This window comes from Suillus plorans (assembly GCF_016647745.1).
Source record: "Suillus plorans strain S12 chromosome Unknown HD556scaffold_47, whole genome shotgun sequence".
Taxonomy (NCBI): Eukaryota; Fungi; Basidiomycota; class Agaricomycetes; order Boletales; family Suillaceae; genus Suillus; species Suillus plorans.
This window is the reverse complement of record NW_024537431.1, coordinates 1-62,185: the sequence shown is the minus strand read 5'-3', so window position 1 is coordinate 62,185 and position 62,185 is coordinate 1. Positions and strand designations below refer to the sequence as shown.

Here is a 62,185-nt window from a genome sequence, read left to right as displayed (position 1 = left end):
TGCTTGCAGGCTAGCGCAAGTGATGAAGGAGGAGATCATGTTGGCGAACTTAGAGGTTATCGCTGTGGAACGGGCAGGAGATGTTGGGGATGCGTGAATCGCACAGATGGTGTTGTTCTGTGCACAAACGGATTACTTAGAGTTAGTTTAGTTAGTAACTAGATTGCTGTCCGCGAGAAGTTACTGCAATGGAGAAACTGGGTGCACAACATGTTCTATATCATTAAACAATTTCGTACAACACGTCAAACTCCTACTCAGCAACCTGAGAACGCTTCTAGGGAAAACTACGTACGTTCAATCACTCTTTTGTTTATTAGCCTTCAGTTAACTCAGACATCTCAGTCAGTGTACAACACATCACGTGAATTGTGGGCAACCGTGAGACAACGAGCTCAACAGCTCGACCACAATGGCAGTGATGGGATCACCTAGCCTTCCAACCTGCAACAGCAATAGCTGCCAGTTTGATGGCAACACTCATATGCCAAGTCTGTTGTTTCTCCACAGGTTAGTTGCTCAGTCTAACTTCATTGCCGATTTGACGAGTCTTTTGCCCTAGGTTCTCAATTCCTGACAGTGCACTCACGAGATACGACTCATATCCTGAATGAATGCTTCTCGATGTGAAACCAGACCACCTCATGGAAAAGATGGTTCGCTTGCACCGTCCGTTGACCACAATTAAACTGATCTTTTTTCTTGCAGAATCACAATCCATCTCTCTTCAAATATCAACCACTGTCGCGCTGCAATGATTCTTCTTTCATGAATGCCAGAGCACTCCTTGCTAATACCCTATCTCCAGGTAGACGGCTGTAGGTCGCTTTTCAGTTATCAACATTTCATTCTATTGATGACGAACCTTCTTGCTCAGTATGAACACTCTGACCTTGTTGACTTCAAGAACTTCATTGGATTGCTCACTGCGCTAACTCATGCATTCATAACTGACTAAATGCCAACACAGCGAGGTTTTTAATGTTCTGGACACCCTCATCGGACCCAGCTTCTCAACCAGCCTGTTGCAGGTACTCACGAGTCACGACAGCGTCGAACATGCAGGAACCGAGCATGCCTATCCGATGTCGACCAACGTCATGCCCTCCGATCTTCACCACAGCTTTACCTCTGATTGTAAGTTTTTGTCTGACTATTGTGACCTCATTTCAAATTTTTGTAGGCAATAAACCCACTTTCGATCCCTTGTTGATCAGCATGAGTCGATCGGCAGAAGATATTTTGGACTCGAGTTACCAGAAATCTACTTTCACATTTCTTACTCGCTGTGTTCAGGATGGATGATGGTTGTACGTTCGTACACAGGTACTTTGATTCAATCTTAAGTTGGGTTAGGGCTAGTGCTACTGGTATGTCTTTTTGTGTAAGTGTTATGCTTACCCGAACATTCTCGGAGTCCGTCAATCAAAATCCTTCATGTAATCTAATTTATTTTTATCTTAATTAAAAATCTGGCTCGAGCTGACTTGAAGACCATTAATATGGTTCCGTTGACTAGACCGAGCCATCAATTACATAAGCTATAACTAGGTACGCGGCTTGGCTAACTATAGCTCCGCTCACGGCTAAAGCTGGGCATGAACCGGAACTGCGGCAACACTACTCCTGACTGCTTTTTCCCTGTCCTTGAGTGATTTGACCTCAGCATATATGGCATGGTGGATTTCTTGAACCATGGGTTTAATGTCATGCCTGAAAAAGAGACAGATAATGGACATCATGAATTTAATAAGCCTACAACTTACTCTCTGCTGAAAACCCCAATGTAGTGTTCACAAGTAACATAGAAGAATAGTGGATGATGTCCAAGCCAGGCACTCTTCACTGACACATTGTACAACATACCATAATGATAGTACAGCATACATTCGTCCACAATTGCATCAGTGACTTTTGCAAATAGTTGTTCATTCTTATAGACCTCGATATATTGTACATCTAGGTCAAATGCAAAAGATAGTGCCAATAATATTAATCCCCTGATGAATGTTGTTGTCGATGTACAGTGTTGCAGAAGACAAACCTGAAACAAGTGATATGACCATTGACAGGTATTCCAATTGCAGAGGTGAGAACATGCACCAACATCAATCTTCTGATGAGTATTGGTGACAATGCATAATGGTACAGATAGCTTAAATATACAGTAAGATGACAGGCACATTATTTGAGAGCACACACCAAGAGCAGGTGGTACAGGTATCAAGAATGATGAAGAGGAAAGTGTTTGATACATAAACAGAGGCACTGGTGGTGATTGCAAAGCCATAGGTAGGGGTGGAGGCATGCATTATGAGTAATTGTTTCTCAGCCTTTAAATGAAGGAGCCCAAGCTGTTTTGAGGCTGGATTTAGAGCATATGCATCAGTAATACATAATGTATATGGCAAGAGACCTAATGCATTTCATGAGTGAAAACTCACATAGATCATGTCTTACATAATATATGGTCCTCATGGCCATGACACAGAAAAACCCACTACTACCATAGGCCACAGGAATTCCTTCAAAGACATCTGACAACTATACCTTTTGCATCAGGCAAGATAGCCATTACAGCTGTGAGGAGTGCTAGGGAAGGGTGTATACAGCTCCAGAGAGTTTAGGAGTTACAAGCCATAGGTATGTTTGCAATTAGATCACCTGCATTCAGACCATTCATGTCTTTTGAATATTTAGTTCACACTATGTAGATCATGTAATACAGTGACAATATTTGTATAGCCACCCATGACCATGTATATCATCATCAAGGTTGCAAGATACTGAAATTTAACTTAGCAATGATGCCATCAAATGAACAACATGAGGCCATCAAAGGACATAAATTGGGTAAGGCCATACTGACAGCATGTTGAAAGCCACACCATGTCACATGAAAGTCGCAAATGAGTTAAGCTTAATATATTCAGACCTCCTAACCCTAGTGCCCCAAGTGTCCATGCATCATACACCTTTGTTTCATGACATCGAGGATTGACCATATAAAGTTCACAAATTCTCAGTTCACAACCCTCATCAGATCTGAGTCAGCAGGTTGATAGCAGAGTGGATGGAGGCCCAACCTTAGATTGTGGCAATTACTCCTTGGAAGTGCAGGAACCTGACATTGAGGTTGAAGCTTCAGAAGTGACTAATAGCGCAATAAACAGAATCATATAGCAGGTGTAAGTATTTCTTAATGTACAATAGGCTATACATCTAAAGTTATTCACCCTTCTAATTAGGATCATCCACTGTTGAAATAGATGGAGGATCAGAACTTTTTTCTGCAGGAGCTGCTATGAAATGAGGGTCATAGAGATCATATAGATGATACTACCTGCAGGAGTTGTTACTCTGACACTCCACAGTTTTGCTACAGGGACTGCTTTGGCGCTGAGTTGTATTTCCATAACTGTGTTCTTGCATCGTACATCAAAAATCCAATATTGATAGTCTATTACGTAACGAGGCACGAGCGGAGAACTAGAGTTAGGTCTTTGCACAAGCGTCGGAAGCAGTACGAACCTTTTGCCTTCGTACTGCGACAACGCTTCTTCTCATATCAGTCGTCCTCAACGACGTTGTCTTCCCTCCTTCTTTTCCTTTCACATCCGTACCAACGATCAGGTATCATTACCCTTTTCCCTTTCTTCAGGAACAAACTCCGAAGAAGAACTGTATACCCAAATTCTTCTGATACATCATGGAACGAATTTCAACTGATCCAGCGTTAGAGGCACAGCCCAACTTTGAATCAGCCGCATACCAAGGTTGGCTAAACGCCCTTGTCGCACAAGGCATAACCAGAGATGATGCCCTTGCCAACATGGCAGAAGGATGGAGATTCAAATGCCAAGAGCGAATCATTCTCTGGCAGGAACAGGCAGTAGAAGATGCTTGCATCCTGCAGGAACACCTAGAGCGTGAGAACACCGAGAAGGAAGCCGAGCAGCAGGAGGAACAACGCGAAGCGGAGAAGAAGAAGCCTAAGATTAACGACTTCGATGCAGGAGCAATTGTGGCAGACGTGATCATTCCTCGACCGTCACAATACGCCATCCAGAAGATAAAAAGCATGGAGTACGTAGAACTTTGGTACTTCAGTCCTGACGGCTGCCGCGAAGCCTCCATCACCTCTAGATCCACGTCAGACTCAGACGACGCTTTTGGCTTTGCAAAAGTTGACGGCATGGTTGCCCTCAAAATGCTAGCATCATTCAAAGCTTCCAGCAAGGCCTTGCAGGACCACGATCTATCGTGGCGACAATTCGATTTGGCGAAGACTAGCTTCCTCGTCCACATAGAAAAAAGTGGATGGCCAGAGAAGCATCAGCAAGCACTCGCTCTGTTCTTCACGCTCATCACCAACCATGAACATCGGATGCGTCCCCGGGGTGAGAAGACCCTGCTGCGTTACGCAGGAACAGTTCATCGTGAATGGCATGACCGGCTCGTTCAGAACCAAGGATTCAATATCGGCATATTCAACAATATGCTATACAATTCCTTATCGGACAACATATGGGAGGCAGAGCACGACGAGAGTCTGAAATTGGTACGCATCATCTCAATCTTTAGCAAAATCGTTCAAACATTAACGCAACCTTTTTTCCTTTCTTTCATTGTTCGCATTGTCTTGTGACACGCATCTCCATTTGCTTCCCTTGAACTTTGCTACCAACACTGCTCGCTACCTGGGCTTAATCCCGCCCTTGCTTCATTTCAACCCTTTTCTTCGCTACTTCACGACACTGCTACCCACACCTCGACGCTAACTTGAATATTATGCTTATGATCACTTGCACATATGCTCACGCATACATGTAATCTTCGCTTCCCTAATAATGCTATCGCCCATCCAATTGGATTGGCTCCTTTGCTCATGCCATACAGCTACAGAACGCACTGCCAGCTACCAACTTCTCATCTCGCCCTCGAGATTGAGAAGTCAGTGTGAACTGGGGGAAGCAAACAGACCCGCTTTCTCCCGCTGACGACAAACACTACCATCCTTACCGCTCAACCAATCAAATCGCTAAAAAGCCTCACAAAGGCCAACAGTCTTTTCAAGGGGGCACAGGCCAATCAGGCTCTTCGGCCTGCGCCCTCTGCCTTGGCCGCTTCCGTCACCCCATTCACAAATGCACCTCCAAATTTCTCTGGGACAAGCAAACCAAAACTCGATGCCGTTGAAACACAGAGGGTCACTTGGTCAATCCCGAGGGCCTCGAACTCTGCTACGACTGGCAAAGACCGAAAGGGTGTTCCAACACAGCCCGATCTCACGTCCACGAATGTTCTGGATGCAGAGCAAAAGATCATGGAGCTCAGGAGTGTCCTCAAGGCGAGAGCATGTAGGGCACTCACTCCATATCAACCTGAAGCATGGTTACATTTTCTTCGCTCTTCGCACCTCATCGACAAATATGCACATATTCCCAATGGTTTATGCATCAGTTTCATGGGAAGCGGTCCCAGAATATCCTGCACATACACACCACCTAATAGTCCTTCGTTATACACACACTTTGACGCTTTCACTACCATACTGGATCGAGAATACGCTACTGGACGCTACATCGGCCCCTTATCCAAATCAAACACAGAAAAACTCATCGGTCCTTTCCAGACAGCCCCGCTTTCCATGGTCCCTAAACCAGGGAAGCCAGGCAAGTTTCGGCTCGTACAAAACCTCTCATTTCCTTTATACTCGTCCGATACCATATCTTCTATTAATTCTTCTATCGATTCTGACCTCTACCCCTGCACCTGGGGAACAGCATCAACCATATGCCTTCTCATCTGGTCCCTTCCCCCAGGATCGCAGGCAGCAGTTCGCGACGTGGCGGAAGCCTATCACACATTCCCCTACATCCATCACAATGGCCAGGCCTGGTCGTCAGAATGGGAGAGGACGAGTTCGCTATTGACTTGAGCTTTTGCTTCGGATTCTCTGCTTCCACAGGGAGTTATGGTGAGATCGCAGATGCGGGCGCCGACATCTTCAGATCACAAGGTATTGGTCCGCTATCCAAATGGGTGGACGACCATTTATTTATTCGCATCCTTCGAGAACATCTTGAAGTTTATAACAACCTTCGTAGAACTCGCTCCGCTATCATTGCTGGAAATGGGGGACTGCTCATTGATGGAGGGCGCAAATGGTATCGAGGTTCAACCATGCCAGACAATGGAGTCGAAGAGTTCGACGAAGATTTATCATTCCCCATCCTTGATCTATCAACAGCATCCGCTCGTTCACCAGAGGACGCACTCTTCACCTATTGCTTCGACGACATCGACCGCCTATCCAAAATTTTGGGAATCCCTTGGGAGCTGGCGAAGGACATCTTCTTTTCATTGTGTGCCCCCTTCATCGGCTTCCTCTGGGACATTGCAACGTGTTCTGTCTCTATTCCAAAGAAGAAGAAGGAAAAATACCTGGCCGCCATTCGAGACTGGGAAGCTCGGTCCCCGCACACCCTTCAAGAAGTACAAGAACTATATGGAAAGCTTTTGCACGCATCCTTGGTTCTACCTGCTGGACGAGCCTATCTCATCTCCCTCGAGTCCATGCTATCCATCTTTCACAATCGTCCGCACATGCCACATTCCCCTCCCAAGCACACAGGAGAAGACCTCCGCTGGTGGAAAGCCAGTCTCCAGCAGCCCATCGTCGCTCGTTCCATTCCAGGGCCCGTCGAAGTCATTGACCCCTCGGCTTACTCAGATGCTAGCTCAGGTACTGGCATCACGATTTGGATCAACAGTCGATGGAGAGCATGGCGGCTCCTCTCAGGATGGAAAGATGAGAATCGAGACATCGGTTGGGCAGAGGCAGTCGGGATGGAGTTCCTCATTATCACACTCCTCGGTCAAAGCCCAGATGGCAGCTGCATTAAAATTTTCAGCGACAACCGGGGAGTCGTCGAAGGCTGGTGGAAAGGCTGGAGTCGAAACAAAGCTACTAACACCGTCTTCGAATGTATCCATGAGCTTGCCGCATCTTCACAGTGCACTTTCCTCACTCACTTTGTACCCAGTGCCCACAATCCAGTGGATGGCCCATCCAGAGGAATATACCCACCCTCGAGCTTACTGCTCCGCCCAATATGCATTCCCAGAGCTCTCCAACCCTTCATCGCGAACTTTGACGATCCCACAATCCCTCCTGTATGCCATACACCCCGCAAGAGCATCAAAACGCAGCCACTCAGCAGTATTCACTCCCGCTCCCAAGCCTCCCGCAATAATCTCAACGACGAGATCCGTCGTCAAGGAGAGAAAATCTTCGAAACGACGCAGGCTTAGTAAGTTGCCGTGCACAACCATACAGCTTTCGCTTCATTAAAATATCACTTAGTAGTGGATTATCCTGACAATCTTACCCCACAAATATCCTCCTTGCACCCTCACTGCGCTGCCAGAGACAGGCTTCGTCTGTGGCTCCCAATAGGAGATAGAACAGCATCAGTCCGTGTGCCTCACGCCGACGCCCAACGTATCCAGGACGTCATGATTCATGCATGGGCCAGCAGCACCAGGGAAGCATACAGTAGCAGTATCCTCGCCTTTCATGTATATATTGCGACTCGAAAGCCGTGGAAGACAACCTGCGCGCTCCAGCATCCTCCGAACTCATTTCAGCCTTCATATCAGACTTGGCCAGTTCATATTCAGGAAAAACGATATCAGGTTACATCCAAGGCATTCGCGCTTGGCACATCTTGCATGGGAAATCATGGTGCTTAATTGACGATCAGATAGACGCCATGTTGAAAGCTGCAAAGAACCTCACCCCATCATCGTCAAAACGGAAGAAACGGCCATTGTACACGGTAGCCTTCATCACCAGTATCTTACAAGAGCTGGACCCCAATATTCCTCTCGACGCTGCAGTAGGGAGTTGCCTCACAACCGCCTTCTATTCCATTGTGCGGGCTGGAGAATTTACAGTTCGAAGCCTTACAGTGTTCGACTCTTCCATTCACGTCAAACGTTCCAACATCCGTAAGGAAACAGATCGCGGTGGCCTCACTACCACAGTATTTTGTGTACCTCGCACGAAAACATCTCAAACCGGGGAAGATGTGTTCTGGGCACGACAGGACGGCCCAACTGATCCAGAAGCAGCTTTAGCCAATCATTTCCGCATTAATGATCCCCCACCTGACAGCGCATTATTCTCATACAAATTCGGCAATACTCACCGCCCCTTAACAAAGTCGAAATTCATCGCTCGACTGGTACTCGCAGCCAAAAGCGCTGGTTTGGACCCCCTGCAGGGTCACACCATAAGAATCGGCGCTACGTTAGAATACCTCCTTCGAAATGTGCCTTTTGACATTGTCAAAACCATGGGACGATGGGCCAGTGATGCCTTCCAAAGTTATCTTAGAGAGCATGCTCAAATTCTGGCACCATACCTGCAAGCAACTCCTGCAATTCAAGACGAATTTTTGTGCTACACAATGCCCTGTGTTCGATAAAGAAACATTCCTAGTGAGTACATGCCCTCCTCCTAGTGCTATAGGTGTTCTCAGTTCGCTCGACGCGTCGTCGGACTCCTACAGCTATGGGAATCGCAGCTCACCTTTTTTCCTGCAGGATACGCAGCTCAGGACCGTGTCTTCTTAGATAGATGATCTATAGATAAACACCTATAAAAACAAATATCTCCATGGTCAGTGATTCAGACAAATACCAATGACTGATAATGTGGTCATTCGTGGGTGGCTAGTTGTATACTACCCAAAGTACGTTCAGCTAAAGGTACTTCTGCAAGATCAGTAAATACGATGGTCAATCCAATCTATGAACTTGACAGAAACAAACAAACAAACAAATAATGGTCAGCCCGACAGTATGGCAGTAACCAAAGAAATAGAAAGTTCTCCCTCAAGCTTCCTTTCAACAACAGGGCCTCTTACCGAACTGTACTCCAAAAAGAATGGTGCGGAATTACAATGATCAACCCCCTCAGCACAAAACAGGTAGAATCAAAGGTCAAGACTAGTCAAATGCTTTATTGTAGAACTCTTAGCTCAATATTGAACCTGCTGTCAAGGAACTCACTTTGAGTATTCAAACAGACTCAGGAACGGACGTCCTTGGATTTACTACCAAGTCCCCTCTTCAACAGCTAAAGCCTAGCAGACACAGCAAACCTTGGCTCAGTATCACTACTCAGATGAGTGAGGTCAAGCTTCACTATCAATCCCTTAAGTCTCCCCACTAAGCTACTCTGAGTCTTAGGTGGACGTAGAGACAACACGAATATTTTGGAATATGCTTTTTGGAAAAAGAACACCAAAGGCTGGTGAAAGTAAAACAGAAGAGAAAAGAAAAGAAAAAGAAAATAGAAATTTGAATAAAACTGTGGCTGTACCTTGCTTGCTGGTTGTTGCACACAGTGAGCTCGCAGCTAGTTGTTTAGTATGATGAGCTTGCAGTATTACTGTCTCTTGAGAATGTTCCTCTCAGTCTTGAACAGTTCTTGACACTGATGCTGACACTTATCACACCTTACTCACAACTTAATGTTAGATGGGCTGAAAACTCCCACTTGGTTTTTTGCTTATTTCAAAACTGGGGTCATTATATACACAATAAATGTGGCTGTGCTACTAGTATATTCAAGAGTCATAAAGAGTCATAATGAGTCATATATTCAGGGTGAGTCATAGTGAGTCAGTTCAAAGTTATTTCTAGTCATAGTGAGTCATTGGGTATTTTGCTAAGCCATCCTGGCTTGTTGCTAGTCATGTGACCTATCCAACTCCTGATGACAAGTCCAGAAAGAGAGTAAGAAATGTCACATGATGTGAATCCTTTGTGTGTCTGTCTTTTCTTTGCTTTGTGTGAAGGGTGAAAATGACGCGAGCCTAGTATTTAGGGTTTTACGAATGTTTTTCCAGGACAACATATGTGGGAAATATTTTTCACAGTCACCTGACATGTGCGGGATTTTGTCTGGGTCATCACCATGGCTGACTAAGCAAAACTCATTGCAGAATTAAATGTACTAAAATATTCAGCCTGCTTGCATGCAAACTTGCAAAAGTGTTAAGACCATGCACAAAGGGTAGGACTGATTCCAAGGGGCTTGGCTTCAGCTCGTGCGCTGCGCCCCTTACCCAAGTATGTGCCCTTAATTTCAGAATGATGTCCGAAGAAAGTCCAAGGACATCCGAAGCGTGGGAAAGTTCGGAAGGACTTTCCGGACGAGTGCGAGTAACTTCCGGACGAGTGCAGGAAAGTTCCGGAGGAACTTCCGGAAATTACGATGAGGTTTCGTCCTGATACGGATATGTGTAATGGCTACTTAGGACAAGTCCTAAGTAGAAGCAAACAGAGGAAAGGCTGCAAGGACAAAGTCCAAAGCAGAATAGGTCCGGAGGACCGTGGGAAAGTTTCGGACGAACGTCCGGAAACTTCGGAGGATCGGATGAGCGGATAAGCAGAGCTCTGGCCTAGGGAATTTCTCCCTAGGCCCAAGATGGATATTGACTAAGTCGATAGACTAGAACTGATGTGAGGACTTAGTGTGAGATCTAGTGCAAGGACTAATATGATATTCAGACTGAGGAACTACAGGACATATACAAGAGTTTATATACTAAGGAAATAACGGAAAGATCAGTAAGCAAGTGTCCGAGGCTATGTATGAAGCATAAGCAAAGTTATCAAGCGCGAGTCAGAAATGAAGCATAGGTTAACGGATCAGTAAGCATACCGGTAGTAAGTATAACCGAGATACCGAGGACAAGGAATACCGAATAGAGGAATAGGCTGTGTCAACGTTATATGCACAGGAAATGAATTAGGAAGCTTATCGTATATCGGATCGGACCGGATGTCCGGACAAGAAGCGTGGATATATGGGATATGATATTAGGGCAATAGGACAAAGGATGAATGATGCAGGCTAGCTGCGGAGGTATGGAGGTGTGATGTACGGAGGTAAAGGGATCTGGACATGGATGTGCGGATGTGGATGTGCAGAGGTGCAGGGATCCGGATGGGTAGAGAACTGGAGACATGGATAGGGCGTCCGAAGGTCCGGATGAGGTGTGGGAATATTGTCGGATGTAGGTCTGGAATACGGGATATGACACAAAAGTGACCAAGAGCGAAAAATATTCCCTTAGCCTTGGTCTGACTTCAGGTCACAGGGAAAATGATTTCATAGGGTATAGGGCTCTTAGGAGAGTATTAGTCATCCATGCACCGAACCAGTTTGGTGCAGGTCACTGGGAGGCGCTGCACGCCTTCGCCCAAACTGCTCAGTACTATATCTGTCTCAGTCGTAGACACAACACTTTCGTAGAACGATAGTGGCGGCAATATCATTTCATGTTTTGTTTTTGAAGTGTCAGACTGCGTCCTAGCGACTCGCAAAGACATCAAATTCAGGTACAAGTTCCTTGCAGCACAATACAACATTTACTTAGGTTAGATACCTTATTATAGGAGTGGATGGGTATTTCATTTGTACCCATCTCGCTGAAGAAACTAGGGTTGCAGATGCAGCTTGTCATCCAGCAGGTGAAGACTGCTTGCTGCCTCAAAAAGTGTTTAACAATGATTTTATCCTTATCAACAACAATGGCATATACAAGATCAGTCTCAACTTCTGTGGCTGTGAGACTGCTGAGAGGCATGTCAAGCAGTTGCTTCGCACAGCTTGGTTTCCACCAACACCCACCAATCTATGCACTGTAGCTACTTTCAGAATCATTGAACAATATCACTTACTATCATTTGAATCCAAAGTTTCAGAATATGAATTTTATCATTCTCTTGCTCATCTGACTGATAATACAGGACTCCGACTTTGAAAGGTGTGTTTAATGTATTAATGTGTAGCATTTATCTTATTCACCTCACTAGGATTGTTACAAGGCATTTATGTGAATTGTCCATAAATGGTGACATCTGAAAATGCTTAAGAGAGCAGGCCGAGGTTATGACCCTGCTGGTGTGGAGAATACTAAATACTGAGAGTGGTGAATGTGCCATACTGTGTCCAGCTTGTCCGCAGCCTGGTAGAAACCTTCCTGACAATTAGAAAGATACACCAAAAGAAACACAGTTTAAACAGCTTCTATCTACACTCATATAGGTAGCTGATGATTATTTAGCTGGTTGTATGGACTTTTTTTAGGCATTGATGCCAATTTTTGACTCAAACGATGCATGGTGTTGAAGGACAGTTCAGACCCCTGGCCTTAGTTATGGATGAGCATATTTTGTGGAGGAGATGACATACAAGGCATATTTACAATCTCATGGTGGTACACTACAACAGGTGAGCTTTGATTATATGAGTCTGTCATAAATCACTCTGATGGGCTTTGATAGAAAAGCACATGTTCATTGCATAATGTGGTAAACATGGCTGACACAAAGGCATTCCAGGGCCTAGCTGCAATGGGAGTTGGAACCATTGATTGCGCACAACACAATATGAAACTCTCAAACAGTGTTGGTGACCTGCAAAAAGGTGAAAGGTACATACAACAGCTTGTAAAAGACAATTGGCACTGACTGGTAGATATAGATACACTAATATGGATTTTCTGTTCTTTTCAACTCTCCATGTGCACAACATCAACACCCTCAATATTTCATACAATATTGCATGCTAGTGGCACAAGAATCTCTGAGAGAGAATGTCAGCCATGCCTTCCAAACTTCATCCTGACCATTCCGCAAAAATATAAGGTTCTTCTTACCAAAATTCCATCTGCCAGCCCACATTTTCAAGTGTCAAACAATGTTTTCTTTCAACTTCTTAAACCATGTTGGACAAATGAATGGTGAAGCTCCTGAACGTGGTTGGTCAAATATAAACCCGGTTGCCTCCAGCACTAAGGAAATGAGCCCTGGATCTTGATGGAATACTTTAGATGATCACTTTGATAATTAGAACTGGAAAAAAATAGCTGGACTTGGTGCATAACAGGTGAATGACTTCATACTTTCATTGCCTCATCTTTCCACAGGTGCAACATTACTCCGAAAGATGGTCAAGGGTCAGGAAGAGGCAGAAGCTCATAGAATTGCTTTTGAGGAACTAGATAGTGCTTTGCCACCTGAGGTGTCAGATCCCTGGAAATTGGCAATTGAGTATTAGGAATGCAACCCCAATGACTCTTTAGTTGCTAACCCATTTGAACCGAAGGTCACTCGTAAGTGCTGGTCTTTCATATTGTTGATTTGATCACTGACATGTAAATCAACAGCTATTACTCAAGCTGCCGTTCGACTGAAGCTTGCAGAAATAGAGGCTTATGATCTACAGCAAGGTATCGACATATCTTTCTACTCTAACATATCACCTAGCATCTTTGTTGCATCTGACATCAATTTTAAAGATGAACAGTATGTAGTTTTTTTATAGGCTGGGTACCTCACTTATTTGTTTGAAGGCATTATTTGAAGGCAGATATTACCAAGCTTGGTATGCATGTTATGGACACACAGAAGGTTACCATATAGCAACAGTGGAACTCTCTGCAGGGGAAAATTGATGCATGGAAGCATGTACAGGTGCTCTACACCTCCGCAGTCTAACTACAATGTCTGGATTCATTCCAACTCTCCCTGGACCCCATCACACTAGAAGACATGAATCTCTATTTGCCATTAGCTATGAGCACCAAATCTATGCATTGTGATACTTGTGTTAAGACCATTGAATTAGAGTTACATTTTGCTCAGGCTGGGGATGCATTAGAGGAGCTACGGCAGAGCCTCCACCTACATGATCTTATGTATACATTTAAGAGAGATTAGATGTGTGGTCAGAGTGTAAACACACAGGCACAAAATGCTCTTACTTAAGTCATTACTAAGGCATCCACTGCAGCCAACAAGTATCATGCTGCTCATGAAGCACTTTCTGCCCTTGCTCCCTCACTTGAAATGACTGGCTGAAATCACAAATATAAGAAACTCAACAAAAAGGATAATGTACTAATGTATGAGGCATATCAGCACCTAAAAAAGGTGAGACCAAATGGAGGAGACAGTTGTCGTGGATCTGGGTAGTGGAAGGAGTCGGAGATGATCAGAATGAGGTGATACAAGATAGTAAGTTTGAATATGAGTCATAAACAAATAAAGGATACTGATGCAGCTTACAGATCTCAGAATTAAATGGTGTAAGGCCTAGGCCCAGTCTATGTGATGGACAGAAGAGGTTGAATTGCTTCACGAAGAGATGTGTAGGGTTCTTCAATTCCTCAGGTGGCATACAGAGTAGTGGTATAAGAAAAGTGGTTGCACACTTAGTGGTACTGCTGAGAATGAGGGTCTGGTTGCCTATGCATGTCAGTAGGCTGAACTTAGGAACAATATTGCTGACCATTTTGAGATGATGTGAATAATACATTTTTTGCCTACAGTCTCTAAATTTCCTCCCCCTTGATTCCTATGCGAGTGGCCTATTGGGATTCACTATAGCATACTCCGCAGTGTGTCTTGTCATTATCACAAAGTGATGCATTGTGTCACTATAGCATATTTAGCAGAATGTCTTGTTATTATCACAAAGTAATGCATTTATGTGATTTGTAGTTACAATGGTTAATGCAATAAATGTGTCTTGTAACTATCATATATAATTGTTAAGACCATGCACAAAGGGTAGGACTGATTCCAAGGGGCTTGGCTTCAGCTCGTGCGCTGCGCCCCTTACCCGAGTATGTGCCCTTAACTTCAGAATGAAGTCCGGAGAAAGTCCAGTGAAGTCCGAAGGACTTCCGGAGAAGCGTGGAAAACTTCGGAAGGACTTTCCGGACGAGTGCGAGAAACTTCCGGATGAGTGCGGAAAAGTTCCGGAGGAACTTCCGGAAATTACGATGGAGTTTCGTCCTGACAGGGATATGTATAATGGCTACTCAGGACGAGTCCTGAGTAGAAGGAAACAGAGGAACGGCTGCAAGGACAAAGTCCGAAGCAGGATAGGTCCGGAGGACCGCGGGAAAGTTCCGGAGGAACTTCCGGAAACTCGGAGGAATGGAGGATCGGATGAGTGGATGAGCGGATGAGCGGAGGATCGGAGAAGCGGAGCTCCGGCCTAGGGAATTTCTCCCTAGGCCTGAGATGGATGATTACTAAGTCGGAGGAATAGAACTGTTACGAGGACTTAGTGTGAAGACTAGTGCAAGGACTAATATGTGTATGATATTCAGACTGAGGAAATACAGGAGTATCTACTGGGGTTTATATACTAGAGGCAAGTCTGTGCAGATCAGTAAGCAGAGGGGTAAGGCTATGTACGAGCATGTGGAAATGTATTAGAAAATAAGACGGATCATAGGAAATGAACTCGGAGATGAAATGAGGTACGGAAAATGAGGAAGTCTAACTCAAGAAGGAACATACAAAGGGATAAGGCACGGAAGATAGACGCGGGTCGGATCCGGATGTCCGGAGATGAATGCGTGATAGGTCTGGGTCCGGAACGCAAGGAAGATAGACGTGGGTCGGGTCCGGATGTTCGGAAGTCCGGAGACAGGTGATTACCATAAGGGGATGGGCGCTGATTTAAGGTTTGGGTTCGGACATGACAGATAGGTCGGATCCGGAGATCCGGAGATGTGGATATCAGATCTGGCGTCCGGATATCAGATGCAGGAGTACAGGGATCCGGACGGATAGAGGATTGGGTCTGGAGACATGGACAGGAGGTCCGGAGGTCCGGATGAGGCGTGGGAACGTCGTCAGATGTTGGTCCGGAATGCGGGATATGACAATAATGCATTATCCCCCCAGGTAATTGTGGATACATGTCATGATGGAGTTTCAAATTGCACACTTTAGAAGTGCTGACTACCAGTGGTGCAGCCATGATGCTGGTCCATTAGCAGTGGTAGACAAGGAAGGCTGTGAGCTTCGTCAGACCCAACATATGAGCTACATATTCTTCAGGGAATTGCAGCTGCAGCAAAGAAATAGAATGTGAGTTGTGTTTTATCACATTACAATGTACATGGTTTCCCTACATATTCATCAGAGAACTCGTGAGTCTCCCCAGGGTGATTTACGTTGATTGTTGATGTTATACATGGCTTTATATGACTTTATATTCTAATATAACGAAAACCTTTTCTATATATGATCATACATCAGCAAACAAGGATAGTCTAGACAGCACTGCACAGCACCTCAGTGCACACAGCAAGGGTTCTGTCAGTAAAGAACTGGGACAGAACTAGGACAGACCTGCACAGCACATAGTGCAAGACTTACAGTAGCAACACAAGCATGGTAAACATGTATCATTCATCATACAGGTTGTGTACCATATGGGATTGTATTTAACTATGCAACATAATGATCAGTAGATGTATGAAATGCAATGGCAATGGCAATGGTGTAATCATGGTACTGGTGTAACAATACAACAATGACTGAGCATAACATGCAGTAAGCACTCAGCCAAATATAATTGTTGTGGTCTAGCACAGCCTAGTCTGCTATACTTGCAAGACAAGTGCAAATATATTCCATGGTATCATTGTTGTCTTCTATTTCATCAGCTTTGCAGAAAAACTTGTACTGATGTAACACTCGGACTGGCATTGGTCGCATACCCTCCCTAAATTGTATGTGTCTCACATTTATATTCCCCGACACTCCTTATACCTTCCGAGAGTTTCCGCGCTCTCATCTGAGTAGTCCAGAGGCCGTCCGTCCCCTTCCGAGGTCTGTATACACATCTGATCCTCTGTACCATGTCCTTTCCGTGTCCATTTGACTTCGCTGGTGTGTTTTTACTTGGTTTATCTGTTATTGATTATGTCTTAGGGGCACATACATTGAAAAGCTTGATTAATATGTATAGCTGCATGCCTCGTGTGCTATTACATGCATATCTCTGTAGCGGCTTGCCTTGAGTCTTATTACATTTCGGATAGCTTATCTTGCTACTGGTTTTGCCTATGCAGATTCTGGACTTTCACGCTGTAGGATATAATCTGACTCGCTAGATACTCGCACTGCACTTCACTTTCCTTGCTACGAGTCATAGTTTGTAGAGTCACTTCGGATAGTCATACTTCGCGCAATCGATCTTTTTGTTCATTTGGAACGATTGTTTGGCCTGACCGCTGCCATTTCACATCTTGATATCTCTCAGTTCTTCCGATAGACTTTGTCTAGTCATACCCCGGTACCTCTGCTAGTCTTATACTTCGACATATTTTGACACACTTCAACACATCTGCTGTATTTCTCTCTCGGAACCTTCGCTGTTCGTCGGACGTCTATCAAACACTTCACACAACCTCAGACCTTTGTTTCTTGACTTTGGACCACCTTCGCTTGCATCGGACAAGTACTTCAGTACTTTGGACGCATCTTTGGAACTCAAGACACACTTTGGGTAACCTTTCCTATTCTCATCTTCGATCTTAACAAGATATCCCTTGCATTTATATCAAGAGATAATTCTATAGGCAGTCTCTTTGGGACGAGCATTACACTCGCACATTGAGTTCTAAGGTAAAACATTTTGTAGCGCCTACAATGAATCTACTCTTTACACTGACTTTGAACAATTGGGCAGGCTGCTTTTGTGAACTTAGAGCACATGTTTCCTAAATCATCCCATAAATGTGATGATATTGAGTCAATGAATCAAATAGAAAAAACAGACAAGGAAATAAAATACTATAATAGCCATATTATGCTTGTAGCTCTCCCAATAGCCTTTCTCCATGCCATGACCTTCTGCAGTGATGTGAATATGAATATGAACGAGAGATATTAAGTGTATTATTTTTCCTTTTTATTACTGGCAATAGGAGATGCAAAGGTGGGCATTATTATTTTCAGTTTATTCTGTTGTGTACACATATTATTCTAAACTCAGATGAGTCCAAAATTCTGCTACTTCGTCAATGCACAGATTATCTCTTCAGTATGTGTGTTGATTGTCAAGTTGTACTCGCTATAATAACACTCCCCCTCAATCAAGAGACATACCTAGACTTTGTGTGAGTCTTTCATGATCTGGTTTTAGTTATCCAGTGTGCTAATCCTGGATTTACAGTGAACAAGCTTAGTCTTTGAATAGCATATGCTATGTCTGGTCTTGTGGCAACTGCCAAATATATTAAAGATCCAATTAAGGATGTGTAACCGTGATTTTGGTTGCCCTCTTGGTCAGTTTCCTCTCTTTCAAGTATTATCTTGGGATCTAATGGCATTCCTACAGTGTTCGACTTTTGGAGACCATATTTTGTAGGATCGACTCAATATATTTGGTCTGTGAGATTTGGACTGATCCTTTTGCTTGGTCTCTCGTTATCTCTATTCCTATGGTTTTTCTTGGTTCTCCTAGGTCAGTAACATCCAGGATACTTTTTAACTGTGCTTTGAGTTGGCTCATCAAGCTTGTATTACTTGCAAATAGGAGTAAATCATCTATCCAAAGGGTAATGATTTCTGTCTTGTTCACTGTATGTCTAATATATATACATAGATCTGATGTTGTACGTTTGAATTCAATATTATTCAGATGTTTATCAAGCTTAATATTTCATTCTCTCCTAGATTGTTTTGGTTCATATAGGGTCTTCTTAAGTCGGCAAACTCGACCAGTGCCATCGTTGTACCCCTCTGGCTGCTCCATGTACACTTCTTCCTTTAGTGTACTATTTAGGTACTCGCCCTTTACATCTATCTGCTGAATTTCCTAATCAAGAATTACAGCTGTCGACATAATGGACTGTATCGTCTCTAAATGAACAACTGGGGAGGGAGAAAGTGTTAGTATAGTCCATGTCAGGTATCTGTGAGTATCCTTTGGCTACTAATCATGTCTTATACTTGATGATTTTGCCCTCTATTATCAATAAGGTTTAGGCAGAAATCTACGAAATCCACAAAGACAAGACTGGGCTTATATAGATTAACTTATGTTATCATTTGCAGAAGCTGAGATGCAATAAAGCCAGTGATATCAAGGTTTGAAAACAAAAATTATGTACTCAATTCATTCAATAATGTTCTTATTGAAGGAATTTAATTTTGAATAGGCAATATATCAAATATATCAAACAGATAAATTTGTATTAAGATCTTGATACAGCCTAGCTGCTATGCTTGTAGAATAAACATATTTGACCCAAGAGGAAGCTAGAGAAGCAAGGATGTAGAAATTAACACAGATGATGTCTTCTATTAGGTAATGCAAAGTGTAGGAAAGCACTTTACATAGACAAGATGGCTGACTTCAGTACATTCAGAAACAATATCTTTGGACCTATGAATGTAGACAGTTTGGTTATAAACAAACATTTTAAGAGTATCTTTGGAATTATCTTCAAATGAGCTATTTTTCTGAAGATGGAGATTATAATAATGAACTTAGATAGCATAATGAACCTCTTGTAGAACATTAGGCTAGCACAAAGTTAATTAGTACACTAAAGTTATTGAGAAAAGTAAGCTGATACACTAGAATGTCCTTCTAGTAAACTTTCAAGCCCTCTTTCTTAGCTTGTTCCATATCAGCTACAGTCCACCTCAACCTAAAGGCGGCATCAGGGCTAGGTACATAGTTGGAAAGATTTCTAGTTAAGAACTTTGGAGGATACTATACAGCTGGGCTTAATACTCTTTTCTCAAAGTAAGCTGTCATTAGTTGACCCTTCTCATCAAATGAATTTTCAAAGCTAGCATCATTGGCCCATAATATTATAGATTCCATTGTCATTATTGCTTCTAGTGCTTATTATTATAATGTTTGCTTCTTATAGGTGATCGAATCAAGTTATTCTTGGTAGGTTTGGAGACATTGAATAGTGAAGAGTTGGTGCTAGAGAGCATAATATCAGTGATAATTATAGGACTCATAATCTATTATAATTAGAGGTGAGATTAGGACTGAGAGAGCTAGTAAAAACAAATACTATAAGTCATTAGCTATTATATTATGTGCAATAGGTATTAAGTACTCATATTTTAGTCTTCAATCAAAACTAAGATATATATTTATAGTACATGAGGTAGAAATAAAAATTTGACTTTAAATTAGCATCTGTAAGCTAATATCCAAGTGTTGCTCACCTATCCCTCTATATTCTGCTTATATTCTATCTTAGACTCTTTGGCCACAAACTTAATAGGTTGTTCAGACTTCAATAGCCATTATAGCTGTTTTAGTAAATAATAGCAGTAACATCATGTTTTTTCATAAATTACATGAATTATAACTTACTATGAATTTGAAGTCATACATATATCCTCAACTTGTACATGCTCAATATATAAACAATTTTTTGATAATCATATTATGTCTATCATATAATAATAATAATTTCTTGCAACATATTTATTGTCATATAACAAACATAACCACAAGCAGCTTTTGGTTAATTAATGACATCACCTGTTTCTTCCCACAGCTTCATGACTCAGCACCATGCCTATTCTGAGAATCTGCAGCAGTTAAGAATATCCTAGAGGCTTAGAGCTCGTTCGGTAAGCCAAAATTTTGAAATACAAAATTTCTGTTGATCCCGGCACAGTTCTGGCTGCAGGCAGAGTCTGAAATTGATACAATCGCCCTTATTGATATACTCTACAGTATTCTGCATTCCTGTCACTACCGTCATCATGAATGATGGGTCTGTGCATATTCAGCCTCGTAATCAGCCATTACTGGGTCTCCTGTTGACTAATCGCTTGATCTCACAACACCTTCTCACTCCCAAACACATTCCAGCCCAGCATGTGGTACAATAAAGAATCCGTGAGTAGATGCTTTACTACCTAGTTCTTCTAATCAGTATACTCATTGCTGCAACTGTGCAGGTAGTGCTACTAGCAGCACAAACTCCCAAAGACCCTGAGCCATACCATACTTCAGCACTTTCTGGACATGAATGGGTTCTGGAGCTTATCATTGGCCATCCCAAGCACATTCACTGCGAGCTTAGGGTGCACATACATGTTTTTGAGATTTTGATAAATGAGCTTTGGGATATTGGTCACACAGACCCGCAATACATCTCACTTGAAGAACAACTTGCCATCTTTCTCTACTCTTGCATGATAGGACTGACCATCTGACATGTCGCTGAACATTTCCAGCATTCAAATGATACTGTTTCTCAGTATGTTTAATTTTAATTGAAACTTATCAGTTCTAACACCCCTGTAGGTACTTTCACGAAATGCTCAATATATTTGCATTGCACCCAGTCTACCAGAAATATACATCTTTTCCTGATGCCGATGATCCCATCCCTGCTAAGATTCGCAACAATCCCAAACATTGGCCTTACTTTGAGGGTGCTATTGGAGCGATTGATGACAGCCATATCCACGCATTCCCTCCTGCAGCCAAACACCACATATATCATAATCACAAAGGCTTTTTTTTATTACAAAACTGCCTTTTTGCATGCAGCTTCAACCTACTTTTCATATACACACTGACTGGCTAGGAAGGATCTGCAACTGATGCGCAGCTCTGGGATCAAGCACTGGAAGGTGGCTTAAAGATACCTGCTGGTAAATATCTATTAGTGGATGCAGGGTTTCCTTGCTGTGATAAACTTCTTGTTCCTTACTATGGTGTCTGATATCACTTGGCTGAATGGGGATGTGCTGGCACCAGATATTTTTCACTTGTTTTTCAGACCGGTCAACAAAGAGGAACTCTTTAACCTTCGATATGCCTCAGCATGAAATGTCATCAAACAAATCTTTGGTGTCTTAAAACAACACTTTTGAATCCTCCTCATATCCCCAAAGTACAAGATGGATGTACAAGCTCACATTCCAGCTGCCCTCTGCATTCTACATAACTTCATCCATATCCATGATCCATCTGAAGACCTGCTCCTACTGACAAGTGTCATAAACAACAACCCGAGCCATCAAGGATACACTGCAGCAGATGAGTGTGGACCATACACTCAATCTGCAAATGCATGTTTTTATCGCATCGCAATGCAGATGTGGGATGACTATCTGGCTTTCATATGCAACAATGAGTTAGAAGATATTCTGCACATTTTAGATGTTGATCTTGATGAGGATCATCTTGATGAAGATGATCTTTATGATGGGTGCGAGTTTGTGGAGACAAATGCAGGATAGATTCAGTTTTTTGTAGCTAGTACTACAATTGAAATGTGCTACTTCTAACAGTGAGAACTACAAATGTAAGGTTGAATGTGAGAGCTACAAAGTGTCCTCTTGTTTGGCATGAATGATTAAAGATTGCAAAAATGCAATGTGCAGGTTGCGATCATCAATGTCGTCAACTGAATCACATGCTACCAGATTGTTCATAAGAACATGTATCAAAATCACCTTCTCATCCTTTGAAAACTCTGGGGCCAACTGAACCCACTTTGATGTGCGTGACCTATGCTCAGCCACACAAGCATCCTCAGTAGTGTGAAAGTTTGTATTTAATGAGTCCGATAAGCGGTTGATGGTGCCCTAAAGGTTCATCAACACAGCAGTGTTGGCAACATCCTTGGTATTCTTCTTGCTCCTGCTTGCACTTGGGCATGTCTTGCCACTGGTGGTTGCAAGCCTGGGCTTCTTATCTGATTCTGGCTTCGTCTGTGAGACCAAAGTCCACACAGTGGATGGAGGAGCTGAGGTAGCAGCTGAGGTACCGTGATTCATTTCCAAATGCAAGTGCTTGCTAGCACTAGAGCCTGAAGATGGGGGAGGAAGCATGCTCATAGGAGGCACAATGGCAGTACTGCTGCCTGCTTCAGGAACAGGAGGGGGAGTGCCCCAGGTAATGTCTGGCTGGGCCATGCGAGTGTCAGCTGAAAGGATGTCTGGAGTATTGATGTGAACCAGATTGCCATCTGACATGTTTACATCAGTGTCACAAGATGCACTACTAGTGCTGGCCATCAGTTGTTCGTTCTCAGGTAGAGATGAAAGAGCAGGATGATAGGCAGCAGTGCCTTGCGCAGAGCTGTGGGAAGGGAGGATTTGTTCCATCTTGGAGTGGTAGGGCCAACCGGTAGTCTTGAACTGTAAATAGATAATAAGGATTGTTTTCAATAAAATTGAGTGATATTATCATGCACCTTCTTGCCAATATGGTCCGCCCAGACAGCTTCAGCAGTAGGGCCATTGATGTTGGCCCCACAATCATTGTCCCAATGACAACCTGATTTATTGCATATGTCTGGATAGTGTTATATGTAAGCTTTAACTACATGAATAGTAGTATACTTATGGTGGTGATCAATGTAAGATAACATACCGACATCCATTTTTTTTGCACTGGGGCCCTGTCTTTAGGGGCCCATGTGTCTGCTTGCTTGTGATCTGTTGTATAGCTTCATTGAAGTTCACATCCTTGAAGGATGTTCCCGCAATTGCTGATTTGACTGATATGAGATATGTGAGGAACACATCGATTTCATTGTGGTTCCACTGGGCCTTTGGTTGAGCATTCTTTTTCATCATCCTGGCAACCTACAACTGAGTACAGAGGATGACAGCAGCGACTGCAAGCACAACGTGCTTGTATTGGAGATCATCTTGGGACTTAGATCTCCTAGCCATAGTTGGAAGGAAAGATATTTGAATCTCAGCTTGTGGCTGGTACATGCCAGGATCAACGGAACTTTTATATTTTGAAAATTTGGCTTATACAAGGGATATCGAACGAGCTCTTAGTAAGTTATGCTCAGATATATAGATAGCAGCTTGTTTAATATTATTGCCAATTTTGCAAAAGGATTCTAAATATGTATGAGCATATGAGGCCTATGCCTATAACAAGCAAGATTAAATACTTGCCTTTTTTGTTACTTCCACCACATATCTCAAAGTACTCAATACTAGGGATAGGTAATCTTACTCCTTCTCTCTACCAAAAGAATAATATATTTTAACCAAATTACTTTATTTGCTTATTGATCATAAATAGACTACAATTCAATCTGAGTCTACTTGCCTACCCAGACTTGATGAGCAAGCCTTATCAGCTAGAATAGCCTAGTGACCCCTAAGATAGACCTTATGCCAAAGCATCAAATGTTTTATAACAAACCATATTTTTTGTAACAAAACACAAATAATAGAATGTTTATTTAATGATGACACATTAAATAGATTTGATAATGCTAACAGATGTATAATTAAATTCTTTCACAAAGCATCATGCAAAATTTTGATTAAAATCATTATGATATTTGGAGCTCATATATAGCTGACTCAGAATTTTGATTATTATAGTACATAATTTTCTTTATTATACCTATGGCTAATGCTACATTTCTACTATATTCTTACTTATACTTAGTTGCATATAATCCAAGTCTTTTGCTATCAAGACCTCTCCCAGAAACTCAATATTGAATTTATGCTCTTACACAAGCCTGGTGTTAAGACTGTGTACAAAGGGTAGGACTGATTCCAAGGGGCTTGGCTTCAGCTCGTGCGCTGTGCCCCTTACCCGAGTATGTGCCCTTAACTTCAGAATGAAGTCCGGAGAAAGTCCAGTGAAGTCCGAAGGACTTCCGGAGGAGCGTGGGAAACTTCGGAAGGACTTTCCGGACGAGTGTGAGAAACTTCCGGATGAGTGCGGGAAAGTTCCGGAGGAACTTCCGGAAATTACGATGGAGTTTCGTCCTGACGGGGATATGTGTAATGGCTACTCAGGACAAGTCCTGAGTAGAAGGAAACAGAGGAAAGGCTGCAAGGACAAAGTCCGAAGAAGAATAGGTCCGGAGGACCACGGGAAAGTTCCGGAGGAACTTCCGGAAACTTGGAGGAATGGTGGATCGGAGGAGCGGAGCTCCGGCCTAGGGAATTCCTCCCTAGGCCTGAGATGGATAATGACTAAGTCGGAGGACTAGAACTGTTACAAGGACTTAGTGTGAAGACTAGTGCGAAGACTAATATGTGTAATATTCAGACTGAGGAAGTATAGAGACTTTACAGTGTTTATATACTACAAAGGACGTAACGGAGAATCAGTCAGCGCAGTCCGAAGCTATGCGAGGCTGTGGACGGAGGGTATAGAAAAGTCAAACACTAGTCTATCGGAAAATAGTAAATGAAGACGGAGATGAAGACATAGTAAAATAAAGCCAGAAATGAAACAAGGTACGGAAAATGAGGAAGTCTAACTCGAGACGGAACATACAAAGGGATAAGGCATGGAAGATAGACGCGGGTCGGATCCAGATGTTCGGAAGTCCGGAGACAGGTGATTACCATAAGGGGATGAGCACTGATTCAAGGTTTGGATTCAGATATGAAGCATAGGTCGGATCCGGAGATCCGGAGATGTGGATATCAGATCTGGTGTCCGGATATCAGATGCAGGAGTACAGGGATCCGGACGGATAGAGGATTGGGTCTGGAGACATGGACAGGAGGTCCAGAGGTCCGGATGAGGCGTGGGAACATCGTCGGATGTTGGTCCAGAATGCGGGATATGACATTAGGGCGATAGGACGAAGGATGAATGATGCAGGCTAGCTGCGGAGGTATGGAGGTCTGATGTACGGAGGTAAAGGGATCTGGATGTGGATGTGCGGATGTGCAGGGATCCGGATGGGTAGAGGACTGGAGACATGGATAGGGCATCCGAAGGTCCGGATGAGGCATGGGAATATTGTCGGATGTAGGTCCAGAATATGGGATATGACACCTGGAGTAGTTAATGACAAAGCAGACTGTCTTTCTTAGAGATTAGACCACAGAGGAAGAGTAGAAAATGATAATTCTGATTGTGTTTTGTTAAAACCAGAGTTTTTTACTGTAAAAGCTACTAAAAGAGGCCAAGTTTTAGTATAAGGAGAGAAAATATTGCTGAGAAAGATAAGACAATGCATAGAATAAGGGCCCAAAGTCACTAAAGTGCTAGAAATACTAAAAGCAGCACTAGTACAACTATACAAAGAGATTGAAGAGTGGAATGTGGAAGATGGAAGATAAATTAGTGTTATTCCAAGGATTAGTTTATATTTCAAATGATAAAAAGATCTGCTGAGAGATATTGAAGTCATTTCATGACTCTTCACAGGCTGGACATCCTGGACAATTGTTAAGACCATGCACAAAGGGTAGGACTGATGAGACATATGATTACCATAAGGGGATGGGCACTGATTTAAGGTTTGAGTTTGGATATGAAACATAGGTCAGATCCAGAGATCTAGAGAAGTGGATATCAGATCAGATGTCTAGATATCAGATCTAGGAATTGGATAGATAGAGGACTGAAAGTCTGGAGACATGGATAGGGGATCCAGAGGTCCAGATGAGGCATGAGAACATTGTCGGATGTAGGTCCAGAATGCAGGATATGACAACAATCCAAGACCTTAGAATTAATTTCTAGAAACTATTGGTAGCCTTTAATGATAAAGTATGTCCATAATTATGTAAATGGCTATGGTAGATGCAAATAAACAAAGATTCACCCAACACAATCACATGGTCCTCTCAAGCCAAATGAAATACCAGAGGGACCTTGGCAAACAGTCACATGTGATCTAATTGTAGACTTGCCTAAAAGCAAAGGGTTTGATAGTATTTTTATTGTTATTAATCAATATACAAAACAATCACATCTTATGCCTACCACCAAAGAAGTTGATGCTAAAGGAATTGCAAAATTATTCCTTAATTATGTATAGAAACACCATGGTACTCTAAACCAAGTGATATCAGACAGAGGAACACAATTCATCTCCAAGTTTATGGGACAAGTGTTAATATTCCTAGGCATCAAATGGTCTATATCAACAGTATATCATTCTCAGACCAACCGATAGATGGAAAGAATAAACCAAGAAGTAGAGCAATATTTAAGGATGTTCACATCTTACTGCTAGAATAATTAGATAGACTGGCTTCCAATCACAGAATTCACTTATGATAGTTTTGTCATTGTGATTAGTTCTAGTCCATTCAAAGTACTCTATGAATATAACCTCAAGTTTACTTTTCACCAATTTCCAACTCTCACTGCAGGCATTTTCCCATTTTCCTCCACCAAACATCCAAAAAACATTGATTAAGAAGATAGAATTTTCCTCTCATTTTGTCTGTCAAAACATTGAAAAAAAGTAATTCATGTTTCAATGATTTTCTGTGTGTGGGACATGATGCAAAAATTATGAGGGGCACCGCTGAACAAAATTAAACAAATAGTTGCACGGTGAAATTCAAAATTTTTGAGTGAAAACCAATCGTTTTTAGCTAAAAAAAATTCACTTCACAATTGCAATATCTGGGTGCCAGCCTGCCAGAATCTCCTAGCACCATGCTTCGACGGACCATGTCATGCCCTCTTTGCAGTTGGTGACTAGTGCCTATGTTAGCAGACAGCTTGCAACGGGCCAATGTATGTCAGTGCCCTCTCTGATGCTTTATAAGCACATAATGAGCTTTCACAGAAGATGAGTCACTTTTCAACCATCGGCACGCAAGTGAGTTGCTATTTGCAGTGCGCCTTGCCTTCCTTGACCTCAATCCAACACCTCCACCTATTTTGCAGTCCAATGACATGACAATTACCCTCTCAAATCACCGACATTGTGATGGCCTGGTTTGTCGGTCAGCCCCAGGCTGTACATGTGATGCACTACAGAACTCTTTGTTAAACAGTCTTCGCTGGACGCAAGTTACAACTCGCACATCAGGCATATCTACATGTTCAACTCGGAATCAAGGCCTTGGGTGATGCATGTCACAAAGAAGCTGCAGATCATTTCACTGCTGTTCCAAACTCTGGTGTTCTCTCGTCGAGCTGACCCATTCATTTAATATATGAAGACTTGGTAGTGGTACGTGAATACACATTTAAAATCCTTTTCATAGTCAAGTCCCTCGTCCAGCTCTTTGACTGGTCTTTCTCTATGTGGTGATGTTGTGGTAAATGTTGATGACTGACGAGGCTCCTGGCTTTGGCCCTTTGTGGGTGGATCTACGTGAGATCCGGATGCACCCACTGCCAGGTCTATGTGAGATCTGGGTACACCCTGCTGCCATCAGGGTGAATCAGTGTAGATGTGTCTTATACTGCGTCCACCACACCAGCCAATGTTGTCCGATGCTTTTGTTTGTGAACCACACAGACAGTCAGTTTTGCCACGTTCTATAGCATTCACAGTTTCTAATCGTTAAGCTCCCCCACAGCCCAACTCTACTGCCAGTGTTGGTGACACTAAAATATTCCACCTGCTTGCATCCCACAATGAAGCTGGAAACTTTAGTACTGACCACTACTTCTGCATGCTCTAGGCGGACCATCCATCTCTCTTGCTTGCTGAACCAACATACATGCTGATTTTATCTGATGAGCTCGGACAAACTGCTGTAGACAACGTTCTAGGAATGATTCAAGTTTCTTTTGCACAATAAGGATGTTCGCAGTAATGTGAACTTCATGTTTTAGGTGCAGTTTGGACAATGACTCTGGGTTCAAAATTCCTGGTTCAAACCGCATGTGATGACCACACATGATGACCTGACTGCATTAATAAGCATCTAATAAAACAAAAGATACTCTATCACCACAATGTCTGATAAATCAAGCAGCGGCTCTTCACATTCCCTACGTTCTCGAGGTACTATAGATGTGACATCGGCTGCTGCATCTGGTGGAACAATCAGGAAGGCTCCTGTGGTGTGGTCAAAGGTGGAGGAAATTAACCTTCTCGAGTTCCTTCTGCAGGCCCTTCCTTCATCAGCCAATGGAGGCTTCAAGTTGGCCACCTTCAATCAAGCATCTGTGCACCTCAAGACAAGACACCCACATCAAAGGGGTGCAGAAAAGAGTGGTGGAGTTTGCAAGAATAAATGGACAGCGGTATGTTTCCAGTGATCTTTCAGCTGCCAGCAAATCAATGACATATATTTTTATAGTTAAAGAAAGCATACCAAAGCGTCATTGAAATCAAGTGTATGTCGGGTTTTACTTGGAGTGATGAGCATGGAGCGGGTATCACGGTGTAGAGACTCTCGCCTCTCAATGCCGGATATGCGGCCTTCTTACCCATTTAATTCCCTACCTGTATCAGCTCACATCCTAAGGACCAGTCATTCGCGCTCTCGCGCGCGCGCCCTACGTACGCGCCTCACTCACACATTACACACGCACGCGCGCTCCATAGGCCTTCGCGCTCCTACCGTCCGTCCCTCTGTCCTTTGTCCTTGCTGATTTACTGGTGCGTTATTTTTATCTCTCTCATTGAATTAACGAACCTTCGGTCCGACCTCCGCGCTTACATACAGAGAGTCTATTTAAACTTAGAATATATTTAGAAGTTGATATGGTTACTCGGTTCGGGAGTGTGCTCGGAAGCGCGCCGCATAGCGTAATCTCCCTTCTTAAATAAAGGGAGGATTCCTTCGGTTCTGGTACTTACTTTCCCCTTATCTTGATATACTGCAAAGTGTATAGTTCTCCCTCCAATACTAGAAATCAGATTATACTCCTCCACTGTTTGACACCTGTGCCCTTGCTACTCTCTTAAGGACTCCTCTCCTTCATCGTTCAAGTGCACGCCCGCTTACGCGCGTACCCTCCGCATCTCTCGCTCACGCGCGCATCTCGCGCGCCTTCGCATCGCCTACGCGCGCGTTACTTTCCCGCGTCTACCAGCACCCGTCTAGTTGACAGAGTTTCCCTCCACCTTATTCGCGAGGAACTTCTCTCAGTAGCTGTCCTTTGGGTCGAGTTGTATTCTCGTATCCAGGTCTTGCTGTAGAGCCCCCTTTCTTTTAGTGTTTTCACCCACAGTCAAGATTTCTCACCTTCAACGGACAGAAAGGATGATGTCTGGGTGTGCTGAAGGTGAGGAATCTTGACTATAGGTGAAAACTATAAAAATCAAAGGGGACTCTACAGCAAGACCTGGATATGAGAATACGACTTGACCCAAAGGACAGCTACTGAGAGAAGTTCCTTGCTAATAAAATGGAGGGAAACTCTGTCAACTAGGTGGGCGCTTAGTAGGCACGAGAAGGTAATGCGCACAAAGGCGCGCGTAAGCGAGGTGAAGGCATGCGAGAGGCGCGCATGAGCGAGAGGTGTGATGGTAGCATGTGCGTAGGCTGAGGCGTGCTTCAAGCAATAAGCGAAAGAGTCTTCGAGGAGATAGCAGAAGCACAGATGATAATTGATAAAGGAGTATAATCAGATTTCAAGTGCTGAGGTGGAATATACACTTTTGCAGTATACTCAGATAAGGGGAAAGTACAAACTCGTCCTAAAGAACCTTCCCTCTTTTTAAGAAGGGGAGTTGCGCCCGAGAATTATGCTATGTGGCGCGTCCGAGCGCAGTACCGAGCCGAGTAACTATATCAACACTAAATATATTCTAAAGCCCAAGATAGGTGTTCTGCGTGTAAGCGCGGAAATCGGACCGATGATACATTAATTCAATGAGACTGATAAGAATAACGCACCAGTAAATCAGCAAGGACGTAGGACGGACAGGAGCGTGAAGACCTAGGGTGAGGCGCGTGAACGCGTGCGCGAAGTGCGCGCAAGACTGATCCTATGGATAAGAGCTGGAACATATGAAAGTTATGTGGGTAAAGGGGCGCATATTTGGCATTGAGACACGCAAGTCTCTACAGCGCTTTACAAAGGTAAGTCATCGCAATAGACTGCATGCATGCCCCTCTACTGACATTGTTTTTAGTCACATCCTCACACAAAGCCCTTCATGGCAAAGGGCTTCAACCACTTTGAGATCATGCAGCAGTTGATGCCAACCAAGTCGAAAGGCTCATACGTCTTCCGACCTACTACCACCGTCGCCAATGACAACACACTATCCTCCATTCCCCCAGCCACAGATAATGCACTTCTAGGGCTGCCACCATCCTCAGCGCCACCATTGTTAAGACCATGCACAAAGAGTAGGACTGATTCTGAGGGGCTTGGCTTCAGCTCGTGTGCTGTGCCCCTTACCTGAGTATGTGCCCTTAATTTTAGAATGATGTCCAGAGGAAGTCCGAAGATGTCCAAAGGACTTCCGAAGGAGCGTGGGAAACTTCGGATGGACTTTCTGGACGAGTGCAAGTAACTTCCGGATGAGTGCAGGAAAGTTCTGGAGGAACTTTCGGAAATTACAATGAGGTTTCGTCCTGATACGGATATGTATAATGGCTACTCAGGACACGTCCTGAGTAGAAGCAAACAGAGGAAAGGCTGCAAGGACACAGTCCGAAGCAGAATAGGTCCGGAGGACCACAGGAAAAATCCGGATGAACTTCTGGAAACTTCAGAGGATCGGATGAGCGGATGAGCGGAGTATCGGATAAGCAGAGCTCTGGCCTAGGGAATTTCTCCCTAGGCCTGAGATGGATATTGACTAAGTCGGAAGACTAGAACTGATATGAGAATTTAGAGTGAGATCTAGTGCGAGGACTAATATGATATTCAGACTGAGGAACTATAGGACATATACAAGAGTTTATATACTAAGGAAATAACGGAAAGATCAGTAAGCAAGAGTCCGAGGCTATGTATGAAGCATAAGCAAAGTTTATCAAGCACGAGTCGGAAATGAAGCATAGGTTAACAGATCAGTAAGCATACCAGTAGTAAGTATAACCGAGATACCAAGGACAAGGAATACTGAATAGAGGAATAGGCTGTGTTAACGTTATATGCACAGGAAATGAACTAAGAAGCTTATCATATATCAGATTGAATTGGATTGGATCAGATCCGGAGGTCTGGACGGGAAGCATGGATATACGGGATATAACATTAGGGTGATGGGACAAAGGATGAATGATGCAGGCTAGCTGCGGAGGTATGGAGGTCTGATGTACAGAGGTGAAGGGATCTGGATGGGTGGATATGCAGAGGTGCAGGGATCCGAACAGATAGAGGACTGGAGACATGGATAGGGCGTCCGAAGGTCCAGATTAGGGATGGACAGGGGTAAACCCCGGGGTACCATGAGCCCTACCCACACCCCTACCCCTGGAGGGTCTTACCCCTGGACCAAGGGTAGGGGTATACCCTGGGGTATTATAAGGGTACAAGGATATCATAAGGGTACAGGGGTATTGTCACCATCTAGGCTAGAAGAGACATAGATTTTACTTATATCTTACTCAAATAATAAAAAACTCACAATATAAGATCACAATAAGCCCAATAAGCATTGTACTGTTGACAACTTCAAAATTTTATACTTATCCATCACTCCCAGTGGCCCTATGATAATCAATTTAGGGATATATTATGCCTAGGCCCAGGGGTACAGGGGTCTCAAGATCCAAACCCACACCCCTACCCTCAAGTACCCTTACCCCTTACCCTTCAAGGGTCCCTCATACCCCCATCCATCCCTAGTCTGGATGAGGCATGGGAACATTGTCGGATGTAGGTCCGGAATACAGGATATGACAACCATCCTCAATGGACCTTGAGCCACCTATTCCTCCATCTACCTTTCTCACTCCTTCCACTGAAGGGTCTACCTCTGCCGGTGGCTCAGCATAGACAAGCATAAGCCGTGGAAAGCGAAAATACAGTGCACTTTCTCCTGCGTCAGTTGCAGGCTCCCAGAAGCGAAGTCGGCCACCATCTGCCATGCTATTGGCACAGCAGGAGGGTATGGAAACGATGAAGAGCCTTGTCAAAGTAGTGCGTGAGATGCAGAAGAATCTTATGTTAGCCCCAGTGCAGCCACAGTCTTCCACACATGTTGGGAGCGCCATTTCCCTCCTCAATAAATATACAAACCTCACGAGCAAAGAGCGCTTGGGCATTGCCGACTTTCTAGGTGAACACAAGACCCAGGCTATCATTTTCTACTCGTTGGATGAGGTGATGAGGCTTGAGTGGTTGGAAGAGAAGCGAGTGCTTTGCAGCAGTGCACCACAATGATCAGTGGACTCACAAGAATATGTGATTGTGTCATAGCGGCATACAGATCATTTTGTAGTACAGAATTCATGTATCACCTACAACTATGGCAATGGGAGTCCCCTTCATGCACATTCTGTGAGATAATCAGTCCACATTGCTTGCGCAATTCCATCCCTACGAGTGTCTGCGTGTCTGCGCTCAGCAGCATCCGCCGGTCCCTCTGAATGTGCACCAGATCCAACATCATCATCCTCTGCAAGATCTTGCCCATACTCAAGGGCAAGATAAAATATATCACTGTTGGTTCTTCGCATGAAGTTGTGAATGGCACAAAGCGCCGCTGGGATGCGGGACTGGATATCCATGGAGTATTCAGGCACGCATATCAAAATGCACCATTGCCACTTCATAACGCCAAATATCTGTTCGATGATGTTGCGCAATGCAGCGTGTCGCAAGTTGAACAACTCTTTTGGGTCTTTAGGCCTAGAAAAAAATTAATAGACAGACAGACTAAGAATAAAAAATGAACTCATGCGAGATTAGCTTGACGCCATTCCTTCAGGTGGTAGTGCACACCTCAATAAGGCACGAGAAGCACGTCACATGTACCAAAGCCAGTGTCAGCTAGAAGGTACTTGTGTTCGGGCATGCGCAAATCATAAGAGCATGCATCATTCCAAAGGAAAGCATTGGCAACTGAGCTGTCCCACTCTGTGAGCGAGTAAATGAAAAAAAAATTGAGGTCGCAGATGAACAGGCAGTTCTGCGATAGAAAGCCTTTCCGGTTGCACAGGACAACATGGTCTTCAAGCGGCGCAAAAATGCGGATGTGGGTGCCGTCAACAGCACCGATGCAGTGATCGAAGAATTGGAATCTTGGGTCAGCGTGAATTGCTGCAGAAAGTGGGGTGTTGTGATCCAGGAAGCGGACATTCGAGGTGTAGAAGGGAGCTGATGAAAAGAACATGAGCATGTGTTTAAAATAGCTGCAAAAATCAGCACACTATTAGTTATATCAAAAGTTAGGCATACTTACCTTGTAATTGTGTCAGGAGATCACTGGAATCTTTCTCCGACGTGACGAGACGAGAGTCCAGTAACACACATGTACAAAAAAATACCAAGTTGCTCTGACACGGTTACCCCATTCTGGGACTGGATGAAGCCGTGTCGGTTAAGAACCGCTAACAGCTCATCAAAAATTTGAAGGTCGACACTGAAATTGTGTCTGATCCTGTCTGGGTGACCACTGATCAGTTCATATACCCATGCTTGGCTGGTAAGGATAGATGTATGATAAGGAATTCTTTCAGCGCAGGATAAGAATAAAAGATGGTATAGATGTGTGACTTGAGCGATCACAATAGTAATGATAATAACTATGATTTTGCATCGCTGATCGTGTTGCATTTGCGCTTTGAGATCCATGAGGTGCAGCGCTGCAGTGATGGATATGACACACATACATATGCTACATTATTACATACTATCGATTATCTATCTATCACGCTATCTGAATCTATCACATGTGGTCATCATGTACGGTTTGAACCAGGAATTTTGAACCCGGAGTCATTGTCCAAATGCACCTTAGCCAACATTAATGTCATTTCCTGCTCTCAGATCTCAGGGTGTTTTGAGTTTTTTTTTCAGTCACATAACATCGCCTGCAGGAATACAACCTGTCTTTTCTTGTCGTAGTACATTCAACCACTGCCAATGAACCTGTGTGGCAACAGATCAGTTCTCAAATGACTTTGCACCTAGCGTCCTACGACTTAACCCTTGCACTTCCACCAGAAGAACACCGTTCTGAATGTGACTTTTATTTTGAAGCTTATCAATTCTTGCAAGCTGGTTATCAAAAGAATGGAAGTCAGAAGATGAGTGCTTGTGACCTTCCTGGGCGCCTCATCACACTTGAGTACCTCAGAAAATGTGCGAAGTTTATACCAAACCCTAGTTCTTCTGAGAACTTCCCAGTTCTCTGGTGTAGTATGTTTCGTGCTAACTTTAATGTTTGGTGATATATTAATTTCTGCCATAGGTCCGACCATTGCTAACATTACGGGCAGTCTTCTGCTCCCTCTGTCACTCCAAGCTGGCAGGCATACATGTCTCGCCAGTCGTGTCTTTGATACCTTCAAGACAGCTGTGCTGGTCGAGGACTCAGATAACCTAATGTGTTTTGACTTTTGCCCCAACATTTCGGTATGTATCAAATAATATCATTGGGTCACAAAGAATTGATTTTATTCACCTACAGGACAAAGCTGCTAGTCATGGTGGCCTGCCAGGATTGGGTGATACATCCTCCTTTCAAATGTTGCCTCACTTTTTGCCATCAACTTTACAATTGTCCTCAGGCTCATCATCCACATTATTGCTCACTTCGACATCATTGCTCTCATCATCTGTATCATCACTTGCTTCAATGTCTTCCCTTCCATCTTTATTGAGCCCTTTACTTCTGTCGCCACAACCCCACCAAAGTATTCCAGTCAGGGACTCCACCCTGCTTACAGCACTTCTTGAAGATGCTGAGACGGTTTTTGCTGAATGGCAACAGAATATTATCAACTGCTTGTGGAGTCCTGTGTTACCTGATGGACGGGATATTTCCCCCCTTGTCCCCTCAAAACCTGACTCCTCCGATATTACCAATGTTTTAATGCTCATGCTCGAGGGCCCGGACCTTCAGACGACTGCCATGGGTTTTGCATCATTTGTCCATAGCAAGTTGGAAGGATTGCCAGTCTACCTACCCAAGCATGTCACAATCCCATTGAACTTTGACATTTGCAATATATTTCACCCAGAGCGCACCTGGAGCATGTATGTTATACTCATTTGTGATTTGACTTATCATACTGATCTATCATTTAGAGGGTATGCTGTAGGTGGTGGCATAGAGTGTTCTGTTCTGCAAACATCTATGAAGGAAGTCTGCCATGATCAGAAGCTTTTAAAAGGAGGAGCTGACGGAGACACTGGATATTATAACCTTAACCTCTGCACCAACTCAATCATTCCAGCACAATTGATTAGTTTCCAGGTCTTAGGCTTTTTTGCAGCGACCCATCTTTTCATCACAGGCCACAGCCCTGTGCCTTTGTCCCCTGCCATCCTTCTGTTTGTGATTGGTAGCTGGGAAGCATTGTTCGACCTCAAGCTCATTGACCTTGTACTGCCATCAAAGGCTACTATGTTACAATGATGGCCACAAACCTATGAGGCAAATATTAACCTATCACTCTGTGGTGCTGTTGCATCAATGCTTATGTAACACCTAGAGCTTACAGTGTGTGACTACCTCTGACTCACAGTTGTTGATCTTAATCGCTGACCTTGTATACACAGTCTGCTGAGGAGTGGGAGAACATCACAAAGCAGATGTTTGCGTCAATCCTGCTTGGTTGCCCTGTGATTGATGATGTTGCTGACTTGCGCAACTTCAAAAAAGGATTCAACATGCATGTTGGTGCTGGTACCAATGGTAATTGTATCTGTGATGTAAGTTTGTCCTTCACTTTCATCTACAGTGTTATTAATCAATGTTCTATAGACCCTATCAAAAAAACTACAAAACACTCATTCCAATAGCTTATGGCCGCACTGTAACGTGCCCTGAGGATATTATTGCTCATCTTGCTTTTATCAGTGCCGATGACTCCTGCATCAACAAGGGAGCTTCTAGCAGTCAGATATTGCAAGCAGTGTCATTTGACAAGGAAATCAAGACACTTTTTATCCAGAAGTTACAATGCTATCTTACAGGAACTGGTCACCCAGAGCATCCAACACTGGGCCCTAACATCATTGCTCTTGATTGTCACCAACTTGATGCAGGAAGCCATTTACTTAGGTCACATTCCTTTATGTGGTTTGCTACAGGCTCTGACCTCATGCCACATGGTGATTGGACTATTATAGTGGGTCTAATTGTGCTTTGTTTGACCGGTTTTGTCTGTTAAATTTTGCTCAGATACGATTCAAGCATGATCTCCCAGATTGATATATCCATTCTGTCCTAATGAGTAGTGCTTCTGATTGGAAAGTGCGTTTTTCCTCACATGATATGTTGACGACCTGCTAAGGTGCCAGCAGCCTGAACCCATACCGATGTTATGCCATACATGTTTTGATGAGATTCAAATCACTCTCAATCAAACAATGCTCGACTTTGTTCGTGAATCCCTGCCAGATCATGATGATGGATCGATTGCAACAACATTTGATGCGTGGATGCATGCATCTATCTTGCACATGACTGCTGACTATAATATGGCTTGAAATTGTTGTAAGATCATTCACTTAATCATGAGTGTTCATACCGACACACTAACCTTATCACTACTAGTAAATATTTGCAGTGTTTCAATGTTTTTTAGACCTCACATCTATCACATATCCTCAAAGCAATTTGTACCTTACTAATTCGTTTGTTATCCTGCAGCCAGCGCCTCTAGAATATGAGGGACCCCACTGGACAAAAATAAACTTTCAAAAATGTTACCAAACTTTGCTTGCATGACAAAAACATTTGCCATGCGCCGAAACACTTTTCTGGTATGACAACTTATAACATCGTAGCGGCGGCAATCGCCAGTCTATTATTTTGGAGGTTCGGGATCAGACTGTGGCAGCAACTAGTGTTGTTGTCGAGGCTCCACTTACAGAGTTTCATAAATATAACTGAATTGCAGCAATCAGGTTGCAATGTATCGTAGTAATGACAGTGTATGTATAAGGATAGTTAGAAGCTCAGAAGCACTAAGGTAGACTTAGGTAAAGCTGTCCTGACCGGCATCAAACACGACACAATGAAGCATAAACTCCAATTCAGCGATATCGCTATTGCTGAGAGGTGATCTACCCAGAATATGCATCATCTTTCTGTTGAACCACATGTCCATACTGTAGTTGCAAGCATGTATGCTTGGAGGCAACAGGTCATCATCGCGCTAAAGTATAACTCTGAGCGAAAGACACTAGTACAGCAAGAGCAAGCTCAAACTTACATGATATTGACCAGCAAAGCAGACGGTCTCCGGTATAGTTTGATGGACATAAATCTAGGCAAATTGGTGAGATAAAAATATCAATGAGATGAATGAACAGAAGACGCACAGTGAAATATTGCCCTGGTGGAGGCAGCAAGGTAACTCCACGCAAAAGCTTCACAAAGCGGCAGGCGCGATAGGCAGGGTCAGCATTATCAATGTCCTGTTGAGCCTCATTGACAAGATCAGCCATTTGAGGGTGTTGCGGATGTCCAATGCCACGGAAATAGTGCTCAAAAACAGACCGGAGCTGCACCACTAAAGGAGGAGCGGTTACAGATTCAAATATGAAATCACCGCACACAGAAAAGTCCAGGCGGCTTATTACTTGCTCTCCATTAGTGATGCGCCGATGATAGCAACGTGATAAGAGCCACTTGGAGGACGATTTCAACATCTCAATGATAGTTTATTATTAAACTTGCATTAATATCAATGCAGATCTGCTCACCTGGATTACTGATTGGTGCGTTGTGCTCAGTTGAATGTTTATTCCAGCCTGAAAAACCTTGAAAAGCTGGGAATAAAGCGTTGAAGGCGGGTCCTTTGGGAGGCTGAAATGACAGAAGTGGTCAGATCATGCGGTGAGGAGGGAAGGAGACCAAGATCCTCATAATGATCAGGAAATAATGCCTCGACACAGCTCTTGTCAGAAAGAGCTTCAACACCAGCAAATGCAGTGACAAGTAAGGCAGGAGAGATGGGATCAGGCGCAATGTGCCCACGTATCATCATCATAGTGCAAATGGCTCCCAATGCAAAGGCATGCTCGATGTCACTAGGTGAAGGAAAGTCGCGGATATGCAGGACATGAAAGCCATTCTTATCGAGAGTCTGGGTGATTCCACAGGATTCACTCAAGCACAGGACGAGGGCCTCTGTCAACACCTGTCTCATGACACCTTCACCAGAAGCATCATGGGCACCATCTTATAGCCTCTTTAACGATATCAGTATTGAGAATTTACATTGCGTAGGCAGAACTCACGCGCGAAAGATCCAGTGTTTTCCAAATATGTCAGAGAGCTTCTGAGTATGGGGCTGGATAGAAAACCGCTCGTTGACATGGTAAGAATGTGCATATGGAGAGTCAGAATCGCGTTGCTGTTGACATAAAAGATCTATCAAGCCCTCTGCACAGGCTTTGACAGTTGGACCACGAACATGGACCATGCCGTGCTCAACTTCACTGCCAAAGGCCCTCATGATGGCATCATCGACCTTGAGTAAGGTCTCATAAGGAGGTGGAGTAGGTGACGCATATACAGATTGATGGCGAATGATAGGCAATTGGAGGGGTGGGAGTGGGAGGTGTGGGGAATCATGGCGAACAATGGGCGAGTGCAGGGGTGAGTGTGGGAGGTGTGAGGAATGATTGGGGGATGGCAAGGTCAGGTCGATGACAGTAGAGAAAGAGGTCTGAGGGTTTGCAAGGGCTGGCAGAGAATTAAGTGACAGACTTAAGATAGACGAAAGTGAGGTAGCTGGAGAGGATATATCAGGAAGCACCTGGGGCTGATCGTCAGGGGTACCGAGAATTGTTGGAGGTGCATAAAGATCTCCATCACTATCAATTGGACTTGGGACTGAAGCAGGAGCCCATTGAGAGTGTCGGCTTGTGCCAGCTATCAATGGGCAGAATGCCTTACACTCAACAGAAACAGTGTCACCAGGTTCCAAGCCTTGATACTCTAACTCCTCCTCGTCTGCATCAATGAGGATTTTGAATGCTCAATCAGCGAAACACATGTGATGTTAGGTGCTGCGCTGCTGGATGGGTCCAATAAGAGGCCCATACTTAGGACCTACATAAAGTCAGTAAGTGCACGTGGAGCGAACAACGTTATACATACAAATAATAAGCAGTCCGACATTGGGATCGGTGGGATGCTGGATTCGATTGACACGTTTGGATAGTGCATGAAAGGCATAGTCTTGCCACGTTTCAGTAGCGTCGAAGGACAGATAGTGCCCTTTAGGCATCTGGTAACCGATCTTGAGAAGGTGAAATAGAAGATGTTGAAACTGGATCCAAAACTCGCGGTTGGGTGCAGATGTGTCAAGATCAAAAGAGCATTCAGGCTCTGGCGGAAATTGGATGTTGTGAGATGTCGAGATGGTGAGAACAGAATTATACACTTGATTCATTATGATTTCATTGCGCGAGGATGCAGTAAGAGGTATGCGGTGCACAAGGCCAAAATCTTGCAGGCCATTCAGATCAGAGGCAAGTCACTCCCCAACATGAATGTGGCGGGGAAAACGAAGGTAAGTATCTTCAAAGATGTCGTCAACACTGTCAGGAGCGGCAGGTGCAGCATGAATCTAAATCTAAAAGTTAGTGTGCATAAACTACTGCTTACTGGCAGACTCACATCATTAGGGAAAATGACAATGTCGACCTGTTTCTCAGAGACCTGCTTCACTGGTATGAGGTATGGCATGGCAGTTTTCCTATTAGAACGAACATGACTGTGACCAGCTGTAGTAGACATCGGAATGCCTGCATGAGGTACACCAAAACTGGGTGAAACTTGAGTGGCACTAACGCGTGGATTACGAGAATATGGAGTAGCGATTGGGGCATAATGTGGAAGAGATGGCCAAGAACTTGCAGGTGGTGACAATGAAGACATAGCAGGCTGGGAAGATGATGAAGTAGCAGGCAAGCGAGTCGTAAGCAGAGGTGCAGGACAAGAAAATTGAGCCAGAGGTGACCCGGCAACAGGGGGAAAGTGAAGGGCTCTATGTGGCTGTGAAGATGCAGACAGTGGCTGATAAAATGCAGAAGTGCTATGAGAATTTGGAGTACTGGCAGATGGGGGTCTGGACATGGTGGATAGGACAGCAGGAGGTGTAGAAGCTAATGGGCTGTGTGCATTATAGCCCATTGTACAGCCAGCACACGGCTGACGGAAATCTGATATCTAGTGACCGCCCAACCTTAGGATTGAAATGTTCTGGCAAGAAAGTGGAAAACTGACTGGAGCGTTGCGTACAGTTCGGTAACCTAGGCACATAACATTATTGATTTGAAGGCCTCCACGAGGAGGGAAATTGGGAGCTGGTGGCAGATGTTGGGTAAGTCCATGCCCACAATAGCAATCAGACTAGAAAATGCCAGTGAGCGGGCATCAACCTCCAAGGCATAGCTTACCTGTGAATATGATGGTGTACAGGGTGTATAGACAGCGCAATCATCACTGCATGCACAACATCTGGCAGGGACAACAGAATTAGTAGACATTAGTGAAAGGGGCTGTAGGCAGGTGGGTGTGCGGAGGTGGGGGGAAAAGAGACAAGATGCTGCTCACTTGCCTGTCAGTTTCTAGTGCCAGTGAGTGATCGGAAGGGTTGGTACCAGATTGGCATCACCTTCTTACTTCTTTACAAAACTGACAAGTTCCCGAAGGATTAACATGCGGCGGAACCAAGCAGAGAAGATGAGAAGCAAGTGGACCATATGGTATGAAGGCATACGAGATGGCAATGCCTCTTGGAGGTGAATCAGATTCCAAATAGGCTCACTAACTTTGCAATGTCTCACAGGTATCTTGCACACCTCGTCGTTCTGAAAGACTTTGCTAATATACACAAAGCAGCTTTTGATGGTGCTAAATATATTTGATGGTGCTGAATATAATACAGATTAAGGCAAGGCGGAGTAATTTGATATATATTACCATATGAGTGAAGCTTCTCTTACCCATAGTGGACGATCACAACGGTGTCACGAGCCGCTCACATGAGACCGTCCAGAATATTGCTGTAGCTCTGAATCATTGCGTCCGCACTTTGAAGAAGTGCATCAGGTCATCGAGTAGTAATAAAAAACAATCACGTACTGGTTTCTCTGCAGCGGGAAGTTGCTCCATCCTGGGTTCCAAGACTTGTGCGACAACATATGATTGCTTGGTTAGGAATGCAGACATAACGTCTGGATGATGAGAACGAGTCAGCAAATGTTCACTCGACAGAGCACATGGAGAACTCACTGAGACGTCCAGCGAGTAGGTGTGTCACAAGGGAACATCCAATGACAAGCGATTCTAGAAGACTCATTAGCATAGTATATGTATATAAGAAAATTACACACTTAGGTACGAATTCGTGAAATTTCAGTGCATCAGTAAGTCGCACGCAAAAATGGGATGGTGAAATTTGATGATCGGAGGTATTGGGAGAGGAGTCAAGACGGGCATCAGAAACCATCTCCAGCAATTGGTGTGGTGACGTGGTCAACCGTGAGGCAAGGCGAAGGGATCAAATCAAGACCCATCCTTGGCCGTTCTTCAGGTTTGCAGTCGTGTCTTTGAGGCTGCCAGTAGCATTGTGGTTGATCACAAATGAGATGATAGGCGGATAGTTCATGACCTATGGGAAGAAGTTCTTGAATCATGAAGGAGAGTAAGATGTACAAATGAAAATAATAGTAGCGCTCGTGCAGATGGCACCATCTGCTTTGATTGAACTCAATAGAATAGACAGCCTGTTGCTCTAGTACTGGAACAATGCTTCTAGTATGGACAAATATGTAATCCTATGTAGTATGTCCATGTTATCGATGTTAAAGCATAAGTTTGAAATGAGCATCAGAAAAATTTGGTCGAGTACTATGACAAAGGGAGAACGGTGATACCTTTGAGACTCTAGTCTGACTCTGAGTCCCAGTCGCTAGAATCCAACTCTGAGCCAGTTCCTCTCAAACCTCCAGCAGACTTGAGTGCCCAGCCAGGCTCTTTGTTTTCCAAGACTTGGAATGAGGAGTGAGGGAAGAACCAAACATTAGATACTCGTCCTGGTTTAATGCCATCTTCAGTAATGCCAGGGAGTGGCTTCCACGGTCCTATCCCATGGTAGAGGGCTCCACCCATGAGAATTATGACATCCCCAGGACAGTATCTAGAATGAATGAGTCCAATAAACTATACAAAGTGAAAGGCTTACGAGAGTTTGAGCTTAAGATCGGTTATGTAACATTCTCTGCCTGTAAATTTACCCATGTTGAAGATGATAGATGGACCCGCATCTCAGCTGTCCTGATGGGGCATCACCTGCAGTTTCCACACCAGGACTCTTCCAAGGAGGGGCCCTGGATCAGTTATTGTCCAACGGCCGGCCAGAAAGGCAGCTTCATATTTGGTGTAGAAAGCCGGAAATGATACCCGGAACATTTCTCCCAACAGAATGGCCAACTCCTGGGTATCATCAAAATATGCTTGGACATGTAGGGCTCCACTAGCATTAGAGACCATGTCAGCTGAGGGATGAAGGCCGTGCTAGAAAATGTGTAAGTAATGTAGAGGCAGGATAGATTATACATACGACGGTAGGATCACTGCCCTGATCTGGCCATGCATGTACTAGGTGTCTGGTACCGGTGCACTCAGATGCAAAGGTGCAGTCTTCATAGACATATTCAGCACCCGCATAGATGAAGCTCCTACATATGCCATCTTCACGTAGGTCTTCCGAGTCCTTGGTGCTGTCAACCTTAATGTATTGCAGGAGGTGGTTTTCCTTGTCATGGTGTCCATCCCGGGGGCTTTTATGGACGTCTATGTGGTGGAGGAGGGTTTGTGTGGCCACTGCGGTCTTGGCAAGCACACTATCCTATCCTCTGCAGTAAGTTGCCTGTCATCTAACAGAATTACTGAAAACTCACCTTGATACCATCAAAGTATACCGTTTTGCCCTCTTGAGCTGCCCGATCTAAATCATTAGAGGATCTTCCCATAGGCGAAGGAGCTTTGGGCCCAGGAATGTAGTAATTGTAAGCAAAGCGGCTCTGTAAGATTGGTGATTGAAACTATAAGTCATTTCTTGCCGATGTCAACTCACCAATTTTGGAGAAGGCCCAGCACGCTGTAACGAGACAACAATTGCTGATCACTACACGAAGTAAGTAATCAGCAATATAAAATGTTGTGGTCTGCACAGCCTAGTCTGCTATACTTTCAAGACAAGTGTGTTTGACCTGAGGGGTTCACTGTAAGGTATTAGAATGATTAGTTATACAAAAAGGAAGATAGTCCGAAGCACGGGAAACAAAGTCCGAAGGTAAAAACGTCGGGTCCGATGTTTTTGGTGTAGAGACTCGCGCCTCTCAATGCCGGATATGCGGCCTTCTTACCCATTTAATTCCCTACCTGTATCAGCTCACATCCTAAGGACCAGTCATTCGCGCTCTCGCGCGCGCGCCCTACGTACGCGCCTCACTCACACATCACACACGCACGCGCGCTCCATAGGCCTTCACGCTCCTACCGTCCGTCCCTCTGTCCTTTGTCCTTGCTGATTTACTGGTGCGTTATTTTTATCTCTCTCATTGAATTAACGAACCTTCGGTCCGACCTCCGCGCTTACATACAGAGAGTCTATTTAAACTTAGAATATATTTAGAAGTTGATATGGTTACTCGGTTCGGGAGCGCGCTCGGAAGCGCGTCGCATAGCGTAATCTCCCTTCTTAAATAAAGGGAGGATTCCTTCGGTTCTGGTACTTACTTTCCCCTTATCTTGATATACTGCAAAGTGTATAGTTCTCCCTCCAATACTAGAAATCAGATTATACTCCTCCACTGTTTGACACCTGTGCCCTTGCTACTCTCTTAAGGACTCCTCTCCTTCATCGTTCAAGCGCGCGCCCGCTTACGCGCGTACCCTCCGCATCTCTCGCTCACGCGCGCATCTCGCGCGCCTTCGCATCGCCTACGTGCGCCTTCGCGCGCGTTACTTTCCCGCGTCTACCAGTGCCTGTCTAGTTGACAGAGTTTCCCTCCACCTTATTCGCGAGGAACTTCTCTCAGTAGCTGTCCTTTGGGTCGAGTTGTATTCTCGTATCCAGGTCTTGCTGTAGAGCCCCCTTTCTTTAAGTGTTTTCACCCACAGTCAAGATTCCTCACCTTCATCGGGTTTCGGGTTAGCGGGTTTCATCGGGTTTCGTCGGATTAGCGTCGGGAATGTAATGAATGTCGGGGATAGTGAATGGCGGGTTACTGTCAGTATTTTCGGAGTGTTTCGGATAATGAAAGGATGATATTTGCGGAATTCAGCGAAGAACTACAAATATCTAATGACCTCCTCCTACTCGGAGGTAGAAAGGTAAATAAGTAAGTAGGAGGCATGCAAAATATATAGTGTCTATGTAGAATTTCGGAGCGCTATAGGCGAAAGTAGTAGTGGTAATTTTCGGATCCAATGTCCTATGTAATAAGACATGTGGTACTGCGGACATGTAATAACGCGGTCTACTGTGTTAGCGATGTGAAAACAGATAACTGTGCACCTAGTGGGGATAGATACGACAGGACAGGACATAGGGAGGATAAGTGTGCGGGAAAATATCGGGTCCGATGCGCGGGAAACGTCAGGTCCGCTGGATTAGCGTCAGACTACATCGGGTTAACGTCGGGTTAGCGGGTAAATGTCGGATTGAGCGGATGAGTGTCGGATAACATTGGGAAGTGATTCGAGTGTTTGACATGCATTGGGAATTAGCTGAATACGTGCTCAGCGCGAGCCTGAGTGCTACAACGCCTTCGGGCAAAATAAGCCACCAAGGGCTGATCATGTTCATCGAGGAATATCCCCGAAGCTCCATCACTTTCCCAGGTAGACATCTCTCGCATAGTACGTTCAGCCATGCCCTTGGCTGTATTCTTGGGGCCCCGTATGAAGTCTTCGAGCCAGACACCCTTCATATGGTAGGTGGGAGCATTGTCTTTCCAATGTTTTGCATCGTAAGCAGCATCTCAGCGGAACCGCTTGGCCCATTGATTGTTGGAGAGAGTTCGGTGACGGATGACTGGGTCTAGGAGGCGGGAATCTGGGCAAGGGATGGCAGTAGTATTATTCAATAATGTCTTGTCTGTGCCGGTAAGCTTGGCAGCTGCTTGTGACACCAAAATTTGGTCTGTTACAACTGCAGTAGACATGGTACGGTGTAGGGAGGAGAAATGATCAGTAACTTGAATGTCTCCAAGCTGGAATATAAACCTATGGAGTGAAACAGCAGGTACTTGATCCACAAGGCAGCAAATAAAAATGCTGGTACCAACGACTTGGCTACAGCACTACACCCTTTTACATATCAGACACGCGCTGCTCAGTATACCCTGAATATGTAAAGTGGTGTCTTACCTGGAGGTGTACTGATCAATAGCAAAGAGTCGTGGACCCATGTATACAGCAGGATTGAATGTGAATGGTGGAACATGCCTTGAAGGGCGATGAACTGTGGGCACACCAGATCTCACACAGATCTGGCAGCCAGGCACGGAGACCTCACACAGATCTTGATTTGCACCACAGCTCAAGCGCTCGTCCTCAAGGACTTGAAGCGATGAAAATGGTTGTAGGTTGCAGACCGTTGTAGTAATGCCGAGGTCACAAGTGTGACAGGCATTGTGAAAATGCTGCGCCACTGCTGCAACTGCTGGGACAACAGTAATGGCAGTGGCAGCACAGCGAGATCAATCGGAGTTTGAGAAAATGACAGACCCATTGTTTGTGCTGTTGCTTCCTGACCAGCCAGGGCCCAGGCTGCCATGATCAACTAGCTCGTTTCTTACGAATATCTAGATAGACAAAATCAAAATCAATGCATCTTGAAACTCACATTGTTTCCAGGTATGCGTACATACACCCTCTATTTGTTACCTTGGAGAAGTTGTGTTGGTCTCACATTGACGTGTCCAGAATAGCTGATTTGAGACTCAGAACAGCATGTGGGGGTCAGGTGAAATTGATGTGGTCGGCAACTTAGACATTTCGCAACACCATCACCCGAAAAATGCTGAGGGGTATGTATCATGTTCTGTCTGCACGCCATCCGTCTCTTACTGTATTTCATTCATAGACTTGTCTTCTAGGTACTATCAATATAGTGGTGTTAACTATAACACTGAGACTTGTCTTTGTCTGACTTTCAGCAGTATTCACTTCTCGTCAAATTTGCAGTGCTTGTCCTCTGCATCCACACTACTAGTATACATTTTGCACATCAGTCCTGTATTTTTGTATTACCTCTGATTCATTCATCTATGTTGGTTTTCAGATAGTGTCAATTGTTGTCTGACTGTGTAGGCTCACTCAAGCCTCAACCTCACCCTGTCAAGTTCGATCCACTTTCTATACTCTGCACCACCATGTCGAGCTAGCTCAAGACCCAGCCATGGCATGTCGGAAGCCTTGTTTAGGCTGGGTCAAGTACCACTCACACCATGGCAAGTTCTCCCAAACATCTTCGCATTCTCTGTACTAATATCAACATTCACACTCTATGCCGTGCGACTGCCCTTATGCGCCCCTCATGATCTTCAAAAGTTCGAATGTGTGTGGTGCTTGGAATGAGCCGTGACATTTTACTGGAGGTGAAGCTGGACGACGACTTACTAAATGAGCTCCTTCCAGATGGACCTCCAGATGAAGCTGCTGCATATGGCAGCTTGGAGTTTGATGAGGTATTAGATGAGACGGTACAGTTCAATTCTCCACTCATTCAATCAGATGTGTTCAGCATGTGTCTTTTTAGGTTCTCAGCACGAAGTTTACGGTTGTGAATTGTGCACCATTGATGACAGCCTGGGCAACTGTAGTTGTGGAGTGCTTAGCATTGGTACATACCAGCCAGTTGGCATGGTGGATACACTCAAATGTCACAAAGCTTCTGTTTATAGAATGAGACATGGCGTGCTCTAGACAACTCCTCGCTGGCTCTCCCCAGTACAGCATCTTCATATATATCTCGTGCGTTTCGACAAACAACTCCGTACGTGATTGGCGCCCTTCGATTGTTGGCCGAAAGCTTCCCACCCCCAGAGCAGCCAGCTTGTAGCGCAGATGCTCAGTTGCCCGGTTAGTGTCCTCGCATCTTGAATTTATACATCTATAGACCTGGCCACGCTACGACTCATTTCAGTGTATGCTTCCGGAGTCCTTTGCCGTTGTTTGTGCCCCAAAGTTCACTCCCAAGTGCGTACCACATTGCTTATGCCACTTGTGTCTTAATTCTTTTCACGGTTAGCTTTTGAATTTTCCGCCTCATCGACCCCCCAGGCTTGCAAACAATTTTGGACTGCAATATCAAGGAAGCCTTCCACCTGGTGTCTTGTTACTTAAGGGTCTTATATAAAAGTTGTGTATAATGACAACACAATTAGACACAGGGAAGACTTCTTGCCAGTCCTTAAGTCCACGGTCTCCGACTTTTCTACTTCGTGGGAGGTAATGTGGTGAGTTCTTGGGAGGATTTAGTTTGTTGTCCTCTTCTTGTGTAGTCTGATATGAAGTGTTGTGGAATGTTCTGTGTTCTGGATAAATTCGTTAGGTTTGTTTCAACCTATGAAAGTCTGTTTCAACTTTGTCGTCCTTAGATATGTGTCTCACTTTCCGTTGAAAGAGAGAGTCTTATGTATACACGTAAAGCTTAGAATGAGAGCTGTTCAATGGTTATATAGTCAACCCCTGTAAGGTAGTATATAACCTAGAGTAGAATAACAATAACGAAAGTTATATAGTCAACCCCTGTAAGGTAGTATATAACTTTAGAATAGAATAACAATGTGTCTTAGTCTTACTTCAAGGCACATTGCCTGCACTTTTATTCTTATGTACTCTCACACAGTTTGAGAGAAGAATGAAAAATGGGAAGTTATATTTTATGGGTGAAAATGGGGTCCTTTTATACCTTTTGGGAACCCCCTTACTAAGCATGATTTATCAGATGGATTGGTAAGAATGTGGCTTACAAACCAGATGATGAATCAGCTTATTACTAAGTACATTACAAATACAGTGTAATCTTACAAAGAATTTACAAAGCATGACAAATCATGACAAAACATGATGAGTCATGTGAATGTTGTTACAAAGCATGACCAATCATGACTAAACATGTTGAGTCAGCTTAAATAATGTTACAAACCAGAATATTCCCCAGTCACATGATGTGCTGACAAATAAAATCTGGTGGCTGAAAGAAGCCAAATAAAAATAAACAGTCAGAAATAAATAGAGATACAAAACTTTGACAAACAAATCTGTGGCTGAAAGTAGCCAAATAAAAATAAATAATGAGAAATAAACAGAAGGTCACATGCTCATAAAAATACAAGGTAAAATAAGTCTGAAAAGTGAGAAATAAAATACAAGACAATGAAATAAAGGAAAAATAGAAAGGTAACTCAGTGAGAGAGGGCTAGACAGTCTCTCATATCTTCCTTATCACTCTCTGTATATATCTGACATGGTATGAATCACATACCATGCATGACACCGGACCCAGAGGTACTGGTCTACACAGTGCGTAGCTTCTTGAGTGGGTCGTCCACAGCTATTAATTGGTTGTTTAGGACGCAGACAAGGGGCACGTGCAAATGAAAGACATCCCACTGGAGATCGTGGATCTGTGATGATGCAGGGCTCGATGTTTTCCTGACTTTTATCTATAATTTACAAATGCAGCATTTCTGGCACTTGGCATCTGTACAATCCGCATCCATTACCCTATATGCACACACCTTTGTATTGGATACTACAGCACTTGTAAGATAACAGTCGTATCATCCATAAAGATCCCAGCACAGTGAAGACATCCCTTCATGGAGGTAAGCTCAATCACACCAGGTTCATGTGTGGTCATTGATTATTGCCTTTCGTACACCAGGCCCATCTATGTGTCCAACTGGGAAACATTGCCTTGGATGGCGTGCGCCATAATGAAGCTGTTGAACACTTCACTGCTGTTGTCAATGCTAGCACTTTCTTTTACAAATCGCCAATTCATTTGATGTACGATGAATTTGTCGTGGTGAGCTGATATGACTCAATCAAATATTCTTTCGAGCTCAGTTGCGTGTTTTCCACAGCTCTTTGGCTGGGACCTCAAGTCCTGGTGGCAAACTGCGAAGCAACAACAGTGTTGCGCATTCTTTCGAGCAGGTAGTTTTGGAGAAGCCATCGAATTGTATCAGTCAATGATGGATAAGATTGATGAGGACATGAAGGCTGACTTGCATGCTTGGTTTGCTGGTAAGCATTCAATAATATCTCCCTGTCTTTCCGTCTATAACCATCAACTGCACTTCACTCAGCTCTCGAGTAAGATTGAAACACGCTCTATGCTTCCCATGGAACTGGCACGCATGCAGCGAGCGGTTGCTCATATAGGTTGAAATGCGGAGATTCTCGAGTAGTTTTCATTTGTACCTTGACGGCTGTATAGTCCTCGGTGCTTGCTCATGTCAGGGCTTGAACATGTTTACCCTACGTTTCCGATATCTTTACTTTCAATTGAAACAACTTCTGAACATCGTCTTGTGCGCCTGTTGTGAGGTTCAGGCCTGAATCCTCGTCATGTATAAGTTCTATTTACGAAACAAACTGTGCGCACACTTGCATCGACTCCATCCAAAGTATCTTCCTCTCTGTCATGGTAGAGTCGGGGATATTTACAATATACTGATGTAAGATAGTGAGATGCTGGGGGGACAGGGGACAATTTGGCTCCTCGACCTCGACAATGTTGAAATGATCAGGTCGGTGAGCAACAAAGGGATTGTGACCTAGGTGGTCTGGCTGATTACCCTCTGTATGATGTGCCTGTATGTGCTGATCTTCATATGCCTCCCAGTCGATACCATACTCATCAATTTCATCAACATTCGGGCGGCTGGAAGCTTGCAGCATCAAATCCATGTGCTCCACTTTGTAAAATGCTAAACCACCAAAGATCAGCGGGTGAATGACTCCACTGTCCATCTGGTAAGGCCATCTTATGCATGTTCCATGCATTGGCCCATTGTATCGCCTTGTGGTTAATCAAAGGTAAGAAAAGGTGATGTAGGAGCCAAATATGGGCCGTGTTATCGGGATTGAGTCCACCAGTCACTTCAAGATCTTGGAAGGGTGACTTCCATTTGGACCCGACCATGCTGGTCCAGTCCACCCACAACTGCTCGATGCAGATATTATGCATGCTTCTGCAGTAATGTTGAACTACGTTGATTCAAAGTGAAATAAATTGAAGTCTTACCTCACCCAGATATATGACCCTCTGTCTTGACCTCGCTGTTCCTCCATATATCTAGCAACAAGAACATTCTCGCCACCATGATCACCACGTACTCGAGATGGTAGACCATGGTTTTCAATCAATGAAAGAAACAAGTCAAATACTGTTGCCGCATGGTTATTGTTGCTGGCTCGAATCCCAGTGATAAACCTAGCAAAACCATCTATAAAGGCATGAATGACAATTTTGTAGTGGATCAGGCCTAGAAAGCAATTAAAATAAGTATAGGTACAGTATGGTCACCCTGTGTGTATATATATTATACTCACCATGCTGGCCATCATGATGCGCCAAGGAATTATATCCAGCGATGTTGTACACCCTATGTGAGATACGGTGCACTCCAAATGCTGCCACAGGGGGTCCATTGACACAAGCATAAGAAGCTTGGACACGGCTGTGGGGGACATGTTGCCCGAGGTGCAGCAAGTGCCCATCAATCATATGTCTACCGAATGTTGGAAAGAGATTGAGAATGTGCAACACAGTAGCATCAAGCTCCTCGTCTGAGAGTGTAGACTGTGAGCCAGTTGATGACTGGTACACTCGATGAGCTTGACCATCTTCATCGATATATGTGATATAAACAGGTTCCCCTGGTTGCACTAACTCCTGTTCGAGGGCCTTGCGTCGGACAGTTCGAGCAGAAACACCAAATATCTCACCAAGCTCTGTGGGCCCTCGGAGCTGATAAGACACTGCAAGCACCTCTGGGTCTATCATCATTCTTGGACGCCCTCGACCAATCCCATGCACAACATGAGTGTGAGCCGTTGGCTCGACATCAGGCACATCTGAAGACACAGTTTTAGCTGCCCCTAGGTCAGCAATCATATCTTGAATACTTTGCTCCATTATATCTCTATCCACGGGTGGAATAATAGCATGGTGCTAGGGCAAACAAGAATTCTGTTGCATGGTTACTTCTAAAGGTCAGATCACGCACCTGTGTGATGCTTTGCTGTGACTGCAGGCAGACTTGTATCTGCTCTTGCAATCGTGCTTCATCGCCAAGTTGTGTTTGTAGGGCAATGCGCACTGCTTCTTTAAGATGTGAAAAGGCTGTCACAATTGTTTGGAATGGAAGGGGTAGTTCAGCATTAACATGGGCCATTGTTCATTTACAAGTAACAGTGGTTGAAGGAGAGATGCGGTACAATCTTCCTTCTATGTACGCCGCCTAGGCTCTGCACATCTCAGTATATCCAACTCCTATCTCTTTGGCCAGCCTCTACTCCATCTACGGTTACTGAAGCCAGCAAGTGTGAGGACACAACATTGCAGGTTGATGGAGGATCCAGGGCCATGGCTGCAGGGAGGCATGTGAAGCGAGATTTTACCAATGATTGGATTGGATACACGAGGCGTACCTGGTAACTCCCAAGTTGAGAAATATGTTCCGCTTAGGAGAACTTGAGTTCGATGACTCAGATCTTGGAGTAGCTGGGCACCTTCCGCTTGAAGGATCCGCACACTGGGAGGATCAAATTAAGGTGGATCATACGAGCATGAGGTTCCCACTTGACGAGCGCCCCAAACAGCGTATGGAGAGTTCGGGTATAGCCAAATGCATCCCGAGCAAGATGGGAGAGCATAGTGATGTGCGACTTGAGCCTGCTTTCAAGGACTACAAGGAGGGCAGCTTCGGCATTTTTGGAGTTGGCTTTTATTTCTGAAACGTGTGTGGAACCTTTTTGTTTTGAGGGTGACTTATATTGAGAGATTAAACTCACCACCTCCAGGAAGATTTCGTTTATGCTCTTGTCTCCTTCTTCGATCGCTGTCTCGAGCTTTGACATGAGCATCCCAGAAAGGACAGCGAGTGCAGAAAATAATACATATATCAGCGACAGATAGTGGAGGCTCACCCACCGGGCGTAAACTTGAAAGCTGTGTTGGAAGCTTGGAATCGGTCAGGGGACCTATTGAATTAACAGTTAGTAAATTGGGTGACCATAGAGAGTCACAAAAGAACCTATTTGGGTGAATGTAGATACATTCAATTGAATAGAAGGCACATTGAACTGTATTGTGGGGGGCAAAGACCCGAGACAGATGCGTCAGAAGTGGAGATGGTACTGTGTGTGAAGACAAGGATGAGCATGAACCTAAGCTCAACTTGGTGGATTGGGAACTTGAACTGGACCTTGGGTTTGAAATTTCTGAACCTGAGACTGGGCGTGTACATGAGAAATTGAATGATGGAGGGTGATCTGGGATAGATTAGAATACTTGTCAAAGGGATTAAAACAGTAGAAGGACTCACCAGACGCCAACCTCATACACATCCCTGATGAGTACCAGCACATCCCATAAATTGCATGATTAGAGGACACTTACTTTTGTGCCAGACTCGGCGATGGTACTAAGGCTGCCACATATTACAGTGACCTATCTCCGTATAATACGAGGGAACGGACATGCATAATATCCCGTATGATACGGGCCAGCGGACCATGGGCCCATGATAAAAATATCCTCGACTATGACGGATGGGCCGGGAGGCAAATTATTCCCGATGGAGACGGGTGGGCCCATGCAGGGAATATATAGAGTAGATGAGTGGGCCGATGTACATGAATATTAGGTAGACGGGTGGGCCGAGGTAGTTGGATATTATGCAGATGGGTGTATTAAGGTAGATGTGTATGAGATAGATGGGTAGGTACTTGTTATCACATTCACGGGTGGGCCCAGACACATATTAAATTAGACGGGTGGGCCGAGGGTATTATAAAATATTGTATTAGACGGGTGGGCCCAGACGCATATTAATTAGACGGGTGGGCCGAGGGTGTTGTATGGGATGTTGTATTAGACGGGTGGGCCGAGGGTGGTATAAAATATAGATGGGTGGGCCCATGTGTATCATAATTGTAGACATGATGGAGCTGAGGTAGTTGTACATCAACCAAATCAGAGGAGGTAATAAATCAAAGTTACCAAGTTCCCGGAGCAGCAGGTGATCTCCTGACATGGCCTTTGATGGTGCACAGGTTGTCTTGCAGAATGTGGAATCCGGGGTGCGAAGCTTGTGTTGCCCTATGAGAAGCCAAGTTCCGACCACCAGAATTTGAGTCAACTGTACCGAGCTCCGAGTTCCGGGACCCGGAACTCAACACATAATTTAGTTAATACTTTCCGTGTTAAATGGCCAACCGAAGTTGAGATGTTTCTGAAGAGAGCAGCAGGTGCTCTCTTGACATGGCCTTTGATGGTGCGTAGGTTGTCTTGCAGAATGTGGAATCCGGGGTGCGAAGCTTGTGTTGCCCTACGAGAAGCCAAGTTCCGACCACCAGAATTTGAGTCAACTGTACCGAGTTCCGAGTTCCGGGACCCGGAACTCAACACATAATTTAGTTAATACTTTCCGTGTTAAATGGCCAACCGAAGTTGAGATGTTTCTGAAGAGAGCAGCAGGTGCTCTCTTGACATGGCCTTTGATGGTGCGTAGGTTGTCTTGCAGAATGTGGAATCCGGGGTGCGAAGCTTGTGTTGCCCTACGAGAAGCCAAGTTCCGACCACCAAAATGTGAGTCAACCGTACTCAGAGGAGGTAATAAATCAAAGTTACCGAGTTCCCGGAGCAGCAGGTGATCTCCTGACATGGCCTTTGATGGTGCACAGGTTGTCTTGCAGAATTTGGAATCCGGGGTGCGAGGCTTGTGTTTCCCTACAAGAAGCCAAGTTCCGACCACCCAAATTTGGGTCAACCGTACCGACTTCTGAGTTCCGGGACCCGGGAGTCGACAAATGAATATCTGATGACCAGCACACTTCCAATCAGGTAGTATTTCATTGAGCAATGGATAATAATACATCTTTGACAGCCAAAATTATCTCAGGCTCCCTTATCTGATCCTCTCTATCTCCACCCCCTTTAACACCAAAGTCCGGACATTCAGCATTCAGTGTCTGATTTCCCAAGATTAACATCCAGCATGAACGGTTCTTCCCCTTCCACTCCTGATAGTATAAACATCTGGCGCACTTGGGCCCTGACTGTGACTTATGAAGCAGGGGAATATACCGAACAGAAATTCAAGGCAGAGAAGACTGGAGGAGGCCCAGTCATACCTTCCCCCAACCTAGACACTGATCTGGTGATGGCGTGCGATCGCTTGGCTGATGTACTCATAAAGGCATATAAAAATCCCAGTGGGTCTTCCTGCAGATTCGGAAAATTCATTTTATCATTCAAATTCCTGCATGACAGTTCAGATGCAGGTGGATATTGCAAGATATAGCAAATTGATCTCCCCGAAGGACACCGGGCATAATGAACAGAGAGAGGCTAGGTTGCTTGAGAGGTGTCCTCCTGGCCATGAAGGCAAAAGGTTGGTCGACGAACCTGCCACAATTCTCGATGCATCCGGTGCCATCATCGCATGGTACCTCCCAGACGCCCTGACCGACACCACCCAGGTGTGTAATATACATTGTTACTCAATGGATATTGTATATCAAATGGAACCTACAGAAGGAAATCAGGGAAGCCACCAATTTGCTCGCTCCAAGCCTCGAAAAAAGTGTAAGGGCTGATGGCAATTGGCGAACTAATCAAAAGTGGTTCAACCGGGGCTCGGAAGATGTTGGGGCAACTCCCGGATGCATCAATTTATCTCCGGCATGGTTTCAACAGGGACACGAGGTAGGATCTGATGAGATGGTGATTCCGGCAGTCATACTCACCAATCCCAAAGAATGTGTCTGATCCGGAGGTATCTGCATCATTGAAGGGACCTTCCTGCGAGAATATCCTCAAAGCCATTTCAAGGCCAGCAGCCATCGTGTCCGCGGCACTCAGAGTCATGCATCCTGAGCAGTACTGGGCAGGGTTGCGAACCTTGTCAAACCTCGGACATATAGCAGTAAGCAAGGATCTGCCACAGATGCCGGAGGCCCTGCAGTACTGGGCATCGGTGTTTAACACCCTCTCCATCATTTCCAATCGGGAAACCCCAAATCATCGAGACCATTTGTCCATTGCTGAATGCTTCGACATTCTCACCACCGTGGGGAACTATTCTAATGCTCGGATGACAATGCCAAGCCTTCAGCTGGAGTTCAAGTACAATTCCAGCTGTATGATTGCGTTTTCCGGAAGGATTGTGAGACATGGAGTTTATGATGTGGAAGGGGATCGGATTGCTTGGGCATGGTATATGAGGGATTCTGTTCACATTTATGCTGGTGTTCCATCATGTGGATGGGCTAGTGTGGATGGTCCATACAGTGTGTGAAAGATCAAACAAAGAGCATGCATTGTGACCTATATACATTCCAACAAATGAATACCATGTACCAATAGTTATCTGGACCTCAATACTCAATTGTGAGCATTTGCGAAGTGATATATGGGACTGAATAATTTGGATGCGAGCCTCGGTATTCGATAATCGGAACTCGGGACTTGACATATGGGAGTCCCGAGTGCCGGGGTACTGAGTCCCGACACCCGGACCTCAGCACTTGATATTTGAGACTGGGGGAAGATGTATCAATATGCTCAAATTAACATTTGTTATTGCCGTACACATTTGACAAAACCCTGAACCCCGACATTGTGAACTCGGGACTCGACACTGTTCTGAATACCGAGTCCCGGAAGCCCAGGTCCCGAGTCCCGAATTTCGGAGTTCGGGGTTCGGCGACCCGGAGCTCGGCAACTGTGTTGGGTGTCAGGGTATCCGGAGCATTGGAGATAGCATGTGTCAGTATTTTGCATTTCATGGTTCATGTTTGGCTGACACATGCGATCTCCAATGTTCCGGATACCCTGACACCCAACACAGTTGCCGAGCTCCGGGTTGCCGAACCCCGAACTCCGAAATTCGGGACTCGGGACCTGGGTTTCGGGACTCGGGACTCGGAGCTCGTGACCTGGGACTCGACAGTGTTCTGAATACCGAGTCCCTGACGCCCGATTCTATAATCACGAAAGATTCCATAATCACGAAAGATGAACCATGAAACGCAGAATACTGACACATGCTATCTCCAATGCTCCGGATACCCTGACACCCAACACAGTTGCCGAGCTCCGGGTCACCGAGTCCCGAAGCCCGAGTCCCGAGTCCCGAATTTCGGAGTTCGGGGTTCGGTGACCCGGAGCTCGGCAACTGTGTTGGGTGTCAGGGTATCCGGAGCATTGGATCCCGAGTCCCGAATTTCGGAGTTCGGGGTTCGGTGACCCGGAGCTCGGCAACTGTGTTGGGTGTCAGGGTATCCTGAGCATTGGAGATCAGCATGTGTCAGCCAAACATGAACCATGAAACGCAAAATACTGACACATGCTATCTCCAATGCTCCGCATACCCTGACACCCAACACAGTTGCCGAGCTCCGGGTCGCCGAACCCCGAACTCCGAAATTCGGGACTCGGGACCTGGGCTTCCGGGACTCGGGTGCAAGATTTTTGAATGCATAGAATATTTTACATCTTGTATACAATGAACACTGAATGGGACTACACTCCTTTGCCTTTCCTCAATTTCTCTAACATGTCAGTGTACATCTTCACCTCTGCCATCTTGGCTTTGATGCCCTCATCTTGCTCCTCCATCAATGCTTCCATGCAGTTCTTTAATCCACCTCAGTCCCATAAGTGGTGGAGTCGAAGTGTTTCTCAACTTCTCTGGAAGAACCAAAGCATCATCCTCAACATTAAGCTAGAACAGATAAGTCATCAATCAAGGCAATTCAGCTAACATCTTACCGCCCAATACTGGTAGTGAGAGACGCAGGAAGCCATTATTTCATCCCACTGCCATGGTTGATCCGGGATTGTGGTGTTTCCCATCCACCATGGACATGTATATGCAAACACAATCCGGGACGGATGTCCTGCAATTGCCTCATCATCAAATGAAAGGAGGTGGAATGAAAAGATGTCGTCCGGAACCGTGTTCCAGGTTAGCATGGGATACAACTTAAGGATATAAGCGACAGGGACCGGAAGAACCGACACGATATTCTGTGAAGCTGAGTACTGCAGGAGTGGTGTGACAAAAGTCTGCTCAAATTTTTAGCATTGACCAACAAAGTCATCAGGGCAGTGGTAACATACATTCATCTCCCATTGCAGCCCAGCTTTAAAATACTTTATCCGGTCAGAAGATAGACCATTGTTGGCAGCTTCCGTCTGATATTGAGAGATGCATGCACGGACCCGCGATCCAGCCATTGCCAATGTGCAGGAAATAGTTCCAAGGCTCAGCTTCAGGGGTCGGTAATGGCTTCCGGCATTCAGAGTGCCAGAAGTGGATGCAGGAGTTGCAGGCATGGCTAATACAGGACTATGGCGCTGGCAATGCAAGTGAAAGATGGTGAAGATGTGAAGATAAGAATCACTGATGGATGGATACGAAATTCAAACTCCGACATGGGCTGACCCGGACAATTCCCGGGCCTCAATTATGTATGTGGAAAAAGGGACTTCATGAGAAAACAATGTTCATTCATCTCCAGCCTCTATCAACACGTTTTGTAGGTCTTGAAAAGCTGCCTGCGCATCCTGTGCGAGCAATGAATACATTCGCGATTGCCTTCTGGCATAGCATCCGTGACCCGGAAGGCGTTTCTCCAATGATTCCTGCATGTGGTCGCCCCATTGGGTTGCTTTCCACAAAAAGAACTTACATGTCCAATCCATCTCCAATTTGACCAATATCATTTCTTCCCTCCATCGATCTCGTAGTGCCTTTGCCCGCAGCCAATGGACTCGGTAAACTTGGCATGGGTCCAGTCAGGTAACCGTGGGATATGACATGCAAGCAGGAACTCACATTCCTCATTCCTGTTAAGAACGTGCTCAAGGGTCGGATCCGAAGGGCTTGGCTTCAGCTCGTGCGCTGCGCCCCTTACCCGAGTACGTGCCCCTAACTTCCGAGGGTTGTTGAACGATGTCCGAAGGTTACCGGACGATGTCCGGAGGGCGTCGGGCGATGTCCGGAGTCCGATGTCCGATGCGCGGGAATTCCGGCGGACGTTCGGAAACAAGAGATAAGACTAATCCGGACGAAGTCCGAACTAGAAAGGAAACAGTGGAGGACTACCAGAGGTAGAGGCGGAGGTGTCAAGTCTATAGGAGTCGATCCTAAGACGAGCGGAGGTCGACGAGAGAGAAACTCAAGTCGGACGGAGGAGAGAATGAGCAGAGTCTAATATGATATTCGAACTGAGGAAACTACAGAGATTGTACAGGGGTTTATATACTACTGAGGACATAACGGAGAATAGTAAGTGCAGTGCGAAGCTATGTAAAGCTATGAAGAAAACATATGGTACGACTATCACTAGTCTATCGGAACTTAGTAAAATGAAGACAGAGATGAATGAGGAACGGAAAATAAAGCGTACTAACTGATAAGGGAAATACCAAAGGGATAAGGCGCGGAAGTTAGACGCGGGTCGGATCCGGACGATACATAGAAGTCGGCCGGATCCGGAAATCCGGAAATGATGAGTGTGATAGGTCCGGGTCCGGAACGCGGGATATGACAATTCCACAATTGATCAGGACCCCCGAGGTCGACTTCAACAGACCAAAACCAAGCCAAAGATTCATTTCGTTGACCTCGGGCATTTGGGTCGCCCACTGCAGTGCTGATTTTGAGTTGCTCGCGAAGCAGGGGTTTGTATTTCTGAAGCTGGTCTTGCCCCGGCTCAAGTTTCATCATTTGCTTCCTGGTCTTTGTATATATGCTGGCATGGAGGGAGACTGCCTGCTGCACCGACGTCACCTGGGACCAAGCTCGAGTTTTCAGGGCCTGGGATTTGGCCTGCCGAACGGTTGTTCGGAACAGGATGGCCTTGTTGCAAAGGTAAATGCGGAGATTGTGAAGGGCATCATTGGCCTGCCCTTCACGAAGAGACATCTCCAGGGGAATCAGATCCTCTGCCATGCATCGTCTGCATCTATCAACACCCAGGTTTGATGGCAACGGGATTACAGTGAGCTCGGGAGAGTTTGTCCATGTATGAGATGTCTCTGTGAAATCCGCCGGGTCATCATCGAGATCATCTAGAATGTCTACGTTCAAGTCCTCAGGTTCATCATCTGCATCAAATCCCTCCCCGAGATGTGTTAGAGCAGACCAAGCAAATCCATCTATCTGGCCTTGGAGCCGATCGCGTTGACGGGCAATGTCTAATCTCTGTGTCTCAGTGGATCTTCTTCCAATCCTTCGGACCTCGATGAGCAATGCAATCTGAGCCTCTTCAATTGCTAACCCTGTTGATATCCACATCGCCACAGATCTGCGAGAGGGTGCTGCATTGCGGGCGTTACCCTCCTCTAATAATCTAAGCTCGATCTCCTTTTTGCTTGGTGCTGAGTGCAATATTAATTCCGACCTCGATGGAGACAATGGAACTCAACGTACCCTTTTTTATATTGATCTCATATTCATCCATCGCCGCAGGATCATTCAATCTGCTTGACTGAGCTATCCTCTCCCTGGCTAACCATTCTGTCTTCAAATGTGAGGGTGCTGCTTCATCGAGTCTGTCGAATGCCTTTCCACTTTCCGAGATGCCATTCCTCGCCAGCTTGTATTTCCGGCATAGAGTCCTTTTCATGCGAATCATCTTGCAGAAATTGGAGTCATTCATCTGATAATCAAGGCATTCCTTTCGGTGGGGAGATGACATTCCCCGAGCAGCAGGGGAAATCAGATTGAGCCGTGCCCATAGCGTCTCCATGATCTCTCCATCGATCCGACCAATGCCTTCAATAAAGTTAGAAGCATATCGGACATAGCAGCTGTCCTGATGGCCATGAATGTGCCACAACCCAATTCCGGGAATGATGGTTAGTTGTGGTGCCATGTCTAGAAATCGACTTCGATCCACCCGAACCCGAAAGTGTTTGTTGTATTGACAATTAATATCATAGAAGGTGACAGCCCTGGTGATGCCTTCCATGTTGTGCCGGGAAGCCTCGCAAAGGGCGTAGTCCATGTTCATTTGTCTGCAAGTGACCCATGGTTAACTCGTGAATGAGGAATGGTGGATGTGGCTTGCCTTTCACCTTTCTGAAAATCCACCATGGAGTGAGGGACAAAGCAACCGTGTCTGGCACAGGCAACTCCCCCGATACCGGTGGACTCCAGCTTGTGCCGAGCAGCATTAGCTTGATTTACTGCCCGGTGGTTGTTGCAGCTTGATTTTTCCACCGTGTCAGCAGCCTCTGCCAGATGCATTTTATACCGGTCCTTTCCTACCATGAATCCAAGCCCATCGGATAGCCAAACTTCATCGAATGGCTTAATGGGATGCAGATGTTCGGCTTTGAAATTTCCATCCATCACAAATGACCGGGTGTATTTCCAGCTTGGATCGCTAGTATTATTATGGAGGCCACATTGGTTGAGAATAGGACTCACTCATCAAGCGATTCATCCTCTGACAACAGCACATTAATCCCTGGCTGAGGACACGCCGGGCAAAATAATGCGAGTTCTCCTGTGCTCGGGTTATCAGAACGATGGCCAAAGCCATGCCATTTCATTGTCTTCAACTGCCTCCACTGTCGAGCGACCCTCATGAGCTCTCTGTATCGGTCCTTGCAATGTGCTTTGTCAATATGATGTCCAGTAGATGAAGAGGGTAAGGCATTACCGGAACAAGGTGTGGAAACATGCTGGAGGTCATTCGCCGGAGCTTGCTGTAATAGTTCATCGCCGAGGTGCCGCATTCAAGGCTGTCCAGTAGAAAATCATTGAGCACTCTGAAGGTGAACACAGTCTTTGGCCTGTTGAAAGATGCAGGGAAAAATCCGTGTCGAAACATTTGAATGTCCGGACTCATGGCATTCGGACATTCACAACATCGAATCTCCAGGCGATGAACTCCGGACTTGTCTACAATGACCATGGTGTTTTCCTTTGGCTGGAACTCGGGTCCGGACACAAATGGCAGATCTTCAGGCTCGAGCAGGTCTTCAGGTTCATCTTCTTCAAACAAATTCCACCGATCAGTGACCTCCGGACATTGTTTGCCATCATGGCCAAGGTGTATAATGAGTCCCACATGAGCGAGACAACTCCGCTCAAAGAATCGCCCATTCCATTGACTGATCCAGTGGAAAGGATTGCTACGATGTTGACTCCTGCAACAGCCCGTGCAATAGAGTGGCTCGCCAAGACAATCTTGACATTTGTACACCCCATCCG

General features: G+C 44.8%; 14 protein-coding genes across 14 annotated transcripts; 5 read left to right on the top strand and 9 right to left on the bottom strand.

Moving 5' to 3' along the window:
* Positions 1 to 1,586: 1,586 nt before the first annotated feature.
* Positions 1,587 to 2,484, bottom strand: HD556DRAFT_1310314 (uncharacterized protein; the record flags this gene model as incomplete). Its single annotated transcript, XM_041300395.1, has 6 exons — positions 1,587 to 1,713; positions 1,767 to 1,845; positions 1,867 to 2,000; positions 2,045 to 2,155; positions 2,203 to 2,365; positions 2,445 to 2,484. 6 exons carry the CDS (start codon positions 2,482 to 2,484, stop codon positions 1,587 to 1,589), a joined length of 654 nt encoding a protein of 217 aa, XP_041157698.1.
* A 1,225-nt stretch (positions 2,485 to 3,709) lies between these two features.
* On the top strand, positions 3,710 to 4,950 carry HD556DRAFT_1310313 (uncharacterized protein; the record flags this gene model as incomplete). Its single annotated transcript, XM_041300394.1, has 2 exons — positions 3,710 to 4,561; positions 4,900 to 4,950. 2 exons carry the CDS (start codon positions 3,710 to 3,712, stop codon positions 4,948 to 4,950), a joined length of 903 nt encoding a protein of 300 aa, XP_041157697.1.
* An 8,083-nt stretch (positions 4,951 to 13,033) lies between these two features.
* HD556DRAFT_1445781 (uncharacterized protein) lies at positions 13,034 to 13,509 on the top strand (the record flags this gene model as incomplete). Its single annotated transcript, XM_041306991.1, has 4 exons — positions 13,034 to 13,108; positions 13,145 to 13,199; positions 13,254 to 13,392; positions 13,440 to 13,509. 4 exons carry the CDS (start codon positions 13,034 to 13,036, stop codon positions 13,507 to 13,509), a joined length of 339 nt encoding a protein of 112 aa, XP_041157696.1.
* An 8,280-nt stretch (positions 13,510 to 21,789) lies between these two features.
* HD556DRAFT_1445779 (uncharacterized protein) lies at positions 21,790 to 22,131 on the top strand (the record flags this gene model as incomplete). Its single annotated transcript, XM_041306990.1, has 1 exon — positions 21,790 to 22,131. One exon carries the CDS (start codon positions 21,790 to 21,792, stop codon positions 22,129 to 22,131), a length of 342 nt encoding a protein of 113 aa, XP_041157695.1.
* A 348-nt stretch (positions 22,132 to 22,479) lies between these two features.
* On the bottom strand, positions 22,480 to 23,279 carry HD556DRAFT_1445778 (uncharacterized protein; the record flags this gene model as incomplete). The annotated part of the gene is made up of 3 exons (XM_041306989.1): positions 22,480 to 23,034; positions 23,091 to 23,191; positions 23,270 to 23,279. 3 exons carry the CDS (start codon positions 23,277 to 23,279, stop codon positions 22,480 to 22,482), a joined length of 666 nt encoding a protein of 221 aa, XP_041157694.1.
* Positions 23,280 to 34,623: 11,344 nt separating this feature from the next.
* Positions 34,624 to 36,887, top strand: HD556DRAFT_1310310 (uncharacterized protein; the record flags this gene model as incomplete). Its single annotated transcript, XM_041300393.1, has 8 exons — positions 34,624 to 34,867; positions 34,920 to 35,083; positions 35,139 to 35,707; positions 35,759 to 36,056; positions 36,233 to 36,368; positions 36,476 to 36,703; positions 36,767 to 36,804; positions 36,858 to 36,887. 8 exons carry the CDS (start codon positions 34,624 to 34,626, stop codon positions 36,885 to 36,887), a joined length of 1,707 nt encoding a protein of 568 aa, XP_041157693.1.
* Positions 36,888 to 37,656: 769 nt separating this feature from the next.
* Positions 37,657 to 40,769, bottom strand: HD556DRAFT_1445772 (uncharacterized protein; the record flags this gene model as incomplete). Its single annotated transcript, XM_041306988.1, has 10 exons — positions 37,657 to 37,836; positions 37,894 to 37,947; positions 38,003 to 38,332; positions 38,387 to 38,443; positions 38,500 to 38,769; positions 38,838 to 38,874; positions 38,924 to 39,641; positions 39,789 to 40,139; positions 40,200 to 40,260; positions 40,311 to 40,769. 10 exons carry the CDS (start codon positions 40,767 to 40,769, stop codon positions 37,657 to 37,659), a joined length of 2,517 nt encoding a protein of 838 aa, XP_041157692.1.
* Positions 40,770 to 42,584: 1,815 nt separating this feature from the next.
* On the bottom strand, positions 42,585 to 42,938 carry HD556DRAFT_1445770 (uncharacterized protein; the record flags this gene model as incomplete). Its single annotated transcript, XM_041306987.1, has 2 exons — positions 42,585 to 42,837; positions 42,883 to 42,938. The coding sequence occupies 2 exons, from the start codon at positions 42,936 to 42,938 to the stop codon at positions 42,585 to 42,587; spliced, it is 309 nt and encodes a 102-aa protein (XP_041157691.1).
* Positions 42,939 to 42,965: 27 nt separating this feature from the next.
* Positions 42,966 to 43,672, bottom strand: HD556DRAFT_1445769 (uncharacterized protein; the record flags this gene model as incomplete). The annotated part of the gene is made up of 3 exons (XM_041306986.1): positions 42,966 to 43,214; positions 43,261 to 43,548; positions 43,601 to 43,672. 3 exons carry the CDS (start codon positions 43,670 to 43,672, stop codon positions 42,966 to 42,968), a joined length of 609 nt encoding a protein of 202 aa, XP_041157690.1.
* Positions 43,673 to 45,688: 2,016 nt separating this feature from the next.
* Positions 45,689 to 47,575, bottom strand: HD556DRAFT_1310308 (uncharacterized protein; the record flags this gene model as incomplete). Its single annotated transcript, XM_041300392.1, has 9 exons — positions 45,689 to 45,932; positions 46,077 to 46,154; positions 46,437 to 46,513; positions 46,555 to 46,584; positions 46,621 to 46,639; positions 46,779 to 46,810; positions 47,045 to 47,135; positions 47,331 to 47,369; positions 47,562 to 47,575. The coding sequence occupies 9 exons, from the start codon at positions 47,573 to 47,575 to the stop codon at positions 45,689 to 45,691; spliced, it is 624 nt and encodes a 207-aa protein (XP_041157689.1).
* Positions 47,576 to 49,537: 1,962 nt separating this feature from the next.
* On the top strand, positions 49,538 to 50,040 carry HD556DRAFT_1310307 (uncharacterized protein; the record flags this gene model as incomplete). The annotated part of the gene is made up of 4 exons (XM_041300391.1): positions 49,538 to 49,543; positions 49,603 to 49,746; positions 49,805 to 49,967; positions 50,030 to 50,040. The coding sequence occupies 4 exons, from the start codon at positions 49,538 to 49,540 to the stop codon at positions 50,038 to 50,040; spliced, it is 324 nt and encodes a 107-aa protein (XP_041157688.1).
* Positions 50,041 to 50,306: 266 nt separating this feature from the next.
* HD556DRAFT_1433174 (uncharacterized protein) lies at positions 50,307 to 51,017 on the bottom strand (the record flags this gene model as incomplete). Its single annotated transcript, XM_041305197.1, has 3 exons — positions 50,307 to 50,614; positions 50,643 to 50,917; positions 50,971 to 51,017. 3 exons carry the CDS (start codon positions 51,015 to 51,017, stop codon positions 50,307 to 50,309), a joined length of 630 nt encoding a protein of 209 aa, XP_041157687.1.
* A 7,444-nt stretch (positions 51,018 to 58,461) lies between these two features.
* Positions 58,462 to 62,095, bottom strand: HD556DRAFT_1388651 (uncharacterized protein). The gene is made up of 6 exons (XM_041303493.1): positions 61,632 to 62,095; positions 61,397 to 61,575; positions 61,035 to 61,343; positions 60,395 to 60,981; positions 59,531 to 60,342; positions 58,462 to 58,760 (listed from the first exon to the last, which is right to left on the bottom strand). Exons 1-6 carry the CDS (start codon positions 61,884 to 61,886, stop codon positions 58,680 to 58,682), a joined length of 2,223 nt encoding a protein of 740 aa, XP_041157686.1. The 5' UTR covers positions 61,887 to 62,095; the 3' UTR covers positions 58,462 to 58,679.
* HD556DRAFT_1201312 (uncharacterized protein) lies at positions 61,998 to 62,174 on the bottom strand (the record flags this gene model as incomplete). Its single annotated transcript, XM_041296393.1, has 1 exon — positions 61,998 to 62,174. A coding segment is annotated over one exon (177 nt), but the record flags the coding sequence as incomplete, so codon positions are not given.
* Positions 62,175 to 62,185: the final 11 nt, after the last annotated feature.

What these genes read in the sequence shown, in the direction of transcription:
- HD556DRAFT_1388651 (XM_041303493.1), bottom strand. Translation starts at nt 61,886, where the DNA reads ATGGTCATTGTAGACAAGTCCGGAGTTCATCGCCTGGAGATTCGATGT. An exon ending in TGAGATCAATATAAAAAAGG is followed by an intron (nt 60,343 to 60,394) that starts GTACGTTGAGTT and finishes TATTGCACTCAG; the next exon opens with CACCAAGCAAAAAGGAGATC. An exon ending in TTGAAGTCGACCTCGGGGGT is followed by an intron (nt 58,761 to 59,530) that starts CCTGATCAATTG and finishes ATCCCACGGTTA; the next exon opens with CCTGACTGGACCCATGCCAA.